Raw genomic sequence first — 72,089 nt, forward strand, 5'->3', positions numbered from 1 at the left:
TCATTTAACCATATACCGACTTACGAAGATGATTCATTAACACGAAAACATTGCCTGGTGTCCCTTTAAAAGAAAAGTGTTCAGACGGATTTAGAGGATTCTGCATCTGAACTCTTCAGTTACAACAAACTGGCATGACCCCATAATCTGGCATGATCAGATATTCTGATGAATAAGTATGAAAGAGCTGGGGACACTGACCACATGCTTCACCCTCTCAACTGAGCTCTGACTGGACACAATCAGAATGCGGACAGATGAGACGCACACGTCACAGCTTCCATGGCATCCACATAGGAACAGTGGCTGGCCAAAGTACTGCTCCAGTGCAGTAATGCCTTGCGTGCCATGCATGGTACTTATCTGTGTTGGCTGAGGTGGATACCACCACACGTTCAGCTTTGGTTGACCAATGCATGACCATTGATAGAGGGCTTGAGAAATTCAGCGCTGGTCAACTTCTGGCAAGGCGGGCATCAATCCAGCTGCAAGCACATTCTGCTCTCTATTGAACATGAGAGAGAGACACACACACAGACAGACAGACAAACGGTGTGATCGTGTTTGCTGTGTGTCTTTGTCTCCCCCATCACTGCGTATGTTTTAATAATAAAGGGAACAAAAATACAGACATGCAACGACTCCAGCTAATGAGCCGCCAGGAACAATTCCTTGTCACCCATCCAATAGGTTCAATCTCCATTCTGTACAGCTGTAGAGCAGGGGATCTAGTAATCTGAGTACCCAGAAGCTTGCATCATGCTGAACAAACTTCTGGGCCAAAACCTTCACAACCGGAAAACAGCTACTTTCAGAGACGCCCACTGATCTCACTTCCATTGTGTTCATAGGGAAAAGTTACTACTGAAACCAGTGTGAAATGGCTGCCCATACATACAGCGGGGAAAATAAGTATTGAACACGTCAACATTTTTTTCAGTAAGTATACTTCCAGAGAGGCTATTCGCATGAAATTTTCACCGGACATTAGTATTAACTTAGGTAATCCACACATATATAAAAATCCAAACACATATATAAAAATCCAAACATTATTAACACATGTCTAAAAGTAGAGTTATGAGTAAAAAAAAGTGGAATGGCACAGGGAAAAAGTATTGAACACGCTAAGAAAAATCAGTACACAAAGGCCAGGAATGGCAAGGAACAAACTGGAATCTATAAGTATTTAAGAGAAATTATCCCTCCTATCTGTGCAAATTGATATAAACTGGGTTAGTACATACTGGTGGGCTATAAAAAGTTTTTTTGTTACCAAGGTGTCACACAAGAAACATTTTATAATGGGTAAAAGCAAAGAGCCCTCCCAAGACCTTTGCAACCTGCAAAACATATCAATGGAACTGGTTACAGATGCACTTCAAAACTTCTGAATCATCCAGCAAGCAGTATTGGAGCCATTATCTGTAAGTGGAAGGAACATCACTGCATCAACAACTGGCCATGCACAGGATCTCCTTGCAAGATTTCTGACCAGGAAGTCAGAAGGATAGTCAGAAGAGTAGCCCAAGATTCAAGGACCACTCAGAGAAAGCTCCAGAAAGACTTGGAGGCAGCAGGTACAATTGTTACAGAGAAAATCATAGGTAATGCACTCCACCGCCATGGCCTCTATGCACGCTCATCCTGCATGACTCTATTGCTGAAGAAAAACATGTCAAACCTTGTTGAAAGTTTGCTACACAACATTTGGACAATCCTATGAAATACTGAGAGAATGTATTCTGGTCTGGTGAGAGCAAAATTTAACTTTTCGGATGTCATACTACACACCACATTTGGAGGAGAAATGGCACTGTGCATCAACCTAAAGGTACCATACCAAAAATGAGGTTTGGAGGTGGTGGCATCATGGTGTGGGCTGTTTGTCATCTCATGGTACTAGCATACTTTATACAGTTGAAGGAATGATGAAGGGAGTCATTTTGTTCCAGGAGAATCTTTACATCCACCAGGATGATGAGGATGAGACATGGCTAGACCTTCCAGCAGGACAATGATCCAAACCATTCAGCAAAGGAAACTCAATTGGTTTCAGAGAAAGGAAATCAAGGCCCTGACTTCAATCCAATTGAACAGTTTTGGAAGTTAACTAAAGATCAGGATTCACAAGAGGGACCCCTGGAATCTTCAATATTAAAGGACTATCTGTTTAAAAGAATGGGCCAAAATCACACCAGAATACTAGGATCTACTAGGTAATAGGATCTCCACCAATAATAATAATCTCTGGCTTCCTTTGTGTCACATAGGCTGACATGGCCATCCCTCCTCCTCCTGAAATTAGGATCCATTCTGTAATGTGGGAACAAAAAGAAGCTTATTCACAAAGAATTTTAAGGCTAAAATTAGCCTAACTGCCGAATTTAGGAGAAACACCTATAATGGGCGTATTGAACAGAGACAAAGCTTATTATAACACAAGTGCTTGCACTGTTGCACGGTAGTTTGTTCATCTGTTGAGTTGTGTTCGGTAAGCTTGCAATCTAAACCATCCAGGGGAGCTATGTTGGCCTACGTGTTAGCGATAGGGAACGATGACCCCCCCATAATGATGAGATAGACACTGCCTTAGCCATTTTATTAAGTCATAGGCTATATTCAATAATTATCTCAACTTCTCATTGTTGCCAGAACTTTGATGGAAATTTGCCTCTAGTGATGTTGTTTGCATTTCTAGTGAACTCATTTGTTTCCAAAAACCACAAGTTTGCAGCAAATCTGCCGCAAACATTGCATTTAAAAAACATTTTAAAAGTGCATTTTTTGCACTTTTCCACTGCACTGATTACGTATGATGGCGTTACACTCCGAAACATCGGAAATGAATTGCCTTTTTTGTTTCGGGATGTTTTAATTGACGATTCTACCTGGCCGACTGAGATTCTCCGAGATGCATCAGGGAACCATGGAGACGCATCTCGGCGCAGAAGGAAAAAACACCGAGGAAAACGAGCCGGGGCCCGTAACAGATTGCGGAATAGAGCTCATAGGCCTCCACTGCCTAGCATTCTCCTAGCCAATGTCCAGTCTCTTGTGAACAAGATGGATGAACTAAGAGCGAGGATACAGTTTCAAAGAGACATCAGGGACTGTAACATTCTATGCTTTACTGAGACATGGCTAACTGAACTTGTTCCGGACAGTGCCATCACTCCGGTGGAGTTTTTCTCTGCTGCTCGCTCTGACAGGACTGAGGAATCTGGAAAATCGAAAGGTGGCGGTGTTTGCATCATGACGAACAGCAAGTGGTGTGATCCTAGAAATGTCACCGTTCTCTCAAAGTCCTGCTCGCCTCATCTAGAACATCTAGCGATCGTCTGTCGACCCTTCTACCTGCCCCGTGAGTTTACTTCGGTAATATTCAACGCTGTCTACATTCCTCCACAAGCCAACACAGATGCTGCGGTTTCAGAATTGCAAGAAGTGTTAAATAGACAACAACACACGCACCCTGAAGCTGCGCTTATTGTGGCCGGTGATTTCAATCAAGTACATCTGAACCGGTCCATGCCTGAATTTATTCAACACATTCACTTCCCTACACGTGGTGACAACACACTGGATCACTGCTACACACAGTTCAAGAACAGTTACAAAGCGAAGTCTCTACCAGCTTTCGGAAAATCAGATCATGCCGCTGTTTTCCTACTGCCTATGTACAAACAGAGAAGTCGGACGGACCCCCCAGTGACGAAGGAGGTCAAGCGCTGGACTGACCAATCGGAAGCCAGGCTACAGGACGCCCTTAGCAACGTTGACTGGGAGATGTTCAAGACGAACTCTGCTGACATCAATGAGTTTACGGAAGTATCATTGAGTTACATCAATATGCTAACTGATTCCATCATCCCAACTGTAAAGATCCGAAGCTTCCCTAACCAGAAACCATGGGTGGATAGAGAAGTGAGAACGGCATTAAAGACACGCACCATGACTTATAATGCTGGGCTTATTTCAGGGGATATGACGGATTACAAAGCAGCATCTTATAGTTTACGTAGTGCAATTAAAGATGCTAAGCGGCGCTATAGAGACAGAGTTGAAGCTGATTTCTTGGAGGGTGATCCAGCACGAGTGTGGAAAGGACTCCGAACCATCACTGGCTTTGAAAGAAAGTCCCCTCCTATGATGAATGTGAGTAAAGCCCTCCCTGATGAACTTAATGCTTTTTATGCTCGCTTTGACATGAAAAACACAGACTATATTGGACTAGCTGCAGCATGTGAAGCAAATGAGGATGCACCTTTCTGTGTCTCTGAGGTCGATGTGAGCAATGCCTTTAGGAGGGTAAATTGTAGAAAAGCTACTGGACCAGATGGAATTTCTAACAGGGTTTTGAAATCCTGCGCTGCTCAGTTAGCTCCTGTGTTCACTTATATCTTTAACACATCATTGGCTCAAGAGACAGTTCCTACTTGCCTCAAGCAGTCTGTTATTGTTCCAGTACCGAAAAACAAAAGTCCATCATGTCTGAATGACTACCGCCCAGTAGCCCTGACGTCTACAGTGATGAAGTGTTTTGAGAAGCTTGTGAAAAACATTATCTGCTCATCCCTCCCTGCCTCCTTCGACCCCCTCCAATTTGCTTACAGAGCCAACAGGTCTACAGAGGATGCCATCTCAAACCTCATGCACACCACCTTAACTCACCTGGAGGAGGGGAACGGGAATTATGTGAGGATGCTGTTCATTGACTTTAGTTCAGCATTCAACACGATAGTACCTCTCACCTTGGTCACAAAGATGAAGGCCTTAGGACTGAACACCACCCTGTGTCACTGGATATTTGACTTCCTCACCAACCGTTCACAAGTGGTTAGAGTGGGGGGTCTGACATCTGACTCATTAACCATCAGCACTGGTGCTCCCCAAGGCTGTGTTTTGAGTCCACTGCTGTACAACATCTACACACATGACTGCAAAGCCAACAGTAGTCATACCTCCATCATCAAGTTTGCAGATGACACAGTGATCTTGGGCCTGATTAGTAACAACAATGAACAGTTCTACTTGGATCAGGTTGATGAGGTGGCACAGTGGTGTCAATCTAACAGCTTGACACTGAATATCAATAAAACCAAGGAAATGGTAGTGGATTACAGAAGGCAGCAGCAGATCTACAGTTACACCCCACTAATGATCAGCGGGCAACCTGTAGAGAGAGTCACAAGTTTTAAATACCTTGGTGTCCACATTACTGAAGACTTAACATGGACTGTTAACACTCAATATGTTCTGAAGAAGTCCAGACAACGACTCTACTTCCTTCGTCAGCTAAGGAAATTCAAAGTTTACATCCCTCTCCATATGCTACAGACCTTTTATTTATTTTCTTATTTCATCACACGTCAAAACACACACACACACACACACACACACACATATCTGACTTTCTCCAACTTTTGCACACTTTTTATTTATTATTTTTGATTTCTCCTCCATCTACCCATGTCCTTGATTGCCTAGCCTTTCTGCCCCCCCACCCCCCACCCCACCCCCATCCCCAACACACACACTTACATCATCACTGTCATCACTTCACATACATACAGCACTCCTCTACATACTTGCTGCACACTGCCCCCCCCCCCCCCCCCCCCCCCCCACATACACAGCACATTGTCTTCAGGATCTTCTCCAACACACATCCTCTACATACTTACAGCACACTGCCCCCACCTACCCACACACACACACACACAGTCACTGCTCCACTCCCGCCCACACACACATCTTCACTGTCATCACTCACATACATTACATACAGTACTCTGCTTGCAATAGTAAGTCCCTGACCCCCCCCAACACACACACTTACATCATCACTGTCATCACTTCACATACATACAGCACACTGCTTGCTACAGTAAGCCTCCTCTACATACTTGCTGCACACTGCCCCCCCCCCCCCCCCCACATACACAGCACATTGTCTTCAGGATCTTCTCCAACACACATCCTCTACATACTTACAGCACACTGCCCCCACCTACCCACCTACACACTACACACACACACACACACAGTCACTGCCCCACTCCCCTCCCGCCCACACACACATCTTCACTGTCATCACTCACATACATTACATACAGTACTCTGCTTGCAATAGTAAGTCCCTGCCCCCCCCCCCCCCCCTACATACACAGCACATTATTTCATCAGGAAGCTTCTCCAACACACATCCCCAACATACTTACAGCACACTGCCCCCCCCCCCCCCCAATACACAGCACATTGTCTCATGAGGAAGCTTCTCCAACACACATATTGCACACTGCCCTCTCCCCACATACACAGCACACTATCCCATCTCCCCTGTCATCCCCCCAACACACACACCAAGACCCCTGGCAGTTGGGTTAGCCCCTTGAGCCGTGGATCTGCCCAAGGTTTCTTCCTTGGTAAGGGAGTTTTTCCTTGCCCCTGTTGCTCTTGGGTGCTCCTTGTTGGTGCCCCCCACCCAATCCCAATCCTCCCCCACCTTTTTTATGCAGCCCTTGCCACTTAATCTACTAAACCCCTCTTCTACTGCACTTTTTACCCCCCCCCCCCCCCCCCCCCCCCATTAATGCACAAATAGGCTGACACCAGACATAATTTCACTGCATTTCTTACTTCCAGTAACTATATGCATGTGACAATAAACTTCCTTGTATCCTTGTATTTTTGTAAGGGAGTTTAGAAATAAATATAAAACAACATTGAGCTTGTGGTAACTTGGGGACAAACACAACAACAACACAACAAAAATAATATAAAAAAAAAAGTTTTAAAGTCAACATTTTGTAGAACATAAGGGTAATTAATTTTCATTTCAGATTTAAAAGTATCTGCGTTGATAATTTCAACTGGAAACCCTCTGAAAGTGTCAATAAGGAAGAAATGAATCCTGATTCTTATGCATACAGTACGTCCCATTTTGAGTTTTTGCCGGACACTGCACATCATCTACTTAGGAGATCATTGTTCCTACATACTATAATTAAATGTGTTTGGAAAGCTAAGACAATAGTTTCTTGGAAAACAATCAGAAAAACTTTGATGTACTGACACAGTGTTACAGAGTCTAGAATATTGTTTTCTCATTCTGCCGGATAACAAGCGTCTCTGAACTGATCACATTTCAGCCCTCTGGTCACTTGATATGACTTAGAAACACAACTGAGCCCTAGCATCAGGTCTTGTGAAGCTGTGTGCAAAAGTAGATCAATATAGAATAAAAACTACTTTAGACCATTATTTGCCCAGGTATGCTCATGCGTTATGTAAAATGCCCTATGGAAACTCCCTATAGGACCTTTGGTTATCCAAAATGCATATTGACAATCAAATGCTGCATACTGCACACAGTATGAACCCCTTTGTGTAGAAGCATAATCTTGGTCTCAAATGAAGTTTCATGCTTGTATTTGGATTATACTTCAGGGGTTCTGATATAGAATGACTACACTAAATATGTAATAATTACAAAAAAAGTATAAATCTTTACAATTCTATTTCAATTCAATCGGTGGACTACATCTGCATAATATTGAATTATTGAAATATTGAATCTTGAATTTCCCCTAGGGATCAATAAAGTATCTATCTATCGGACTTGTAGGCTACAACACTGGCTGGGCTGTGACATCTCAAATGCATATCTTGAATTTCCCCTTGGGGATCAATAAAGTATCTATCTATCTATCTATCTATCTATCTATCTATCTATCTAATTGGATCAAATTACATTCAATTTCTATGGATTCTTGTGAATATTTCAAGACCTAATATGCTATATCTGGCATATTGCTAATCACAGCAAACATGTGCAATCAAGTTATTATTATTATTATCATTATTATTATCATCGTTAAAGAAAAAAGACGTAATGCATATTTCAACAACACAGGACGAAACTGTTTAGTTCTCACTACCGCTCTGGTTCTCACGTATTTCTTCGTGACGTTTACAAAACGTCTTTGCGTCATGAAAACACGCCCAGGCACGCAGACCAGAGCTATCGAAACAGAAGCAGAAGACTGCAGCCTTGACAGCTGTTGTGGTGATGTAATGTTGCTCCTTTGGTGACTACGGATGGCGGTGTGTGCCAGGCTCTGCGGAGTGGGGCAGTCACGGAGGTGTCGGAGACGACAGAGGCCAAGTCACCAGGATCAAAGTGACTCTGATTTGGATATGGACGAGGAAGAAGAGGAAAGAATCGTCGGTAAACTGAAAGCCGAAGCAGGGAATGGCTGCCAGGAGAGCCAGGGTGCTGCAAGGCCTATGGATCCTGACGCCACAACTGCGCTGTGCAGCGCAAATGTCAACAGACTTGGATATGGGGAAGCAAATTCTGCTGGTCGACTCAAGCCACAATCATTATTGGATCTTCCTCCAGAGCTTCTCGTTGAAATCTTCTCCTCTTTACCCGGCACTGCGCTACCAAATCTTGCTCTTGTATGCAAGAAATTTAGGCAAATACTCAACACGGAGACCATTTGGAGAAGGAGATGCACGAAGGGTAAATTAGACTGAGCGAATAGGCTAGTTCACATTTTGTAATCTAATTGGAAACATAAATCTACTATTAGACGCATTTCTAAAACGAAAGCTAGGACCTAGCCTTTTGGTGAAATATGCCGTGGGGAGGGATGTGCGGGTGCAAGGGCGCATTTGACCTTTGTATTTTGCAGTTATCGATGACCAAACACCATCTTTTTATCTTATATGATAAATTGTATACCTTAAAATGGTGCTGTAAACTTGTTTTACCCTCATAACCATTTGCGTCAACATACAGCTATCCTCGGGGAACAGCGTGGAATCATTCCACCGAAATTAACGTTAGGCTATTTAGCAAGTCTTGGCATGTGATCAGAGACGGATCGGACTTGTAGGCTACAACACTGGCTGGGCTGTGACATCTCAAATGCATTTGGAACAAATTTGTGTTTTAGATGGCAAGTTATTCGTAAAATTAGCTTGCATGTTGTAAACCCACATACAATGTGCTTTGTGTATAGGCCTAGCCTAGTACCAGCTGCTTCTGTACAGGGTTGAGCCTAGATTTAGATGACATCGAGGAAAAATGATTTTGACACCCCATCCTCTGTAAAAGGCACAGATGGTGGAGTGTGTACAGCTGTCCAGTGTGTATGTATTGTGGACAAAGGTGATACTGTTAAATTAAAGGGTTGTCCAGTAATTAGACTAATCTAGTTCTGGCCTGACTTGGTATAATGTAACAAATGTAAGATAGGAACCTTAGGAACATAATGCTATGAATAGTTTGGCGTTTGGTTTGAAAATATGCATATGACAAGATTCATTTCAATACTTCAGATTATGGTGAATGTAGTATTATGCCAATATTAGATATTTGTAGTTGACTTATTGTTTCTTCTGCATGCAGAGTTTGGAATGAAGGAGGACCTACGCAAGATGGAGCTGGTGGGTGTGTCCAGCCGTGAGCTTTATGTCAAGCGTAAGTACACTTATGGCAGGCAGCCAACACATTTGCACTGAACTGTTAACAGGTAGTGAGCATCATGCACTTGTGCTCTCTTTTACAATTGAGATGGTATATTTATGTTGTTTAAATTAATATAGTTGGTTAGTGGTTTTAACCATCCAGACAAGCTGATAAAGGCTAACTCACTCTTGTGTTGTTCATGCTTGTTTGAGCTACACACTAGAGAAATGATGAGAATAGCAGTGCAGTGGGTAGGCCATATGGGGGTAGGTTTAGGCATTTGCTTTTTCATTTGCTAATGGGAGGTCATAGGTTGATCAGTTGTAGTCTGTTCAGCAGCAGGTTTGAAACAGGCAATACAAATCAGTTTGTTACGGACAATGGGAGCACCAGTCAGTAAGTTCATTTTAGTGGGAAGATTGGGCAGTGTAGTCATTTTTTTTGTTACTACATGATCAGGTTGTTCATCTTATTAGTCATAAAACTGTTGTTACAGCAATCAATTCCTTTTGTCACACTCAGAAAATGGCTGTCCTGTAGTATTCAGTATTACGACTGAGCAGGTCTGTTCACTGTCCTTTCCTGTGATCTTCTCTCAGTTCTCCCTCTGTCACCATTTAGCATTTGGGCTCACTCACATCACACCACACCAAACTCTCCCCTGCCCTGCCCCATCCCCTGCCCCTAGTGACCAGTGCACCTGTGTCCTCTCCTCCTGTGGTGCGCTCACCCTGTGTACCTGTGCAGGTGTGTCGCCACGTGTGAAGTCCGGCCGGTTTATGAAGCTGCTCCCCGATTACGAGCACATGGACTATCGGGATGTTTACGCACGCTGTATGTACAGCACACGCCACAGTGCGATGCATGGGTGTGACTTTCTCAAGCTTTTCTTCGCACACTGAAGACAAGTTGGCCTCTGTTGGCCTCTCTCTCTTTTCAGTCTCTTAAATTATGCATTATAATGACTTGTTTATGAAAATATTGTGTTATGGACTTCTTTATCATGTTTTATCTAGTATTGAGTGACTGTGCTGTGGGAAAGTTTTTTGACTGCTTGCTGTCCTGTATCAACTAATTCCTCTGCTCTGATTTGTTGTTAACTCAACTGTTGTCATACAAGTATTTCAATTAAAATGAATTCTTTGCCATGCAACCATGAATAGCTAAACACCTTAGCCATTAGTCCTATTTAGTCGATTAAAGGCGGTCTTCAGTAACATATATATTGATTGATAACTCTTGGTTTCTGCAATGACAATGACAGGAGATTTGGTCCTGGCTTTAGAAAGCTTACAGAACCTAATTACTACAAGAGGTCACTCTGAGGATTGTTAAAAAACCATTAACTGACTTACATCCCCTGCTTGATATACCTACCATTGCAGCAAACAGCTCAATTTGTCCCATTATGAAGAATTCTTGGCATAGGTTAGTCTAGAAAACATAAAAAAAAAAAAAACTTCAGAAACACTTTTTCATTGGGTCTGCATGAACATACCATGTTTTTTTGTTTGTTTTTGTTTTAATAATTAACCATACATTACAGGAGTCATTTATGTTACCAGGATTTTACAGGAATCATTAATAGCAGTTGAACTCAATGAAACTGCCCAAGTGTGTCACTCATTTAATCAAATGACCTCCTTATGACCAAATAAGCCAAATAGATTTAGAAATGCCTTATTCACAATGTCTTCCTTCCCCTTTTTCTTTTGTTCTATCTTGTTCTGCAGTGCTGTACCCATACAGACACATCCTAGGGCTTTGGCAGCCAGACATTGGCCCGTACGGTGGACTGCTCAACGTAGTGGTATGTTAATGCAACCAGTTATGAATCAGTGCATGAATAAGGCTTGACGTTTATTGGGGCATTTTTTCGGGGGGCTCATCATTACTCCCTTCTCTGCCTTTCTCAGGTGGATGGGCTTTTTATCATCGGATGGATGTACCTGCCCCCTCACGACCCTCGCGTTGAGGACCCCATGAGACGAAGGCCCCTGTTCCGCATCCACATGTGGGAGAGCAGCCGGGCTAGTGTGGAGTGCATGTATGGCCACAAGGGGCCACACAAAGGGGACATACAGGTGGGTGGCAATGGAGCGGGGGTAGGATAGTGGCTCCACCATGCACATTGACGCGCGTTGAAGACGTGTGTCATTTATGTCACATAAGTTGGGAGGCACACAAAAAAGAAAAATGAGCATGTCAGAAATATATTCCATCTCCATCCCCTGGCCATTTTATGAAATTGTTTTTGAGAAAAATTCTCGTTTAAAGAAAAACTTTATCAGCCAAGAGATCATGGTTGTCCACTCATCACTCATAATATACTTGCACTTGTATGCTCATGCCTGTGTTGTAACTTAGTAATATCAGTCATCGCTGCATTTGTTACAGAACTGTGGTCTTTTAGACATCAAATGTTTACTATGTACAACAAGTTTGAAGACACTCTGACCCTTCAGCCTTTGTGTATGTGTTTTTGTTTTCAGATTGTGAAAAAAGATGAGTTTTCCACTAAATGCAATCAGACTGATCACCATCGCATGCCTGGAGGACGCCAAGAGGTGAGAATATATCCTATTTTATGAGATTACAGACATTTGAGCACAAGAATGAATTACAGTTATGAATGAAAGAGAAGAATTGTTAAAAACTCACAGAAAATGTCTTTTATTCTCTCCAAAGCTATTCAGCGCAGAACATAAAATTAGCTGGTAACCAGATCTTTCACTGACGTTGAAAAATTAATAGAACATAGGTGGTCTACACATTTGGAGGGATCTGATTCATTCAACCAACTCTTATATTTTAAGCACATTTATGAAAATTCGGCCTAATATGTGAGCCTGTGAGCGTTTTCATTCACTGTCATGGAGGTAGCCTTTTTTGCCATTGTGGCCAAACTATGGGACCATTATATACAGTCTAACAATAAATATACCAACAGATGGCCATGGTAAAGCCTCAGATCTGGAGCATACTTTAACAGACAAGTATGCACAAACACTGCATCAACCTACAAGTTAGTTACCAATAGCTTGGATGGATGAAAAGATATTCAGCCTAACGTTATAACACACTTGTTTGGCTATACTGGTCAAATTACAAATGTCAGTAGGCCTATCACGATCCTAATGATAATAGTTTTTATATATATATATATATATATATATATATATATATGTATATATATATATATATATATATATAATTAACAGCATGCCTTCTCTTTTGGAAATGGCAAGTCAAGTAGACCAAAATAGTCTAGCAAGCAAAATGTGAAAGAGAACCCAGGGGGATTTGTGTTCACAATGCACAGATAATGATAACCGTGTCGCGGACTTCAAAGTGAACCGTGCCGAGACTACTTCCTGAGGTTATCTCAGTTCAGTTGGCGTGTTCACATATGTACAAAAAATGCTGAGTCGTTGATCTGAGTTTGTTTAGAAGGCTGAAAGGGACCAAGTTCATTTGCGGTTGTTAAGTGGCTTTCTATTCAGCCTGCATGCTGGCTGGTGAGACATGTTAACATAAATCACTACATAGGGAAACACCCAGAAAAAATGGGCTCTGCCATTTTATCAGCATGTGTTTAAATTCCCTGGGATAATATTGTTCTTGAACTTTCCAAAATGTACTGCAATATACCCAAAACCAGAGGTTATTTTAGCTAAGGTGATTCATATCCAAGGTGTACTTTGTACTATGCCATTTGTACAGGGAAAGTACTGTCAATCTCAACGGTTAAACTCAGCTGTGTATACTATATGTATACGTGTCTGTGCATGCATGTGAATGTTTGGGTACATATACCTAATCAAACTCACAGGAGTTTAGGACCTGGCTGGAGGAGGAGTGGGGGCGGACGCTGGAGGATATCTTTCATGAGCACATGCAAGAGCTGATTCTCATGAAGTTCATCTACACCAGCCAGTACGAGTGAGTGAACTAGATGTAGCAGTGTCTGCCAGTCAACACCAGTGGGTTAGCCAGATGTTTTCCAGAAAAGAAAATAATCCAATATTGCCACCAGCAGATTTGAAAAAAAAAAAAAAAAAAACAATATCTCCAAAAAGTATTCAGCTGGAAATATGTGCAGTCTAATGACCAGTGTAAAGATCCGTCTATACTTTACTCATGTTATGATGAGGGGATGGTTTTTCGTTAACATAATTTGTCTTGTCTTTTTTTTAGTAATTGCCTAACATACCGGCGCATATACCTGCCTCCACACCTTTCGTCAGACCTGCTGCCTCCTGGCCTCTTCAAGGGCACTTACGGCAGCCATGGGCTGGAGATCATCATGCTGAGTTTCCACGGGACCTGCGCCAAAGCCACCAAACTCACAGTGAGCCATGTTCCTCTCTCCTATGCTAATCCAGTCTGCCTCAGCAGTGTAACACATAGTCAAGTCAAGTCAAGTCAGTTTTATTTTTAAAGCACATTTAACATGCACAGAGTGCAACCCAAAGCGCTCCACAAACAAGACACTTAACAACAAGACAAAAGATAAGTATAAGTATATATACTCTTTTGATCCCGTGAGGGAAATTTGGTCTCTGCATTTATCCCAATCCATGAATTAGTGAAACACACTCAGCACACAATGAACACACAGTGAGGTGAAGCACACACTAATCCCGGCGCAGTGAGCTGCCTGCAACAACAGCGGCACTCGGGGAGCAGTGAGGGGTTGGGTGCCTTGCTCAAGGGCACTTCAGCCGTTCCTACTGGTTGGGGTTCGAACCGGCAACCCTCCGGTTACAAGTCCGAAGCGCTAACCAGTAGGCCACGGCTGCCCCCAAAAAGATGCCGGATGGAGCGGCATAGTCGCCAGCGTTCCCCTGACATCAAGACATGACAAATACATTTTTTAAAAAAATAACAAATACAAAAAACGTGAAAACTGCGCACAGAGCTGTGTCTTCACAACCGATGCAACATGCCAGAGGATTGATGTGGTGTGTTGCCATCTGGGTCAGATTATAGCTGAGTGTGTTTGAGGGATTACAGCAGGTTATAATTAGAGATGCCAGGCAGTTTTTTTCCCAGGCTCTCGGTCCAGTCGTCTTATATTACCCTGGTCCCTGACTTATACTTTGCCGGTGGCTAGTGGTCAATGATGAATGATGCCTGTGTCATAGGGGGACCCCAATGTGCCTGCGGGCCAACTGACCTTGGTGGTGCACCTAAACCGGCCAGTGCGTCTGCCCGACCTGGAGCGGCAGTGCAGTGGGGATGAGATCTCGCGGCTGGTGCTGGGCCTCCATGAGGAGGTGCAGCAGGAGGCGCAGGGCGAGGAGGCCCCGGTGGACGGGCCCGAGGAGAGCCCTGCTGCGGAGGCCCAAGGAGACGAGGCAATGGCAGTGACCGTGACTGCAGATGCACCCGGTGCGGAGGCCGCCGCCTCCGCCTCCTCCTCCTCGACCTCGACCTCAGGTGCCAGCAGAGCTGCTGCGGAGGCTCAGCCCTTCGTTTTGCCGCTTGGCGTGATCGCCCGCAATGAGGAATACCCCAGGTCCTGCCGAATGTGGTGAGGCTCGTCCTCCAAGCACTTTCACATATACATTCAAGTTGTCTGGTGAGAGTTTGTTCCAGGGACAATCCTAATTCATTTGTGTGTTTGTGTCTTTTGTGTAGTTTTTACGGGACAGGCCTCATAGCAGGACACGGCTTCACCAGTCCGGAGCGCACACCCGGCCTGTTCGTCCTGTTCGATGACAACCGCTTCGGCTTTATCTGGCTGGAGCTGAAGTCCTTTAGTTTGTATAGCCGCTTGACCGACCCACTGGCTCAGGCTGTGGCCCCAAGCATGGAGCGTTTTGAAGCCATGCTTCAAAACATGCAGTCCTGGACATCCTAATGGCTACACTCTCCTCAGACACTCCTCCGGGCTTCTATCCCAACAGAACACATGGCCAACACACTTACACTTGCCTTTACTGCTATCATATTCTGACATACACACATATACATTCAAACACACACACACATACACATACATCCACACAACCTGAAACCTCCCAGTAGGCACAGCAACACCCACGCACTTCACAAAGGATATCTCTATAGCAGCATGGCCACACAGGATGTACTATACCAAGGCTTTCTTATCAGCTTTTTATTAATTTATTTTTGTAAACTGGAGACAATGATGGTGACATCACATCCATGGACTCTGGAGAATAAAGACTATGTGTGCCTCTAATTCATGTTATAATTATATTCAACTCAAGGAAGTAGTTAGGTCCGTGGATAAATAATGCTGTTGAAACCGTACTGTTCTGCACAGAATATTGTTGGGAGTCTTTGAGTTCAATTAATCAAAATATGTTTAATCTAAATTCACTTATTACAAGTTCTTTGGCAGTATAATAAATTAACTAAGACTCTCTTACTTCTGTATGTTATGCTTAACTTAAGTTTTTACTCTTCCCTCTTCCACTACTCTGTTTGTCTGATGTCTTTATATCACATATTCTTTCTTTCACTTGGTATGAGTTGCTACACTGAAGACTAGTGCCCTCTTCCACTGGAACAGTCCGCAGCAGCTGTGTTTGCAGTATGCTGTATCGCAATGTGGATCATCTTGACTTGAAACTTGTGAAATATTCACCTGCTCTGACCTCAGATAAATTAAGTTAAAACACATGGGACGGCTGGGATACAATTTAACCTTTTGGAAAAGTACTAAAGTTGAAGCAAAAGTGAGTTTTTTCCACATGAAACTTAACTCATTTACCTATGTGTGTTAGGTTTTTCACATCCACCAGTTTTGAAACCCATATTTTGCCTTCAAAACATAGACTGTGTTACTATTTAAATTATTGACCCCACAAGCACTCCGTCGCTGAAGTCAGCCTGCTCAGTATGAATCTCATGTATGGCAAAGCATTTCAGTAGCTGTTGTTAACTTCCTATAATCTGACAACAATAGCAATGCATGAATATTACCATGTTTTTTCTGAGGAATTATACTTGACATGTTATGTAGAACATTTCAAGGCATTTTGATTATTGAGATGACTTGGAAGAAAATGTTTGCGCTTATTTTTGATTAAAGCTGCTTTATGTGATGTAGTAATAATTCTGGCCACTTAAGCTGTGGGCGTGAACCTATGATGCAACTTTAATGCAATATTAAATCCCCAATATCACATTCTGAACCACATTGAAGAGTCTGGCAAGTAATCCTTCCTAGAGGGTCTGAAGGCAAGGAGACCAACGGACATCACAGACATGGTGTAAATGGGCACCACCTACTGGTGAGATGGTTACAAAAAACAAGTTAGCCACAGTAGGAGCACCGGAATAGTTCTGGGTAGTGATTTATAGTCTCACACATACACACAGTATACATGCTGTACCCCCCCACCCCCGCCCCCCCCCCCCCTCCCCCACACACACACACACACATACACACACTCATGTGAATAGATGAACATGTGCAGAGACAAACCTGGGATCCTTAGCTTTTTCCAGATCATGCCTGCTGTATGTGTAGCCAATTGGGTTTACTCTGCATCATCTGAAAGACTTCCCCACAGTGATTTAGCACTTTATCTAATGTGATAATATGTGATGGAAGAGAGACACATAAAAACATTTTTTGAGGATATGGTGTCCTTTAAATGTTACCTGACATTTGTCTTTGGAATTCATTTCTTTCGAATATGTATGTCTAAAACGCCCTTCTGGTGAGGGTCGGAAACAATATTTATATTCACAATTATTTACAAGCAGACTCAAAGACAAGGTCATGAGCAGCTCTGGGGTGCACTGTTTCCACTCTGATTAATACTACAGTCTGCCTTCTGTGAAATGATTGAATTAAGCCGTTTTTGCTTTAGCCTTTTATTTATAATCCAGTTTTCAACTGCAGTTGATTTCTGGGTTGATGTTCTTTATTATATTGTTCATATGATTAATTCATATTACATTTATACTATTGTACTTCTTGATGCATGTTATTTATCCATTTATATTAGACGTTTATGTTGTGTACTAATCTGCACATTGCCTTAAAATAAATGCCCATACAGTTTAAACTCTTTGTGGTCACCAGTCCAAGCGGAAGTCAATGAGGAGACAGCTAAAAAATGTCTCCGTTAAAAAACGGCAAAGTACTTATTAACAGCTAGTTGGCAGCATTGTACACTTATTTTACCATGTCACTGCTAGAGATAGATAGATAGATAGATAGATAGATACTTTATTGATCCCTAGGGGAAATTCAAGGTCACAGTAGCATACAGACAACATACACACACACATTCACTAACAGCAGAAAAAGTAATTAAAAGTATATAATATAAAAAACACAACTAAGCAATAAGGACTGTAGAAGATAAAGAATATACTAAATATACTAAAATACAAATTATACCAAATGAAACTTAATCTAAATCAATTCTAAAAAACAGTATCCACATAGTGGGTAATTAATCAATCAGGTGCGCTTGCAATGAATGAAGCAGGGACTTACCCAGTTACAGAGGTGCTATTTCTTGATTGGCTATTATGCCCCCTTTCTTTTTTTCCTTGTTTATTTTTATTGTCTGGTAAGTGACAGGCTCGAGTGATGACTAAAGCAGGCACGGAGATGCGCGTAAATGGCGTTTCCAGCCAGAGCAGCGCTAGAATTTTACTGGGGCACTGGAGACTTTTACTAAGGCACGTGCCCCAGTGAATAAGGTCTAATGACCAGAGTGCGAATTACCCCACCATAATTGGGGAGTACTGCTCCTTCACTTCTTCTGACCATAATGGTCCATTACCATATCAATCCCCACCGTGATCGCCAAGTGCAACATGTGTTGTGCAACACACATACAAGGTCTAAACATGCGGCAAACTGATAATCAGTAGGCTACAGAATATCTCATCGTTTTTATACTGTATATCCAAAAGAGAACTGTTTTGATCAACTCTACCCTCATCTTGTCTCCCTGCGGCCTGCTCACGGCTTTTATCCTGTGCCTCTCTTGTCTGCTGGTCCTTAACACATATGACACGAACAGTGTATAAAACCTAACTGCACCTACACTTTTAATGTAACTGTTTGTAGATAAAAAATAGTTTCATTAAGATAGTATCAGGGTTCTCAGATGAAACTACATTTATCAAACTAAAAATAGGAAATAATAGAATGTAAAAACAATACCAACCAATTAAAAACAAATGCAAATACTAGCACATATTTAGCCTAGGCTACTTGGGTCTTTTTATGTTTCCACAGGTTTCACTGATGTAGGCTTAGCTACATCAGACCCTCTTGTGCATACCGGTAATATAAAAACACAGGATCTGTGCCAAACTAATTTCAAAAGGGCACAATAATTTATTCAAGATATAATGAGAATGGATACCTAGGCTATGGAGTTCATCTCCTTGGAAATGACAATCGATTTTACCTCACCACAATGTAAAGGTTTATTTAAATAGAGAATTACCTTGCTAACTAACCTTGCTAACTAACCAAGGTACACTTTACTAGCCTCAGTGGGTAAGTAAGTAGCAGTAGCCAGTAATTCAGTGTATGAAGAGGTGACATGAGCTATGAAAGAACAAACGTTTATAAATGAAGGTTGTAAAATAACAAATTTTCAACAAGCTAGACGTCAGTTAGCAACTTACATTTACCCATGCACGTCAGCAGCAAACCGAATTTAGCCTACTGGAGGAATTTACCTAGCGTTTTGTCATTCAATGTTGACACTTGCTCAGTTGCTTCTAGCGCCACGGTGGTTAAAATTGGTACGGTCCACAATAGGGGTTTCTGAAATCGCTTTACATTAAAATGTTCCTACAGTGAAAACAGGAGTTGACTTGTATTGTAACTGTAATGATATTTTTCACAATATCAGAAAAATTATCTGACCCCCCCAAAACTGATATTTCTGTCTCTTTGGGGGGTACTGAGTCTTCATTGGGGGGTATAGTACCCCCTGTAATTCGAACTATGCTATTGACGCCCATGGACAGCAGCCTTTCCATTTATGGTTTGACATGTAAAAGATTGGCCATGCCAAATAGAGCAAAGATTAACATTATCTGGAGGCGTGGCGTGGCGCGCTGGGTGTGTTGAGAGGTGCCTATATTTCAGCGCATTCAGAAGAACTTCAAGAACTTGCACACGACCTGGGCTACTCTTTCAGGATTCAAACTCATTCTGAACATAATGAAGCCTGTTTGTAACCTCGTACTCATTGCATGCGTTTTACATTTGACTTTATCGAAAGTACATAATGGTAAGTACAGAAGTGTGAAAGAAAGAAGACCTACTGAAATGTCAACAGATTGCAATTGACAATGACTGCCGACGGATTATATTGCACCAGAACGTGTTGTTTGGTAGTCATTGTTTCAGAAACGTGAGCATTTGAACACAGAGCTGCCAACTCGCACTCAGCTCAACATGATACTCACGCTTATGCTTTCTGCTCCTCCAGTTTCCTCCTTATGTAGACTAATCAGTGTTTCACGTGTCGGGACCCAAAAGTTAGTCGCGGAACCATTCTGGGTCGGTCGTGGGGCTTGTGGTAAAAACAACTGGCTCTTTAAAATGCCATCCTATCAAATCTAATGTCAGACCTTTACTTTGATAGACTTTATTCGTATGCCAGTCGTTACCATGGACATAGACAATGTTTATGTGACAGGTCATGTTTAGACATCGTTTCAGGAAAATATGACAAAACGACCCTGATATTTGAAGAATATTCACTTGTGTTGAGGAGCAGTGAATTACTGGCACATGACAGCATGAAACCATCAAAACTAAAATGCCACATGGAAACAAAGCACCCTAGGCCTATTATCAAAAACAATCATGTAGAGTAGGGTAGGCCTACTTTGAAAGGCGACACAGGAGTTGAGGACTTTGCAAATGTGCCTAACATCAGCATGTTCCAAACAGGTAGGCAGGCACTTTGTGCGTCTTACCACACCTTGAACGCTAAAATATGGGTCTCGACTTAATGACCATGGAAAATAAGGGTCCCAAGGTTAGACCAAGAAACACTGGGCTGGCCCCAGCCGTGGCGCAACTGGCTGGGACACCTGCACCGTACGCCGGCGACCCGGTTCGATTCCCGCCCCGTGATCCTTTCCGGATCCCACCCCGATTCTCTCCCACTCACTTTGTGTCATTCTCCACTGTCCTGTCTAATTAAAGGCATAAAAAGGCCAAAAATATATACTTAAAAGAAAGTAGTAAAAGAAACACTGGGCTAAATCATGTAGCCTACGCACAGGAGAAAATAGCATAGGCTACTCAATCTCACAACGATAGCACAATAGCGAACACAGTGAAGAAGAACATTATTTTGTCAACAATAACAATGGTCAGTTTGACAAATGTGTTGTTGACATGTAATATCAGTAACTATAAGTTACATAAATGAAAACTAACTGAATTATTTCTCCACGTTGATGATCTAAGGACCTGTACTCCACACCAAACTGGGAGTCCTTAGGGGGGACTACATGCGTGTTCGCGGAAAGACAACAGTGGTTCATGCCTACCTGGGTGTGCCTTTTGCCAAACCACCAGTGGGAAACCTAAGGCTGGCTCCACCACAACCTTTGCAAGAATGGGAGGGCGTCAGAGATGCCACCCAATTGCCTCCCATGTAAGTGTTTTGGGCACACTCAAATTATGCATCAAGATTCTTAGGCTAGTGACAATGGCCCCACATTTTTGAGATACCCCTACCGGAGGTAGAACTAAACGCAACAATGTTTTTCCTTATCTCTAAGGTCTCCCATATATGAAATGGATTCTTAGCTACAAATATTTTACTGCTAAGATTGTTAAATTAACAGATATTGTTATACACCCCAAAACCGAAAAAGGACTAAAATATAGCCTGTCCGTATGGGAGTTAAGGCATATAAACTAGTGCAGATCAATCACACAAGCTCTGAGAGCTTTGAAACTTGGCATGTTTATAGTCAGGAAGTTTCTTTACCTACTAGAAAAGACTGGATGTGAATATCTTGATGTATGGAATGAATAGAGACATGTAAACATACAACTAAAATAAGCGGACATGCAAAAATGAATATCTATGCAGAATGTTTTCATTTACTTTGTCTCTGCTTTACCAGGCATTATCATAGAAACACATATGATGGCTTATGGGAAAGGTGGGGTTGTACTGAATCCAACAATACCAAATATGTAAATATAGTATGTCAAGTTAGGGTGTTCTGTCACTCAATGTATGAGGTGTCCAAAATGAAAGAAAACACTAGCAAAATACAGTCTCAAGTCCAAATCACATTATCAGTGGTGAGAAGAATGTTGATAAATTCATTGTTACTGCAAGGCAAGTGCTGATCTATATTTACATTTAATAATGATACATTTCATATGAAACACATATCCAATTGAATCAGGTTAACACTGGAATGGAACACCTTTATTAAAATATTTACATTCATTAGAATTTTGTTTTGGTCAAGTCATTACTGAATAATGGAAAATAATATTGGTAGCTTTTGTCTGTCCAGACCAGCAGTGGACAGTAGAGCCTACACTGCTTACTTCACCCCTAAGTAGCTAAACAGTTAGTTGTAGAAACTACTTTCCCTAGCTAAGAAAGTACTTAGCCATCTGACTAATGTTGCATGGTGTAATTCAACTTGTTTTGCATTTCAATGAAAATTCTGAAATGTTTCCTTTTCACTAGTCTCTTGAATTATAAGGCCTTTTCACACAGAGATTACGCTAAATTTGCGGGAAGAGGAGACGTCTTTTTGCCGCAACGTGTGTCTGAAAATGAGGTGAAAATTTGCCGGCCTGCTGATCTGTTCATATGATGCGGCATTTTGGGGAGCCAGGAGGCAGGATCAGCTAGCAAATTAAAATGTGACGTGCAATAGGGGGCGTGTAGAGTGATAGTCGTAGGCCTTATTATGCGTGGGCCTTCAGATGCAGCAGGTGTGTGATTTCCAAAACCATGGTGGGAGAACCGACTGCACTTTGGTTAGCTTGCATTTGTAGTACCTTGTTGTTGTTGTTGTTGCTTATGACCCATTCACACTGGTGCCGGAACAAAAAAACTCGGCAAAATGTCTAGGGGACTTGGTAGTAAATTTGGCGAGACACTTTGTCCTGCCGTACCGCCTCGGTCTATGTGAAGGGGACAGTCGTTCCGCGATTCTGGTACATAAAATCGTGGCGATTTTGGCTGTGTGAAAAGGCCTACTGAGAATGTCTTACAGACATTGGATCCAAAGCTTGTGGGAAACATTTTGAAAAGGGCAAGAAAAAAGATCCCTATGTCCAAAACCCCACAGTAGAAGGCCTCCAACGCATACTTACCCTTGCTCAGCAGAGAGAGAGAATGTGATGTCCATAAAACTCTGGCTCCATATACAGATGATATTTTCTCCAAAATCAAAGTTTCATATCATGTATCATGTATAACGAACTACTGCAGTAAGACAAAAATCAGTGAGCAGCAGCAAGTTGCAAATGTTGAGAGTGAGAGCACATCTGCACCAAGAAGGCTGAGTAGGGCTGATACAACATAATTTCAAACGCGGAGAGATTGTTTCATTTGTGGGAAGGCCAGCTCTAAACCAGAACCTCTGACAGCAATTTCAACTGGAACAAGTACCAGAGACAAGGTCCTTCGAGCAGCTTCTGAAAGGCTTGTAGATATACATCTTCGAATTCTTTCATGCCCAGATCTTTTTGCATGATACCAAATACCATAAAATGCCTTGCACACTACATCTCTAAATGAAATATAGCAGAAGCCATAGAAAAGAATGAAAAAAGCAGACCAATGTCTATAACAAAGCCTTTATTAAGCTCACTGAAGACATTGATAAAACAGTATTGTCCAAAGGTATGAAAGTGAGGACTCAACTCCTTGACTGATAGCTATGAGAACATACTAAAGACCATTGCTGAGCAAGAAGGTGTGTCAACACAAGAAATATAGATCAAGGACAGTGGTGTCTACATCCCAACTGGCCCCACTGGAGTTGCTGAACATGGAATTGTTGATGCAGCCATCGACAACTTTTACCAAAATGAAGACACCCTGGATGGGAAGTGTACAACTCATGCTTTGACGTCTGTTGTGTTCCGAAGAGGCCAAGTCTCCACAGCAGATAAATGCCTAGCACAGGTTCCCTCAGGTTCAGAGGTCCCTCACCACCTTAAACACGATTGATATGAATGGATGGAGATAAACTTTACAGGTACATTTTGTCCATTCTTTTACACTTCACATCCAGGGTATCTTCATTTTGGTCAAAGTTGCTGATGGCTGCATCACAAATTCCATGTTCAGCAACTCCAGTGGGGCCAGTTGGGATGTAGACACCACTCTCTGTCCTTGATATCTGGTCTGCTGCAACAGATGTGAGAAGTGCCTAACTTCTGTATAGGAAACACAGTGTCCCATTGCACTGAGCTCATTGATGACTGTCTTACTACCAAACTCATGATGTATCAAAATGGGAAGTCCCGGTGTGATTGGCGTATGGATGTGACAGCTCTGTTTAATGAGATCATGACAAATTAACACACAGATTCTCCTTTGAAGCTGGGTCCTCACCACATGTTTGGTAATTTCTGTGGGCATGTTAATCAACACACCAGTTCACAAAGTCATACAGGATGTTGGGTACATACTTGCTGCATTGGAAACATAATAGACAGTCACTGCTGACATATTAATCACTGTCATGCTCTACCTGATCCATGCTTTTCCTCAATATGTCTGCAGCCCTGTTTACAGTAATATTTGGATTTCGGAAAGACTCTGACTTGTCTGTGGAAGCGTAGTCTCAGTCTACTGTTATTTCTGTGAGTTTAGCAGCTTCCCTCAGTGCACAATATGGTCATACTATCTGAGCAGATCAGATCTGACTGTCTTGGACGTGGAACAAATGCAAGCCTGTTTTTGTAATGCTGTATCAGCTTTCCCTTTAGTTTCCAGGATCTATATTTCTTGTGTTGAACTATAGACACACCTTCTTGCTCAGCAATGGTCATTAGTATGTTGTCATAGCTATTAGTCAAAGAATTGAGATCTCACTTTTATATCTTTGGACAATACTGTTTTATCAATGTCTTCAGTGAGCTTAATAAAAGCTTTGTTATAGACATTGGTCTGCTTTTTTGATTCTTTTCTATGGCTGCTGTTATATTTCGTTTAGAGATGTAGTGTGCAAGGCACATTTTATGGTATTTGGCATCATATGCAAAGAGATCTGGGCATGAAAGAATTTGAATGTACATCTTCATCAAGCCTTTCAGAAGCTGCTCGAAGGACCTTGTCTCCGGTACTGGGGACAGCCGTGGCCTACTGGTTAGGGGTTCGGGCTTGTAACCGAAGAGTTACCGGTTCGATCCCCAACCCAGAAGGAAAAAAGGCGGGATAAGTGGTTGAGCACTGCTCTCCCATGCCCACATCCATGGTGCCCTTGAGCAAGGCACCTAACCCCTCACTGCTCCCCGAGCGCCACTGTAATAAGGCAGCTCACTGCTCCGGGTTAGTGTGTGCTTCACCTAATTGTGTTCACTGTGTGCTCTGTGTGTTCACTAATTCACAGATGGGATAAATGCAGAGACCAAATTCCTTGTATACACAAGTATACTTGGCCTATAATTTACATTGCCCCTGTACCAGTCGAAATGGCTGTCAGAGGTTCTGATCTAGCCTTCCCACAAATGAAACAATCTCTCAGTATTTGATACTCAGCCTTATTGTTGCAGATGTGCTCTTACTCTCAACATTTGCAACTTGCTGCTGCTCACTGATTTTTGTCTTACTGCAGTAGTTCACTCTACATGATTCATGATATGCAACTTTGATTTTGGAGGAAATATCATCTGTATATGGAGCCAGAGTTTTATGGACATCACAATCTCTCTCTCTGCTGAGCAAGGGTAAGTATGCGTTGGAGGCCTTCTACTGTGGGGTTTTGGACATGGGGATCTTTTTCTTGCCCTTTTCAAAATGTTTCTCATAAATGATACAAAGCTTTGGATCCAATGCCTGTAAGACATTCTCCATAATTCAAAAGACTAGTGAAAAGGAAAAATGATATACATTTCAGAATTTTCATCGAAATGCAAATCAAGTTGAATTACACATGAAACATTGGTCAGAGGGCTAAGTACTTTCTTAGCTAGGAAAAGTAGTGTCTACAACTAACTGTTTAGCTACTTAGGGGTGAAGTAAGCAGTGTATGCTCTACTGTCCACTGCTGGTCTGGACAGACAAAAGCTAACAATATTATTTTCCATTATTCAGTAATGACTTGACCAAAACAAAATTCAAGTAAATATAAATATTTTAATAAAGGTGTTCCATTCCAATGTTAACCTGATTCAATTGGATCTGTGTTTCATATGAATAGTTTAATACTGGGACATATGAAATGTATCATTATTAAATGTAAATATAAAGCAGCACTTACCTTATGTAACTTACCTTGCAGTAACAATGAATGTCAACATTCTCCTCACCACTGATAATGTGATTTGGACTTGGAGACTGTATTTTGCCAGTGTTCCGTTTTCTTTCATTTTGGACACCTCATACATTGAGTGACAGAACACCCTGATTCGTCATACTATATTTACATATTTGGTATTGTTGGATTCAGTACAACCCCATCTTTCCCATAAGCCATCATATGTGTTGCTATGATAATGCCTGGTAAAGCAGCTACAAAGTAAATGAAAACATTCTGCATAGATATTCATTTTTTGCATGTCCGCTTATTTTAGGTGTATGTTTACATGTCTCTATTGATTCCATACATCAAGATATTCACATCCGGTCTTTTCTAGTAGGTAGAGCAACTTCCTGACTATAAACAAGTTTCAAAGCTCTCCAGCCGTTCTCTGAGTCTGACAGTAGCCTAGCACTTTTAGCTCCAGCTCATTGAATCAGATTAGACCGTTAGCATCTCTCCTATAAGTACGGTCTAATCGGATTCAATGAGCTGGAGCTAAAAGTGTTACTGTCAGACTCAGAGAACGGCTGGATGAACTGGGGAAAGGTAAAACTAAATTGTTTAACTCAAGGGAAGTGGAAAACCAGTGCATTTCCCCAAATGGTGGAATATCCCTTTAAAATCTGTGTCCTCTTAAGGTGTGTACAAGACAAAAGTCTATCTGATTACCTGATTGAGATGGCTGGCATGGTCATGGATATACCTGAGGTGTCTGAGGACTGCTTGTATGTCAATGTCTACACTCCTGCTCAGCCTGCCAAAGATGCAAAGTTACCTGTAAGTTCAATTATAAAACAGCTCAGGCTATGCTATAAATTGTTGCCAATGATTTGGTTGTACACAGCGAGTTATGAGTGTCTTACTGTGCTAATGTGTATGTCACAGGTGATGGTGTGGATACATGGAGGAGGGTTTAGTATGGGATGTGCCTCCACTTATGATGGATCTGTCCTGGCAGCGTATCAGAATGTGGTTGTAGTTACCATTCAGTACAGACTGGGCATGCTGGGATTTTTCAGGTGAGTGAGCTTTTTCTGCTGTTAGATTACAGTTTGAGTCAGTACCGTTGAGTCAGAGTTGCTGTATGCGTATGCTACTCTGTGGCCATGTTGACCGGCACATTTTTTAACAATGTAAATAAACTTCACTCATTGGATCGTGTTTATACAGAGCCCACAAGGAGGTCATGGTGGGATTTTTTATCTAGGTGGAATTCCTTTTTTCTAGCTCATATTGCGTTCCCTTGCACCAGTTTTGCATTCCCTCACAATAACTTTTGCTTTCTCTCTCAATAATTTTGTATTCCCTCACAAAATCAAAAGTATTGCAAAACTAAAAGGAGCTCTAAAAATAATTCCCACCATGGCCCTTCCCGGGCTCTGTATGTTTCCCCCTCATTCAAACACCTGAAAATAAATTATTGAAAGGAATGTAATGCGCATTTAATTGTTTTCTAAAGTTCCAGTGTTTGAGTATCATCGCACACCTTAGATTTAGGCTCACACACCCACAACTGTTTGGTTTCCTACACACAGCACAGGGGATGAGAACGCCCCGGGAAACCTGGGCCTTTTGGACCAGGTAGCGGCACTGCAGTGGGTCCAAAAGAACATCCTCAGCTTTGGGGGAGACCCGTCCTCCGTCACAATATTTGGAGAGTCCGCAGGGGGTGTTAGCGTGTCATTGCTGGTAATAGACATTTACATGCATTAGTGACAGCCATAAACAATCTTTTATTCTTCTTTTAAATTGTCTTTAGTATTTTAATTCATTTAACACACTGGGCCATATCTTGCACCTGGCACAAAGTGGCGCAAAGCGCAACCAAGTCTTATTCATATCATATACCCAAGTCACTGATTATTTTTCGCCTTGCGCCCCACTTCAATTAAACATTGCGCCCAGAAAGAACAAAGATATCCAAGATATCCATGAAAGAACAAAGATATCCAAGCATATAATCCAAAAATATCTATCTTACACCCACTAAAAATCATTACACCATTGACCAAGGAAAACCTGGTCTATAGAGAAAAGCGCATATAAGGCACAGCAGTGAAGACACAGTATCACGAGATGTAAGCAAGTTTTGCTTTTTTTCAGGCTATGTTTAACCCCTTGTCAGTCAATAGTGAAATTGAATAACTTAGAACTGTTTTGTCATTGCCTATGAGACCCGGTGAAGTAAGTTCAAATAATAGGTGAGTGCAGATACATGTAGGCTATACTCTGCTAGTGACACACAGGTTTTAATAAAGCAAGTATTAGTGAAATCCTGCAAGCAGATTCCTCCCTTACAGGATCAAAAAAGTATTATACTTCGGATGCACTGTCAAAATACAGACGCGCTGTTTGATGTTGCGTTACTGGCTCTTAAAGGGAATGACGTATATCATTCTCATTGGTTTAAAGGATGTTATACCCAAAACACACCCATGACTGATTAAGAAACATAATAACAACCATTTTGAGCAATGTGCCTGGCGTCTGATCACTATAGGCTCTATTTTGACTATCAGAAACGCGGCACAAAGCTTATTCTTATCTTACACTCAGTCAGTGGCAAATTTTGCGCCATGCGCTTTACTTTTATTAAGCCTTGCGCCCAGGGGTGGGGCAGAAGGTTTGGGCTATCTTACACCATCTAAAAATCATTATGCCACTGACTAAGAAAAACCTTGTCTATAGAGAATGGCGCATATAAAGCACAGCTGAAGATGCACTGTCACGAGATGTAAGCAGCAACTCCTCTGCAGGATAAATATCCTTAGGATTTTTATTCAGTCATTTGAACATCATTGGGGTAAGTGTTGCTTTTTTCAGGATATGTTTTCGATGGTAACCCTTTGTCAGTCAATAGTGAAAGTGATTAACTGTGTAGAACTGTTTTGTCGTACAGTTCTTATGAGTTCAAATAATAGATGAGTGCAGATGCGTGTAGGCTATACTCTGCTAGTCACAAACACGTTTTAGTAAAGCATGATTTAGTGGAATACCTGTTCAATACGGTCTCACGTACAAGCAGAGACCGTCAAATGCGCCGCTGACTATCAAAATACTGATGCGTTGTTTGAAGTTATGCTGCTTGCTGTTAAAGGGAATGACAGATATCATTCTCATTAGTTTGAAGGATGTTATGCGCAAAAAACACCCATGACTGATTAAGAAACATAATAACAACCCTTTTGCGCCAAGCGTCCAATGTTTGATAACAAAACCACCCCTAAATGAATTTAAGCTTTTCGCCTCTGAGCATCCGTTTCTGATCGTCAAGATAGAGCCCAAAATCACTCTGTTAAATTTCCGAATGTGGACTGGACACACCTTAAATGTTTTTAAACTTTACGTCTCTGACCAAGCGTTTCAGATCGCTTGTCAAAGCACTGCAGTGTCGAAATGACTATGACAAAAACTATTAATGTAAATGTAAAAAAGAAAATCTGTTGCATTCTGTGTATGTATGCACTGATGAATGCTGTTGGTCTTTGCAAAAGGTTCTTTCCCCGCTAAGCACCGGTCTTTTCCACCGTGCCATAGCAGAGAGTGGCACAGCAGCCATGGTTACCATCATCAACACTGATCCTGTGACCAGAGCAAAGGTTATCATCAGCCCATCTTCACCATGTTTTTTACTCTGCGATGCAGCCTGTATTCAAAAGTTGTCTACATCCCCAGATTGTGGCCAATGCAACAAACTGTGAGGGCGCCAAACCAGACCAGATTGTGGATCGTGTGATGCGGATGTCAGCCGAGGACATCGTGAAGTTTCAACAGGAGGTAAGAGACAACAGTTTTCATTTAAAGTGAATGTATCTTAGACGTAAGGCAGAGATAAAGAGCTGTGACATATTTCACAATAAGGGTAATGAAAAAAGTCATTTCATACTTCCTCTTTCAACATTTTTCATTTTTTACAGCATCCAGAGGTGCGCTTTGAAGTGGTGAATGATGGCTATTTCCTACCAAAGGCAGTACCAGACCTTCTTAAGTCTCATGAGTTCAAAAAGGTGCCATTAATTAATGGTGTTAACAACCATGAATGTGGCTGGATGCTACCTGGTGTAAGTAAACTCAGTTTTACAAATTCATACATCCTTACATTTAAGAATGTTGTAAAGCTCACAGTGCTATAGGGAGGGAAAGTAATTTCATCGCCATCTAGTGGTTGCGTTCCTAGAGTTTAGCAGAGTGGATGGGATTTTTTTTTTTAGAAAAAATATATCTCGGTGCACATTGGGATCTTAATTTAATGCCTTCCATATGTTAGGCACTGGTCGTAACACGGTGATAAGGAACTACAGCTGCATGTGACGTCACATGTTTGGGCGCTTAATCTCTAACTGATCAATACGCAATTTGCTTAACTGGCTTAACATATTTTTGTAATAACGGAATGTGATGTAAACCGCGTGGTGATAACCTTTATGTCAGGATAACTGGTGTTGTGCTTCTACTCACATGAAGAGCTAGCTGTAAGTGTTAAGTGTCAATGCTAACCAGGCTAATAAACAAACCATGCTACCGTGAGTAACTTTGAAGGGTAAAGTCACGTGACTTCTTTTGTAGTTCGTTTATGAAACAAAAGGAGCAATTTCGATTTTCTTAAATAAGGCAAAATAGGGTCTGACATTTTCACAGTTAAAAGATTATTACTGTATAGACACTGAAAAATACTTTTTGGTGGATAACATCGCTGATTTGGCTTCACAATATTTTTTTAAAAATAGGTCTATGGGACTTAACATTGGAGCTGCTCTTCGATAGGAACGCAACCACTTGGGGCGCTGGTTTTCACTTTCCCTCCCTATATAATCAATCACCAGTAAGAATACATTAGTAATGTGCAATGTTTTTGGTAGGTGTTAAAGCAAAACTCTCACCAAAATGCAACCTAGGGTCTTTTTGTAAATGAGTCAAACTTTCGTTTAAAAGCATAATTAAAGCAACACCAAAGAACTTTCCCTCTGTCGCATGCACGGTATTTGTTTATCCAGCACAGGCTTTGCAAATAACAATGTCCACAGACAAGGTAGAATATTTTGCATGACTTATAAAAGTACAATGTATTGCGACATCAGATGCAAGTCAAATTTGTAGTTTCTTATGGCTCATTCCATCGAACTACAGATCCGCTACCCGAGCTGGCAAACTTACATAGTGCGGTTATAGCCGATAGAGGGCCGCGAAGCAAATGCAGAATTGCCTTTCACCCTGTTACGAGTTGATGAACCACTGAAACGATTTTGGAAACATTATTTTAAGGTATAAAAAAACTCTTTGGTGTTGCTTTAAGCCACTTTTAAGACTGACCGTATTGTCGTTTTCGGGTCAAATGGCCTTTTGAATGACCTTTTTGGGAGTGCTAGGGGCACTACTATGATCGCATCAAAATCGATATTTTTAAAAAACACTAAGAAGGTCTGACACAACATGAAACTTTGCTCGAAGTATCACCAGGGTCTCTACACATGAACACGAGCATTGAGAACATTGTTTGTCTACACAGAGTTTACTAAAAGGAAAGGTTTTGAACAACTCACTTCTTCACTGGCAAGATGGCGGCCAACTGCTAAAGGGAGTTGTTCAAAACCTTTCTTTGAAAATACTGGTCAAGAAATGGAAACACGGTCAATCTTAAAGGAGAATTCCGGTGTGATATTGACCTAAAGTGTATCAAAACATGATACCGAGTGTGAACGTATGTCTCATAGCCCATCTCGGCTTGTCCCCTGCACTCCATGCATTCCAAAAATAATTCAGTGGAAATGCATGGATTCCAGTTGCTGCTACTGGAAGAAACTGGAATCCATGCATTTCCACTGAATTATTTTTGGAATCTGATCCCTTATCATACCTGTTCATTCTTACTCGTTGCTCGACTTATCGTGACTAAATTCAAGATGGCTGCAAACATTAAACTTCGTGAAGATACTGTCTGTATAAATCCTCTTGTAAGTAAACTACCAGTGCTTTTTCAAAGTTCTCAATGTCTCGTTTTAAATGTCAGGGCCCTAGGAAGTCTACCAATGAAGTGTGGAGATACATTGAGCCTCGTAAATGGGTGTAAAACAGTGATTTATTTGCATGGCTAGCCCGATGCCGAAGCACCACTACTGAAAAAGTTGTTGGTAGCATCGGCTAACTAGCGCCAGATTTTGGAGTGCAGGGGACAAGTCGAGATGGGCTATGAGACATACGTTCACACTCGGTATCATGTTTCAATACACTTTAGGTCAATATCACACCGGAATTCTCCTTTAAAAGTGGCGCTTAGGCCGTAGTTACGCTTTTTCAAACGAAAGTTTGACTCCTAGGTTGCAAGACCCTAGGTTGCATTTTGGTGCGAGTTTTGCTTTAAGATATGAAATATGCATATATTTTCAGTTTATGGCATCACCTGACTGGGTAGACGGGATGGATTGTGACTCAATCAAACCCTTTGTCGACCTCTTCTACCCTAATGTAAGAATATAGACTCAAATGATGCTAAACATCATGGAAAGTTAATTTATTACATTTATTATGAATTAACGGATAATTCCGGTATTTATCACTTTAAGTCCTTTTTCTGGTTTGTTTTGGATAAACTAGAGTGGTGGACACGGAAATTTTGACGATGGGTCCTGTCTCGACTTTCTGATTGGTTTTGAATGGCCTCTGACTGTTTCAGAGTGGCTGGCTATGGGCATGCACAAACATGTCCTTAAAACAACCCTTAACGTTCGTTTTCAAAACTGTGCAACTCACCGAGTGGTTAGTGGCGTTCGTGGATTATTAAAAACAAATATATCGGCGCAATATATGATTTCAATCCGTGTTATTTGCCATTGTGGAACAATTTTTTCAGATACCAACCTTGTATAAACTTCCACTCAATAATTGAGTCTGAAGCTTAGACAGTAAAAGAAGGTCTCGTGGGGGAAAGACTACAACCGTAAACAGCCCCCCTTTTCCGTTTCCGGTAGCGCAGTATCAACATGCAATGAGTCTTCCAACAGAAATCAATGGGATTTTACAAAATGCCAAATAAAACGCGACAGAAACTGCATTTCGCTACGCTACTTGTTTTGGAACATCAACGAGCATCGCTAACCACTCGGTGAGTTGCACTGTTTTGAAAACGAACGTTAAGGGTTGTTTTAAGGACATGTTTGTGCATGCCCATAGCCAGCCACTCTGAAACAGTCAGAGGCGATTCAAAACGAGTCAGAAAGTCGAGACAGGACCCATCGTCAAAATTTCGCTGTCCACCACTCTAGTTCATCCAAAACACACCAGAAAAGGGACTCAAAGTGCTAAATACCGGAATTATCCTTTAAATACAGTATCTCTCTAAAATCTTTTTACAATCTATTTCTGGAATGTCATATGAGACCCAACTCTGATTCTCTTTGACTGCTTTTTATTGAGGTGATGTTAACCTTTCTATTTCAGCCAGACAGCAAAATTAGCACTACCTTGATTATGAACGAGTACATAGGGAATGGAGAAGATCGTATCAAAAACAGAGATGGTTTTACAGAGTTCTGTGGAGACATTGTGTTCACCATCCCTGCTATCACCATATCAAATGCTCACAGAGGTTTGAGATTTACCTACTATTTGTAGCACCTTGCTCAAAAGCTTTCATGGGAAGAAGAACCATGTGAAATTGCAGTATAATGAAGGAGAATTCCATAAATCTCTGTTTCTCGAGGTCACCGAGCACTGTCTCTACAAAAAAAAGCCCTGAAAACACAGGTTTAATTCGAGTTGCTACAGCCAACAGCTAGAGCTACCAGGCAGCTACAGTGCTACACTTTGGGGGCATGAATTGGGGGGGCTCATGAACATTGCCGGAATTCTCCTTTAAGTATAATAATTTCTTCTTATAGCATTTAAAAGTATCATGAAGTGACACAGGAACACATATAGTACATTACATGTATAAATAAACAAGAAGAAACACATACACAGAAAGAGAGAGAGAGAGAGAGACAAAGAGAGAGAGAAAGCTCTAGTTTTAAATTTCTTCCCACAGATGCAGGAGCACCAGTTTTTACCTATGAGTTCCAGCACCCGCCAAGCATGCTTGTGAAGAAACGTCCCAGCTTTGTCAGAGCAGACCACGGAGATGAGATTGCCTTTGTATTTGGAGGCTGCTTTTTTTATAACGGCCTCCTCAAACTGAATGGTAAAGCTCCCATGGTGTTCTCTACAAACAGAGAATTAGAATCATACATAATTTATCTGTTCATCATAGGATTTTCATCTGTTCATCACCTATTTCATTGCAGGTGTGTTATAATATGGCTGAACTGTAATAAATATGGTTAAATTGAAAAAAAAATATCTAATCATGTGTATGCTTTCTGTAAGGCTCTTTTACCGAGGAGGAAGATGAGCTGTGTAGAACGATGATGGCATACTGGGGAAACTTTGCACGCACTGGGTAATTCCACTCCACAAAGTATTGCAAGCCCCAAGACTGTAAAAGGGTTCATCAGTTTGGAAGTTCACATATCTTGATCTGAAATAACAACGCTTGTCGTGTCTTTTGTGTGTGTACGTATTTGTGTGTGTGTGTGCATGTACTGTGTGTGCTTTCTCTACTTAGATCCCCCAACGGGCCTAGTTTAACCCATTGGCCAGCATACGGTGCCGGGGAGGAGTATCTGGGCATCGGGCTGAGGCAGCAGGTGGGACACCACCTGAAGGCTGACCGCTACGCCTTCATGACCCGAACACTGCCAGAGAAGATCCAGGAGATGAAACAGAGCCAACAGCGCACTGAGCTCTAGAGGGACCAACTACCCATCTGTCTCGCACTGATCCAATCAAGTGTGTGTGTGTGTGTGTGTGTGTGTGTGTGTGTGTGTGTGTGTGTGTGTGTGTGTGTGTGTGTGTGCGGGGAGAAAAAGAAAAGTGTTGTAGTGCAAAGACTGACGAGCACAGGCTCAGGCTATCTTTGTTTCTATGTTCATAAGCCTAATTGCTTGGTGGAAAAAACTGTTCTGGAGTCTGGTGGTCTGAGCCTTAAGACTCTGATATCGCCTTTCTGATGCATCTCCTGTTGCATAAGTCCTGGATGGAGGGCAGATCACATCCACAGATCACACTCATTTCAGCCACACCACTTGTTGCAGCAGATCCAGTGTCTGTGGCATTTCAGAAGCACTTGTGGAAAGTAATGGACTCGAAAAATGTGAATTCAATAAAAAGAAATCTTTATCTATGAAAATTGTAATTTATGTAAAAAATTGATGGCTCATCTGTCCACTCCACCCCTGTTGTTAAAAACCTTGGCATTCAGCTTGACTCCACCCTTAGCTTTGATCCTCATATCAAATCACTCACTAAGATTGCTTTTTTTCACCTCCGTAACATTGCACGCCTCCGACCCTTCCTCTCTGCTAGTGATGCACAGACTTTGGTTCACTCTTTCATTATGTCCCGTTTAGATTACTGCAACTCACTTTTCCTTGGTCTCCCCACTAAAACCCTTCACAGACTACAATATATTCAAAACTCTGCAGCTAGGCTCCTCACCCATACCAGACGATCAGCACACATCACCCCCATTCTCCATCAACTCCATTGGCTACCAGTTCCGTCCCGGATCAAATACAAAGTACTACTACTCACCTTCAAAGCCCTCCACAACCTTGCTCCCCCCTACATCTGCGACCTCCTGACCCCTTACACTCCTTCCCGCTCACTCAGATCCTCTGACCAAAACCTCTTGGCTATCCCCCCCTCCAGACTCTCCACCCTGGGTGGCAGGTCCTTCAGTGCCTTGGCCCCCAAACTCTGGAACTCCCTCCCCCAACCCCTTCGTGCCTGTCCTTCTCTTCCTTTCTTCAAAGCACATCTCAAGACCTTTATGTTTAATGATCACTTCTCCTCCACACCCAACACATAGTTCCTACAGATAACTTGTCTTTGTTGTATTGTTTGTTTGTTTGTTATTGTGTTTCCCTGCCTTCCTACTATGTAAAGCGACCTTGGGTTTGAGAAAGGCGCTATATAAAATAAACTTATTATTATTATTATTATTGTCTCTACTGAGCACGCAAGCAAGGTCAAACTGTTTCTCTGTGCTTCTCTGATCCTTCTAACGGTTCTCTTCCTATAATAAAGAAATACAGACATTAATATTAATACAGAAATATACAGAAATCACTAAAGCCTTTAGTGCTGAAGAAGGGGGACGACTACCCAAGCATTTTACAATCCCAAATCAGAAAAAGTTGGGATGTTGTGTAAAATGCAAATAAAAACAGAATGTGATCATATACAATTCTCATAAACCCATATTTAGCAGCAAAGCACATAGACATAGAGATTATTTCTTGGAAAATATATATGTTAATTTTGAATTTGATGCCAGCAAAATGTTTCAAAAAAAGTTGGGACAGGGCATGTTTACCACTGTGCTGCTTCACCCCTTCATGTAACAACATTCTGTAAATGTTTTGAGAACGAAATGTCCTATTCTCCATATGGGGTTGCAGTTTTAGTATATATATAAGTATATATACTCTTTTGATCCCGTGAGGGAAATTTGGTCTCTGCATTTATCCCAATACGTGAATTAGTGAAATACACACAGCACAGTGTGGGGTTAGGTGCCTTGCTCAAGGGCACTTCAGCCGTGCCTACTGGTCGGGGTTCGAACCGGCAACCCTCCGGTTACAGGTCCGAAGTGCTAACCAGTAGGCCACGTCTGCCCCAATTTTTCATTCCATGATGCCATTCCATGACCTAATTTGACAGGTCTAGACTGCAGACAGGCCATTTTAGCACCTGGACTCTTCCTCTATGGAGAAATACTGTTTAATACTGTTGGCATTTTTTTCCTGAAATATTCAATGTCTTCCCTGGAAAAGACATTGCTTAGCTGGCAGTATATGTTGCTCTAAACCTGTATAAATCATTCAGAATTGATTGTGCCTTGCCAGATGTGCAAGATGCCCATGCTGTAGGCACTAATGTACCTCCACACCATAGATGTTGGTTTTCAAACTGAGCACTAAAACAAATTGGATAGGTTGGATACTTGGATAGGCCCTCTCCTCTTTAGCCCATTGCAGCCCATGATTTCCAAAAAGAATTGCACATTTTGATTGGTCTAACCACAGGACCTTTTCCACGTTACCTCAGTCCGTTTTATACAAACTCAGGGCCAGATAAGACAGTGGTATTTTCTGTATCATGTCTAAATACAATTTTGGCTGTTGCATGGTAAAGTTTACAGCATTTCTGAGTATCAAACTGTGCACATAGACAATCGTTATCAGAGGCTTTCCTGAGCCCATACAATGATTTAATTTACAGAAAGAGGTCTGAGTTTGATTAAGTGCCATCTGAGGTCCAAAAGACCACGGCCATCCAATATTGTTTTTCAGCTCTATCCCTTGTTTGCAAAGATTTCTTTGGATTCTCTGAATATTTTAATTAAGAAGCATTAAAATTACATTGTTTCATCATTTGTGCATACAGGTTTACACAGAGTGATACCCCTACATCTTTACTTCTAAGAGACCCTGCCTCTTTGGGATGCTCTTTTTCATACCCAATCGTGTTGCCAGTTACCCTAATTAGTTGTGAAACATTCCTCCTTTTGTTTTCTTTATCACAACTTTTCAAGCACTTTGTTTTGTTATTTTGTTTGTATGTTTAGTCGTATCCAAACCTTTGACTGGTATGACTGGACCTTGTATGAAGTTGAAAATAAAGAATTTGCTTCTGAGAAAGGATACAGACTTCAACTCTAGTATCTCTGATAAAATATAAAACAAAGTGCTATCACATTAGAGTGTTTATTTAGATTAATGACAGAGGCAAAAATATATTTGTGCATATTATTTCCGGCCCCTAAATTGTTGTTCTGTAAAGTTTTCTAAAACAATAGCATTGATTTGAAAAGTAGAAGTGATAAAGCTTGATAAAGATTATTCCACCCTTTTTTAACTAAATACCATGTTGCACTGCTGAGAGGCCTTTTGCACATAAGCAAACATCACGATGGCATATAGAACTTTCATCAGATTGTTTGGCCTGTGTTGATGAGTTGGAAAGTGTTCATTGTTGGGGTAGTTTCAAGGTCCGTGTAACGCTTTGCAGTGCTATGTTCTATTTGCAGAATTCACATGAAAAAATATAAAAAATAGGCTTAAAAATCCGTTATCCATTCTTTAGGACGGCACAATAAATGGGTTATTGTTGCTTATTTTGATTTTCAATTGAGCACAGTTACGGTTTTCTGTTCAGAAGTTAAAAATTTAAATGATGCTTCAATTGTCTAATTTTCCTTTTTTGCGCTTGTGGTAGGACTGAAAGACGAGCACCGGGGGGAGAACACCATCTAGCTGGGCCAGGCTAGATGGAAGAGAGCGCCGCCTGAAGTTGTTTGTGATTTTGACTCATTACTTTAGAGATTAATAACTAAAACTTTTTGGGAGAAGGCACGTTAAACATAACTTTCAGCCTATGTTGAACATATACAGTATATTTGAATACCATGGCCATACCACACCATAGCAAATAATTCCCCAAAGCAGAATGCTTTGCCATCAACGTCAGTTTTGGCTATACCGGATACAGGCTACCCCAAGCACTGTTTGACATGGCATTTTTACTTATTTAACGCTTTACGCTAGACTAGGTTTCATTAGGCTAAACGAAGACACAACAGTGAGCCTAATTTATCAGTTTATCCATTTATTAATTTCAACAGCAAATTATAGCCTACATTGGCCTGTAGGTGGCTCAAGTCCATTGGTAATTCTCATGTAGGTCTTCAAAGCCTCCCAGAACATGAGTAGGCTAGAACACGTAGGCCTACTCATAAGTGTCGGGGTCCTCAAATCAGGACGCAGCAATGTCTCCCTCTGCATCTGAAGTTCTGATCTCAAGCTGACATTATCAATCGCTAGGCACCTTGATGCAAGCTGAACTGTGTTTGATAGCCCTCCACCTACATCCGCTGATAATGTGATCACTAACACCGCGCCAATATATCAGGTCACCCCCCGCGTGGTTCAGCCCAACAAAAACAGTAAAAAAGGCAAAAATCCAATATTAACGGAATTTTACTTTAGTTTCCAATCCAGTTTCTGTTTTCTTTATCTTGCGTGACTAATGACACATTTAGAAAATAGCAGCAATTACCTATTTGCTGACCAGTTAAAAAATGTGAAAATTGGATTATTGAACACATTTTTTATTTGGATCAGATGGATGGAGCAAATAGAACAAAGCACTGCAAAGCGTTACACGGACCGTTTCAAGTCACAGTTTTGTTTAATCTCATCTCATTTCAGCATGTTGGACCACCTCTACAGATGTACACTGTAGTTGAAAAACACAATGAGATCGCTTCCAACAATATCACAACTTCTGGAGGAAAGTCCAGTATTACTTTTCTGTCTGAGCTCTCAGTGAGCATATCTTTACATGTGGTAAGGCCAAAAGACAATCCATAACCATAAGTGCCACCTGCAAGGACTAGCTCTGTGTGATTTCCTTTGCCATCATTCCACCACTAGATGGAGGCCAACCGAGGTTAACTTCCACTAACATCTTGTGTCAGTGAGTGGAAAGGTATAGCCTGCAAATTATTACAATGAATTATCACAGGTTTGTTAATCTCTCCAGCGTTTAATCTGTGAAAAAGGTGTGAATCTTTCCTTTGCCAAAGAGAAATTTGCATGTTGATCAATTTCTGTGATTGGGGGTGTGCTTGAGAGAGGGGTTGTGAATTACCTGGATATGATATGGCCACCAAGTATGCTTAAAAACTGTGCAGAAGAAATATTTCTCCATGTAAAGGAGAATTTCAGCTTTTTTTTCACATAGATCTGATTCTTGAGGTCACTGAGTACTGGCAGTACAATTTTTTAAAACAAGTGGTTCTAGCTCGAGTTGCTGCCGCTAACAGCTAGGGTTGCCAGGCAGCTACAGTGGTACACTCACCAGCCCCTATGTTCCTGACCCCAGAGTATAGGACTGTGGCCGATACAGCATCTTTTCATGGGGTGGACTGCTGATCCACAGGACCCACCACAGGAGCCTGAGGAGTAGCAATCCCTTGCTGCAGCATCTCCATCTCTTGTGTCCAGGTCCGCTTATTGGACCTGAACAACAAGAAAAATAAAAAACAGATTTATTTCCATGAATAGAGTTGTTCTTATTACCTATCTATATTGTATAGATATACAGACATTAAAGGTGCTCTAAGCGATGCTGGGTAATATCACTTCTGTTGACTTTCAAACAAAACCGAGAGCTAGCTCGCTCACGTTAATGTGAAACGTTAAGCCAGCATCAAGGGCTGCAAATAATACCGGGCCAAGGAAACGCTATCTGGAAGAAGAAAGCATCAAACGTCTCTCAAAACTAGTGACTCAATATAAAAGTGAGTTTTTCTCAGATTACTTACCCGCTACCTGTGTTCGAGTTATCAAGGAACTGCACGATATCGTTGTTGCTAGCCAACTAGCAAACAAACGTTGAAAAGAAAGTTGACACCGACGAGCCGTCGCCGCGACACGATGCCTCCCCTCAGCTGTGCACCAGGCTGCGACTCATGCGTCCTTCTCAGCGAAAAGATAGTGGAACTCGAAGCCAGAATAGCAACCCTCCATCAGATTGAGAAGGATGAACAGTTCCTCGACACCATTCTCTCCGTAAGTACCTCTCTTACACTAATGCCAGATGCCCTGATTTCACTCTGCCCTCCAATACTTTAACCATGCCATGCACTAATGCAACTTCTCTCCCTGTTGCCTTTCCCCGGCCTCTGCTGAGAACCAAGCCTGCTCTGCTGGCCAGCTCCATTCCACACCAGCTTGAGCCATGGCGTACAAGCATCACAAGCACGGCAGACGGTCCGGACAGCACTCAGGCCCAGCCCAACCTATACCACTGGAAAATCGCTACGCCATTCTGACCGAGGATGAGGAGCCCCTCCTGCCCCGAGACAACCATCCTGGTCCCTCCTCAAAGTCGGCGCCCCCCCGACCCCCTCCTCCCCGGACCTCATCAACCTCCACCCTGGTCATCGGCAGTTCCATGGTTAGAGACATCCGGAACCTGTCTCCAACGCACTTCTCCTCTGTGGTTGCCTCCGGTCTACCTCCACTCAACACCTTCTCCTCTCTGGAGGTTAATGAAGCCACTGACTCGCTCTGCTCCACACTGACCTCGTGTCTAGACGAGCTGTGCCCTCTTATCACAAGGCCAGCTCGATCCAAACATTGTCATCCATGGCTAAATGATACCCTCCGATCGCAGCGCACCAAACTCAGAGCCGCGGAGAGGAAATGGCACAAATCCAAACTAGCTGACGACCTCAAAAACTACCAGACACTCCTGACCTCCTTCTCAGCCAGCATCACTGCTGCTAAGACTGCTTTCTACCATGACAAAATCAACAGCGCTACAGACACTCGAAAACTTTTCTCAACCTTCAAATCGCTACTCAACCCTCAGCTGCCTCCTCCTCCATCCAGCCTTACTGCAGATACCCTCGCCTCATTTTTTACAAAGTGGCGGCAATCAGCAGTCAATTCTCTACATGCCCACCCAACGCATCTGACTCAGATACCGCACTCCTACAACCTCTAGGGACTGCTGGAACATCTTTTTCAGCATTCACGCCTCTCTCCGAGAGTGAAGTGTCCAGACTCCTGACATGCAGCCGTCCTACCACATGCTCGCTGGACCCTATACCTACGAGCCTACTTCAGTCCATCAGCCCGACCATCGCTCCAGCTATCACACATGTGATCAATGCCTCGCTAACCTCCGGCACATTTCCAACAGCGTTCAAAATGGCCCGGGTAACACCGTTACTTAAGAAAGCTTCTCTCAACCCTGCTCAAGTCGAGAACTACCGCTCTGTCTCACTACTGCCTTTCCTATCCAAAGGCATTGAACGAGCAGTCTCCAAACAGGTCTCTGACTTCCTTTCACAGAACAACCTTCTGGATCCAAATCAGTCTGGGTTCAAAAGCGGCCACTCTACCGAAACGGCTCTGCTGTCTGTAACAGAAGCCTTAAAAGAAGCCAGGGCGACCGCTCGGTCATCAGTACTCATTCTGCTTGACTTATCGGCTACCTTTGACACGGTTAATCACCGTATCCTTCTCTCTATACTCTCTGACATGGAAATCTCCGGTTCTGCTCTCTCCTGGTTTGAATCCTACCTCACAGGACGCTCGTTTAACGTATCATGGCTTGGTCAGCTATCTGCACCTCACCATCTCACCACAGGGGTCCCCCAGGGCTCAGTGCTGGGCCCCCTCCTCTTTGCTATCTACACCACCTCCTTGGGACAGATTATCCGTTCGCACGGCTTCTCATACCACTGCTATGCAGACGACACACAGCTCTATCTGTCCTTTCCACCTGACGACCCCCTGGTTTCAGCACGGATCTCGGATTGCCTTTCAGACATAGCTACATGGATGAAGGCACACCACCTCCAGCTGAACCTCTCAAAGACTGAACTGCTGGTCATCCCAGCTAAACCTACCATACACCACGACATCAACATCAAATTTGACTCCCTGTCTGTTTCACCGACCAGGACTGCAAGAAATCTAGGAGTTGTTCTCGACAACCAACTAAACTTCTCAGATCATGTTGCCTCAGTCGCCCGGTCATGCCGTTTCGCACTCTACAACATACGGAAAATCAGGACTTACTTGACTCAAGATGCTACCCAACTTCTGGTTCAGGCAATAGTCATCTCACGACTCGACTACTGCAATGCCCTCCTGACAGGTCTCCCAGCCTGCGCAGTGAAACCACTTCAGATGATCCAGAACGCGGCGGCGCGCCTGGTCTACAACCAACCCAAAAGGGCACATGTTACCCCACTGCTCATCCAGCTACACTGGCTACCTATGGCGGCCCGCATCAAATTCAAGTCTCTAACGCTTGCCTACAAAGTAGTCTCCGGTTCTGCTCCCACCTACTTGAATGCCCTCATACAGACTTACACTACCTCCAGACCGCTGCGCTCCTCTGACGAACGACGTCTAGCTCTACCACCGGTACGCTCAAGCCAATCCAAACTTTTCTCATCTGTTGTTCCTCGTTGGTGGAACACACTGCCAGTTCCTACAAGGGCAGGGACATCCTTTTCCACTTTCAAAAAACTCCTGAAGACCCAGCTCTTTAGAGAACATCTACTCTCATAGCAACACTTACAACAAGTCTTACTGATCCTAGCACTCACCAGCCGTTTTAAACTGACAAGTAACTGTTAAAAACAGCACTCACCGACGCACTTATTCTTACTGTACTCTAATGTTTTTTAAACTGTCCTAAAATTGTGAGAATTGTTCTAAAACTTATTGTTTACCATGTTGTTAGTCGCTTTGGTTAAAAAAGCGTCAGCCAAATGTAATGTAATGTAATGTAATGTAATGTAGAGACCTCTGCATTCCCCCATGATGTAGCGGTCCCTCCCAGGTCTACTGCTTCCCTGGTGCCAAGGTCCTTGACATCCAGCAGAAACTCCCAAGCATCCTGGCCTGCCACACCAAGGTCAACAACATCATCGTACACATGGGCACAAACGACATCAGAGATAAGCAGTCAGTAGCACTGCAGGAAAACTACAAAACTCTCATCACCACCCTGATGGGCACAGAAAAATGCTTTGTCATCTCTGGGCCTCTCCCTACCTACAGAAAAGGTGCTGAGAGATGGTCCAGACTGTTCGATCTCCACACCTGGCTCAAACGCTACTGCGCCTCCCTAAGCATCCCATGTCAACAACTGGGGCTTGTTCTGGGAGAGGCCCAGTATGCTGAAGCGTGATGGTCTCCACCCAAACCAACATGGAGCCAGGCTACTCTCTGACAACATAGCGCCCACACTGAGGCATTGACATTCTGTAGAAAATATTACAGATTCACGCCCCCCAGGTATTGATTCGAATGGCTTTATACATTTGGATGGGTCTGAGAATGTTTTTTGCAGGGTAACATACAATACTACTACCATAGATCAAGCTGCTTCATGCAATAGCATGACTTATGCTTATAGTTCTATTCCAACGTTGATTTCTACCCAACGTATAGTAAAAAGAAAAGACAAATTTAAAACTAGAAACCTAACAAATATTCTTTCCATATCTCAGCATATTCCTCAAAAGCCAGAGGCATTTTCAGCTAACATGGCCTTACTAAATATAGGTGCACTTACTACCAAAACCTTTGCAATCAATGATTTTATTAGTGAAAAATATATACTACATACTCCAAAAATTCATCCCGAAATTGCAATCAAATCGCGACTCTTGGACATTAGAGCAGAACAGCAGTTCATAGCTCTTATAGACTCCATAAATTTAGATATTTTACATCATCCCATTGATCAAATGGTAGAGGCTCTCAATCGTGAATTAGGCGCTCTGCTTGACAGAGTGGCACCCTTAAAGACTAAAAAAAGGCCCTGTAGCAAACTGACACCTTGGATGAACGAAAATATCCATGATCTAAAAAGATCATGTAGAAAAGCTGAGAGAACATGGAGAAAAACACCATGCCATTCTAAAAGAAAAAATAGCACATTATAATAGAGCTATTCGGAATAAGAGAAGGAACCACTTCTCTAAGGTAATTGCTGAAAACAGTGGAAACTCTAGGGTGTTGTTCTCCACCATTGATAGGCTATTGCATCAAACACCTTTTGATACACTCAGTCAGGCATCCTCTCTAAGATGCGAAGAATTTGCAGACTTCTTTAAAAACAAAGTCATTTCTATAAGGGAGGCTATTGGTAACACAAGTAATATGTTTGATAGTACACCCAAAAACAGCCCCCCAAAATTAAGGTTCTTTAGCACTATTACTCAATCTGAGCTTGGTAAAATTATAACTCAAACCGGCTCCTCAACATGTGTTTTGGATCCAATCCCTACTAGATTCCTCAAAAATGTATATGATAGCTTAGCTCCCTTCATTCTCAAGGTAATAAATACCTCATTAGAAACAGGTATATTTCCAACTGCTTTTAAAACCGCTGTTGTGAAACCTTTACTTAAAAAGTCGAATCTTGACCATACCAATCTGAGCAACTACAGGCCTATATCAAATCTACCGTTCCTGAGCAAAGTACTTGAAAAAGTCGTTTGTAATCAGTTAAATACCTTCCTCAACGAAAACAGTATCCTTGAAAAATTCCAATCAGGTTTTAGATCAAATCACAGCACAGAAACAGCTCTAGTAAAAATAGTCAATGATCTTAGACTGGCTACTGACTCAAACAAAGTCTTAATCCTTATTCTTCTGGATTTGAGTGCGGCATTTGACACCATTAATCATAGCATCCTAATTCACCGCCTTGCGAAGTGGGTGGGTCTCTCTGATAATGCTCTAAACTGGTTTCAAACCTACATTACTGGCAGAGATTATTATATAAGTGTAGGAGATCATGTGTCTGAAAAACATGACTTGCCTTTTGGTGTGGCCCAGGGGAGCTGCCTTGGTCCCCTGCTATTTTCCCTATATATGCTTCCGTTGGGAAACGTCATAAGTCAGCATAATGTAAACTTCCACAGCTACGCAGATGATACCCAATTGTATATTTCTGTGGAGCCAACTAACCCAGATGGCCTTTGCTCCCTCACTGCATGCCTAACCTCCGTTAATCAGTGGATGAGCAAAAATGTTTTGAAACTAAATGATGACAAAACAGAGGTACTTTTAGTTGGACCAAAACTAAAGCGAGACATTGTTCTTAGTAATCTGGGGAATTTGGAACACCAGGTCAAACCAAAAGTAACAAGCCTCGGTGTCATCTTAGATGCAGAGTTAAGTTTTAAGCCCCATATCAGTAAAGTTACTCAGACAGCCTATTTCCACCTGAGAAACATTGCCAAAGTGCGGCCATTTTTAACTCAACAAGATGCAGAAAAACTAATTCACGCCTTTATCACTAGCAGGTTAGACTACTGCAATGCACGTTTCACTGGTCTTCCCAAAAAACATCTAAAGAAATTGGCACTCATATAGAAGTCTCTGCGGCTAGACTTTTAACTAAGACCAAGAAGAGAGAACACATCACCCCTGTGTTGGCTGAACTGCACTGGCTCTCTATTTCCTATAGAATTGATTTTAAGGTTATGTTAATTACTTACAAAGCTCTGAATGGCATAGCACCTTCATATATCTCTGAGCTTTTAATATCTTATCAACCACAAAGGAAACTTAGATCATCCAATTCTAATCTTTTAATTAGCAACAATCCAGCAACAATCACATAGTGAAATTTGCTGACGACACAACTCTGGTGGGTCTCATCACCAAGGGCGACGAGACTCAATACAGGTTGGAGGTCGACCATCTGACCACGTGGTGCAGGGACAACAACCTCCTGCTGAACGTCAGCAAGACCAAAGAGATTGTTGTTGACTTCCGGAGAGGTCACACCCAACACCTGCCACTGACCATCGACGGTGCTGTGGTGGAGAGAGCGAGCAGCACCAAATTCCTGGGGGTGCACATCAGCGAAGACCTCTCCTGGACCACCAACACTGCATCACTGGCGAAGAGAGCTCAGCGCCGCCTGTACTTCCTGCGGAAACTCAGGCGAGCAAGTGCTCCACCAGCCATCATGACCACATTCTACCGAGGCACCATTGAGAGCATCCTCTCCAGCTGTATCGCTGTGTGGGGCGGAAGCTGCACTGAATACAACAGGAAAGCCCTGCAGCGCATAGTGAACACAGCTGGAAGGATTATTGGTGCTTCACTCCCCTCCCTGAAGGACATTTACACCACCCACCTCACCCGCAAGGCGACCAAAATTGTGAGTGATGCAAGTCACCCCGCTCACAATCTGTTCGATCTACTGCCCTCTGGGAAGAGGTACAGAAGCCTGCGCTCCCGCACTACCAGACTCACCAACAGCTTCATACACCAAGCTGTAAGGATGCTGAACTCTCTCCCTCCTCTCCCCCCTCCACCCTCAGCTACATAACATCCTGGACATTGGACCCAAAATGGCCGCGTGCACTACTCCACTTGCACACTTGTACACTTTACAACTTGTTGTTGTTGTCCTGAAAACACAACACTTCTGCTGCTCTTACATAACTTGCACCACTATGTCACTTTCTTTCTTACTTAGGTCAAACAGAACTACCCAAGCCTTTTATTGGCCTGACTTTGCACTAGTATTTTATTGACTGTCTATGCACAATTTAAACCAAATTTTGCTGCTCTTATTTTTTTCATTATTATATGTGCCCTCTTATTTACTTACTTTTTTGTTTACTTGAATGTTATGTTTGTCTGTGGACTTAAATTGGTAAAATATGTCTTGTCTTCACCGTGGGATAGAGAGAAACGTAATTTCGATCTCTTTGTATGTCTGGAACATGTGAAGAAATTGACAATAAAGCTGACTTTGACTTTGACTAATCGTACCCAAAGTGCTCCACAAACAAAGTGGAGAAGCTGCTTTTATCCATTATGCCCCAAAACTATGGAACACACTGCCTCTGTACATCAAGCAGGCAAGTTCAGTAAATATTTTTAAAAAAGATCTGAAAACATACCTGTACAGGAAAGCTTTTAGTTAACTCATCTTATCCTCTAGACTACTTTTTCAGATTATTCTACATCTGCTGCCATTGGAGGGCGCAGCCAGCCAGAAGCAGATGGGCTCCCCCTATTATGTCAGGTTCTGCTCAAGGTTTCTTCCTGGAATATGGGAGGGGTTAAAGGGTTAAGCCTGCAAGTCTTATGACATGTTATTTTCTATATTTTTGATATGTTGTGGATCATAAACGGCCCCAGCAATGAAGAAAAGTGATTGATAATGACTGACTGACTATTATTGTGTTACATGCTTCAAATGTAAAGCACTTTGAGCTGCATTCTGTGTATGAAAGGTGCTATACAAATAAAGCTTATATACTTCCTCCCCCTCCCTCCCGTGCTGCTCCCGTGCAATTGAAACTCTCCTAAATGTGCATCTCGTCTGTGATTTGCTGGAATAGTTTGTTATGTTTTTATGGGCTAGGTTTGCCCAGGTTGTTTTTGTTGCCGTTTTTGGAGCCTGGGCTGTCCACAGAGATTGCGTTTTTTACAGTGTATTCAGGACAGGTGACCGTGATTTGTTCAAGTAAGAGTTGTTCCTGGACCAACATTCTAAAGACGGTCCTGGACCAACAACTCTTTAGCCAATCACAGCCTTGTGATGTCATCAATGTGAGCCTTCTGCTTCTGCCATTGCCATTTTGTAATTTCCCTCCAGAAACAACCAGGGGGCAGGCGAACGTTTGGAGAGCGTAAACACTATGGCGGATCTGAGGCTAAATAGTAGACCAGTTCCACCTAGCCATCCCATTGAACCCCATTCAATCTGGCGCCACTTTGACATCAAATAACGTTACAGCTGAAGCGTTTTAAGCCTTTATATGAACTTTTTCTATTTTCGGAGTAATACAACATTATGTGATTGGCGTCATAACCTCGTAACTGACTTACCGGCTGAGTAATAAACTTTTTTCTGAAATCAATGCTAATGTGAGGTAATTTACATAATGAGCATGCAACCAGAGCTAGTGAAACCGTCGCACAGGAGCTAAATAGCCGTATTCTCTGGATAAGAACGAAAGCATCGGAGCACAACATTTCAGCAAAGTTTTGATGGATTGACAGTAGGCTATGAATGTGGCGAGTGCTGTTTATATGAAATCACATTTATCTACGAACAACTAGGATATTTAAGAAAAGTAATGTAGACGTGGTGGTAACGAGATACGGGGCTACATACCCAATCTCTCGGTGCAGCTATCACAAGAGTTACACAAGTCAGACTACGTGCCTACGTTACATCTACGTCCCCTGAGCCTGCACAGAAAGCCTCGTCGACCAACAGGAAACGGTTGAAATTTGCTTCACCCGCCTCGACTGACATCTACGTGATGACTCTGTCCATATCTTTTACTGTCGAAAACAACCAGTGGTCACCTTGTTTTTGCCATGTTGATCCTGGACCAACATTGTAAAGACCGACCTGGACCAACTTCCCTGTGATGGACCTGGACTAGCTTCACTGTGATGTACCTGGACAAACTTCCCTATAATGGACCTGGAATTATGGAGCCCAGGAGGTGTCATTGCAAGATATGTTTGTGTATCGAGAGAACGTGCGCTCATTTTACCAAATCGTGCACACGTTTTACTAAATTGTGCTCTCAATTTGTAAATCGTGTGCACGATTTAATAAAACGTGCACACGATTTAGTAAAACGTGCACACGACTTAGTAAATTGTGCGCACGTTTTACTAAATAGTGCGCTCATTTTACTAAATTGTGCTCTCAATTTAGTAAAACGTGCGCACGATTTAGTAAATTGTGACAACTGACAGATTTGTATTGCTATTAGCAAGCTACTTTTTTGTATCCTAGTAATGATGGTCCTGGACAAACATGACAATGTGGGTCCTGGACCAACATTGTAATGACAGTACTGGATAAACATGACAATTTGGGTCCTGGACCAACTTTGTAAAGACGGTCCTGGACCAACATTGTAACGGCAGTCCTGGACAAACATGACAATGTGGGTCCTGGACCACCATATGATGGTCCTGGATAAACATGACAATGTGGGTCCTGGACTAGAGTGTGGCTACCCGACGGGACCCGACGGGTCGGGTCGGGTTCGGACAAATATTTTGAAATTGTAGTCGGGTTCGGACACATGGGGGCGATATGCATTGGAAGCTTTACATTTAAAATAGCTTATTATGTTGGGTAACCAACAGATCTGCATTACATGATGCAAACAGCTTTCTTCTATGGCAAGCTGATTGAGCATTTATTCAGATATCTTGATATCAGGCATAATTGTCATGTACATGCAAGCCATTTCTGTCCACTAGTTAACTAGTGAGCCATTTCTGTGTGAACTAGTTAACTAGTGACAGCCAAAATGCCCACTAGTTAACTAGTAAGGCCCAAATTCTCTGTAGTTAACTAGTTCATATGTTTCATATCTTAATGCTCAGCATGTTCACTAGTTAACTAGTGGACATTGAAATGTGCACTAGTTAACTAGTTTAAAGACTTCTATATTTTACTAGTCAACTAGTAAGGTACAAAAATGTTTACTAGCTGACTACTGAATGTCAAATTCCCACTTGTTAACTTCTATGTAATTTGGCCGGCCGCTTGAGCATTTATTCTGATATCTTGATATCAGGCCAACATGCAAGGCATTTTTGTCAACTAGTTAACTAGTGAGCCATGTTTGTCAACTAGTTAACTAGTGAAGGCCAAATTGTCACTAGTTAACTAGTAACTAGTCTGTAGGAGTCGATTGCATCACGTCGTTGCACAACATCACGTCACGTGACATTTCAAAATTCCAACCTGTTAGTAAGCTAGGGTTTGCTGTTGCATACAACTTCATTTCAATTTCGAAAGAAATACTGGACTATGTTTAAAAAAAAAAAAACGGCGATGAAATTGTGAATTTCCAGAGCGTGCAATCGACTCCTACGGACTTTCCCCTAAAGATGCCAGCTGCAGCAGCAACATTTCCGGAAAGGTACTGGCTTGATGAAATTCATTCTGGACTCTCTATACGACCACATAAAGACCTCGGGATACTTCGGTTTGGCTTTAGGTACCCTCTACTCACTACCACGTAAGTGTAATGTTGTTTGGAACTGTAGAAGAGGTATAAAAATAGCGTTTTGTAGAGGCGAAATGACATGCCCTGGTCACTAACAGGCTAACGAGTTTTGACTAAAAACGGTAAAATCGAACTTTCTCAAAACACATCCGAATGACATGATTTTGATGTCAACTCAACGTATGTACTCCCAATCATCCGTAAATTGATCTAAAGTGCATTTTACTCCGGATAATTCCTTTAATGTGCGCTGTGTGTGACCTGCGTGTGTGCACGCTCATCTGATTCTGTAGACAAGAATTCAATTTGCTGTTTGTTCTGTTTAATGGGCTAAAGAAAGACAGGCTATCCACAAACGTGAACGTCATGGGAATAACTGAGGCATCATCTGTGTCGGGCTCGGACATAAAAATGCAAATTAATGCGCAAATAGGCTGACACCAGACATAATTTCACTGCATTTCTTACTTCCAGTAACTATATGCATGTGACAATAAACTTCCTTGTATCCTTGTATTAGCTAATTTGGTAGCATAAATGTAACACCTACATAAACTATTCATTACAGATTTCTTCCTATCTATATTTTGTGTTTGATTAAGGAGGAGTTATGTTGATATATTTTCAATAGCCTGATATTTTCTACATTTTATACCAAAACACATCTGACTCTAAATAGTATTTTCTAATGTATGGGATGATAGAGAAACATAGCCACAGTCACTTATTGAATTTTGTCTTTCTGTAGCCTATTGTCTCAACACAATGAAACAATATATTTTTAATGTGGCTTCATCCCATTTTCAGATTGTGTGTTTTGCAATATATGCAAATTATGGTACATTTTATGAATAAATGCCTAGTTTGCATATATAAACATAACATCTCAAAAACGTGTAGGCCTAATACATTTTTTCTTTGGTATGATGTCACTAATCAACTGGAGAATTTTCATAGTGATAGCTATTAACTGAGACCCCTATTCTACTCAATTTACAGAGTGTTGGGCACAACTTTGGCCTTTAATCTCAAAAAAAAAAAAATATGTTCCACTCTACATATTTTTTTTGAGATTAAAGGGGCAAGTTAGCTGGGGTAGCAAAAATCAAAGTGTGCAGCCTTCACGTACCGGAGATCACAGTATCCACTCGAAGGCAGAGGACAAAAGTGTGTAGAGCAAAACGTTTGCATTTCCGATTTCTTCATCCTTGCGAGAGTTTAACAAGTGTGATAATTCCAAATCCCCATGTTATTTTCCCATAGGAAAAATCTCAAGATACCGGATCTCCTTATTTGGACAAAGATAGTAGCTTTTTTGTAGGCGAACTTCAGAGGTCTATTGTGAGGCTTTGATTCACATATTTGCAACGAACAGAAGGCAAAGTACGGAGCACCTCTGGCCTCTTTAAAACGTGTACGGCCTGCAAGGGTAAATAAAAAAAAAAATAGGACTGCAGCCTTTCCACTTATGGTTTGACATGAAAAAGATTGGCCATGCATGCCAATTAGAGCAAAGAACATTATCTGGAGGCGTGGCTCACCGCTGACACATCATCAGGAGAAATAATCTTTGGTCGCATTTATTTGATGCCACATCTATTCCAGTCATTAATGGGTGTTAACTATTCCATAACCACCAGATGGCAGCATGACACAGCACATAAAGTACGCCTATGTGTCGCTGCGACCTGTGGGATGGCGTGGTTGAATATCCAGAGACTTCTTGGAGGACTTCTTGTGCACTTCGGGCCTAATAGCGAGTGCATTGTATGACCACCAGAAGACGCCATTTCACTGCACCTCTGGCCTAATAGTTGCTGTTTGTCTGGGTCTGCGACAGTGAAATAGCTTCAATGATATTAATTGTGAAGTCGCCAATTAATAGCTTGAATGTCATCAGCTTATTTTCAGAAAATCATCTGAGAAAACCACTAGTAGCCTATAGGCTACGTGGACATAGTCGTAAAGGGAGTTGGATTCCTCAATATAATGTCAGCGGTGTGAATGTATTTCACCGCTCTAACAAAATCGGTGGATATGCGTTCATTTGGGAATCTGTGCATCTCAAAATCCTCTCGTGAATGATCCGCCATTTAACCTTAACAGAGCGGAGCTCAGCCCTATCTAGAGCCGTCTTGTGCTGTCTGCTGGTGTGTTTGCACTTTACCGCGCTGGTCGGGGAAACAAATAAACAAACTCGTTAGTGGGACGAGTAGCCTACATAAGTAGGCCTAGTTCTAAGTTGTGTTTTAGTATTATATTTGCATTACTTTAGCTTGGATTTTGTATTATTACCTAGAAATATGCTAACCATTTGTGCTTCAGTTCCAGACAGGTCATCATAATAAGTTATTAAAACCTTCGGGGCTAACTCCTTTCATTTCTGCTGCAGCAGGTTGTGCGCAACAGAGTAGACAGACATAAGATACAGTCTGAGGAGTTGCAGCTTTATTTAGTTACCCGCAGTTGAAACTAAACCTAAGTTACCCTCACAAACTCTGATTTGGTTGCTATACTGTAGCTTATTCCAAGCCGAGTCGTTTATGAGCGTTTAGTCCTAAATGAAAACGATTCAAACTCTCTAGCCACTCACTCGCAATTTACTGACGTCAGGTTCACTTAAAGGAGCCACACATACTGTAGGGCTAGGCTACTGTTATGTTGTTGACTCGACTGCCATACTATTGAGGACTATTATGAGTTCTGTCCATCATTTGGTGGTACTGTAGGTAAAATTACTGCAATAAAATTATGCCTATTAAATGCTTTCCCTAAATCACTTTCCACAATTTTTTTTTCAAGAGTAATATTATCGGTTATCGTATCGGTATCGGCCACAACAAACCAATAAATATCGGTTATCGGACCTAAAATTCCATATCGGTGCATCTCTAGATTAAAGTGATTTGAGAAAAAATAACTGATTAAAACAGATAACGCAGATTAATCGATACCTTTGGCCCCGAGCCATTCTAGTCAGTAACCATTAAACTGTAAAATGAAGCAGAGAGAAGAAAATGTGCTGTCTAGATCAATTTAAAAAAAATAAAGTGTTGATTAAAATAAAGTCCTCTGCAATGCCTGCAGCAAGGAATTTGCATATCACCGGAGTTCGTCAACTCTAAAGTCGCACATTAATGTAAAGAGATAGTGTTGAGGGGAGTGTTTATTTCCTCAGCATAGGTCATATCATATATTATTATGGCCATTATTTGAACAGTGGAAATAATAATACAAGTTTTTGAACTTTAATGTCAAATGATTTTAACAATAATTTATTAAAAGATTTGTCGACAATGGAGTCACCAGAAAAAAAAGTTTTTTATTAGTCTGTGAGGAGTGCATGTTCGTCTGCTACAGCTTGACAAGCAAATTGCCAGTGTCATTGCGTATTTGCAATCAACACTGCCCCCTGGCGGTAGAAAATTGCAATACTTAAGGAGGAATCGAAACTTAAAGGGACACCAGGCAAGCCTGATGCTTTTTCTCTATGAAACTCCCCCTCGCTCGGTCTGAAGCTCTTTTCCTTTTCTTTGCGTCTTCCGTCAAGGGTTTTCGCTGCTTCTTCGCCAGCTCTACATTATACACACGTTTGCAGCAATCTCTAGCGTTTCGTTAGCCTGCCTCTGTCCTGTAAACTGATCCTGCTCCGGTCGGCGGGTAGGATACACCGAACTTGCAAGTGGGATATTCTTCCTACAGGCAGTAGGGGCGGGCGAGAGAGCCTTCATTCGCCCCGTAATAAGTCATTAAACCACATACCGACTTAAGAAGATGATTAATTAACACGAAAACGTTGCCTGGTGTCCCTTTAACTACACCGCACCCTGAATGTGCGGCCAACTTCAGCTTCGTCAAGCAAGCCTCCCAGCAGCAGCAACAGCAGCACTGCTCACTCGCAATTTCAGTCAGGAAACGTCTGCATTCAATTACCTCAGAGAAATTGCTTTACCGTGTTCGGCTTGATTAAATATTCATTATGTTAAACAAGGCACTTTGTATATAAATCCATACAAAATTTGTCTGTCTAGCAGCCCTGGGGAGAGCCGTAGAGAGGACATCCCAGTGTGAGGCCACGGCTGTTGAGCTCTCTGTAGGAAACATATTTCTGGATGACTGCATTGTTTTATGATTACTATTGCTTGGTGTTTAAGGGAGCGGGCAGGTGGTGGCTGGGCTGTCCAGCCTTCTGAATATGGATGCCTGGGCGTCCACCTGCGTTTTCTTCTGTTTATCTGTGTGTATGTATGTGTGTGTGTGTGTGTGTGTATGCATTTAAGTCTGTCTCTGTGTACTTGGTGCTGTCAGCGTGTGTGTTTGCGTGTGTGTGTGTGTACATCAGGGTGAGTCAATTCATCAGTGGGGGGGCTTTACCCAATCTCGCTGACCCAAGCACAGATCACCCAGACAGATGGGGGCACAGGGGGGAGAATTCCTCTTCAAATGAGGCCGGCTTCTTCAACAATATTTACGCAATATTTGCACTTCCTCCCCAGGCTTATCTTTTGATTGAAAAGATTGGTCACCGGACCCCAGAGTCGTTTTCATTTTAAAACCTGGATCCTCTGGCCTAACTTCCCTCAGATCCCCGGCGCGCAGCGGCACGGCAACGGCACGGCAGGGGGGACAGAGGTAGCTTTCGCATGTGTCATTGTTTTCATGGCAAATTCTTTCACCGTGAGCAGAGGGGGGAAACAGGTGCGTCATGTTCTGAGTGTGAATAGCTCCATGGTGGAGCAGTTTTTTTCCACTTTGGAAAAACTTTGGTGAAACTCGTCTTACATCACCAGATGAGCATGTGGTGGTGAGGTTCTGTTTTATTGCCAGTCACACGTGTAGCACAGACAGGGACAGGAGGGGCTCTTCTCTCCCTCTCTCTCTCTGTCTCGAAGCTTCTGGCTACAGAAAAGTTTGTGCTGTATGAAGGGCCTCTTGGAGTCTGGTCCATAATGAGTATATGGAGGTGTAGATCAGTACTGTGGAGTCTGGTCCATAATGAGTGTCTATGGAGGTGTAGAACAGTACGGTGGTTGGGGGCTCTGGGATCCTCTCAGAGTTGATGCCCAGGTTCAGCTTGGTCTGGAGAGGATCCTCTCAGAGTTGATGCCCAGGTTCAGCTTGGTCTGGAGAGGATCCTCTCAGAGTTGATGCCCAGGTTCAGCTTGGTCTGGAGGGGATCCTCAGATCAGTCTCATTACCTGGGCCATCAGTCCTCTTCTACATCTCCAAAGAGGGACCTCGGGAAAAACACCAGCACCCCCCCCCCCCCCCCCCCCCCCTGGGAGTTCTTTAACTTCTTTTCTCATTCCTCTTTATCGCCCTCCCTTTTTCTCCTTTCCTAACCTCTCTCTCTCTCTGCATCTTTCTCTCCATCATTCTCCCTCTCTCCATCACTCTCTCTGCCTCTCTTTCTCAGCTGTAACAGTGGAGAGCTCATCTGCTGTGTCTCCTCTGGCTCCGTTTCAATTTGCTCTCGCTGGAGAGTGACTAACTGCGCGACGAGGCGGCCCCTCGTGAGTGGGGTCAAGGGCTGCCAGCTCGATGGTGCTCATCGCACTGGTATTAAACTCACTCGTGGCCTGCACCGCCGCGGAGAGCCGCGCTGCCTGGCCGTGTCAAGCTGATGAGCCACGCGATGATATAATCACTGGGCCCCGGCCCGCCAAGAGGCCTCAACGAGCCACGGAGAGCACAATCTGATGCGCTGTGAAACATTATCACTTTCGGTCTCTCTCTCTTTCTCTGGACGACCAGAGGATGAGATTGGGTGAAGGAGAAAAGAAAAATGGAGAGAGAGAGTGTGTGTGTGTGTGTGTGGAGAATCGGTTCCCACTGCCATTTGACTCCAGTGACTGGAACATTCTGAAATGTGATGTGGTTCCTTTTATCACCTCACTTCTACTCCCCTCTCTCTAAGGGCATTGGTGTGCTTCTGCTTCCCAGTGAGTAGAGCTGCTTTGGATTTATTGTGAGTCATTAGGCCCTTTCACACTGGCTAAATCGCCGCGATTTTATGTACCAGAATCGCGGAACGACTGTCCCCTTCACATAGACCGAGGCGGAACGGCGGGACAAAGTGTCTCGCCAAATTTACTACCAAGCCCCCTAGACATTTTCCCCCAGAGTTTTTTTGTTCCGCCGCCAGTGTGAATGGGTCAAGGCGGAAAGGGGAATCTGGGCGGGCATTTCAATGCTATGTCCAGCCCACCACAGGAGATTGCAAATAAATCTAACTGATCAAAAGCAGCAATCGCAGAGACAGCACATTATGTCAATCTATAAATTCACAAAGTCTCCAGTCATTCAATGCCTGCTAGAGTTGACTGTAGCTTGGAATGCAATCAGTTGCCATAATAGGCTATCTTAAAATCCAGCGATAAAACAAAGCATGAACTCATGAGCGTCTGTCTGCCCTATATGTATATCCTCTGATTGTAATGCTTATCTAGGCGATATTTGTAACATTTATTTTGTATTTGGCCTGTTATAAAATCATGTAGACTTATTGAACAATTGAAATACATTAGGAACGCAAAGTTGGAGACATGCATAAAGACATTGCTGCAAATTTAAAACCGGATTACTCTGGAATGGCTAACTGTGCAGGGGAATGCTTTACACCTTTATGTTCGGGAAGGTCTGATGTTTATTCTGATATATGGTTTGTCATGTGTTGAGGGAAAGTTCACTAAGTATTCCACAAAGATGAATGGGTAGGGAGACGGGCGCAAAAAAATACGATTAAATTAAAGTTACTTTTCTCACGAACCGTTTACCACAACAACTAACCACTAACATTGTTTAAAGGCTGAGAAAAAGCTCTTTCGTGTGATACATGTGATTTCTGTGATGAATAGGCTACTTTGCAAGTAGTTCAGCAAATTTGGGTGGGACAGAATTAGGATTTGCTTTGCCTACACGGCTGTTTGGTTGTCCCAAACTTTGAGACGATCCATACTCGCATTAACTGAATCTTATCAACCCGAACTGCGATGTTGAGTGACAGGATGCAATGCCTAATAATCTCACTGCCTTCGGCATAACTGCTAACAGTGCACCTAGGCCTACTGTTAAACACCTGAAAAATATTAAGCTGCTGTTTTCTTTTCATGACGAGCACTAGGCCTACGCTTGAATGATTTATGACTGAATGGAACGTTGCGTTTTTAAAGAACTGCTTATCACGTCGTGTGACAAAGTTTACACTAATCATCATCTTCTAATGTATCCTTATGTTGAGATGTCCATTCTCTTTGCCCTAGGCTATCATTTGTGCGCAAAGCATGTTTCAATTAAGACAGTACACAAGCTATTTTTATTGTTGTAATATTGAACGATTTCATGAATAAATTGTACGCACAGTATATTGTACGTACGGAGCCCTAGAGGGGTCATAGTAAAATGTTTTGCATGTTGAGAGAATGTGCGCTCGTTTTACTACATTGTGCGCTCGTTTTACTAAATTGTGCTCTTGTTTAACTAAATTGTGCCCTCGTTTAACTATATTGTGCACTCGTTTTACTAAATCGTATGCTCGTTTTACCAAATTGTGCGCTCGGTTTACTAAATCGTGTGCACAATTTACTATATTGTGCTCTCGTTTTACTATAGTGTGAGCTCATTTTACTAAATTGAGCTCTCATTTTAAGCATAGTAAAACGAGGGCACAATTTATTAAACGAGTGCACTATTTACTAAAACGAGCGCACAATTTACTAAAACGAGGGCACGATTTATTAAAACGAGAGCACAATTTGTGAACATGGTTATAGAACATTGTGTGCACGATCTACTTAAACGTGGCCACAATTTGTAAAACGTGCACTCAATATTGTCTTGACACATGTAAACATGAGCACGTTATAGTATATTGAGATCTCGATCTCCTAAAACGCACCCACGAATAATTAAAACGTGGGCTCGAAGAAATTAAATTGTGTGCACAAAAACATAGTGTGGTGTCAAGGGGTATCCCCGGGAATGACGTCGGGAGGTGTGTCGCTTGTAGTGACGTAGAAGGAATCTCATTGATTGCAGTGCACCTGGTTATAGCCCCGTTGGGTAGGCTGTAGGTGGGAGAGCAGATGATTGTGTGTGTGTTTGTACAGGCCCCTTGCCAACATCGTCCAGCTGAATGTTTGGCGAAGTTTTGAGTGTTTGTTGAGGTCCAAGTGTATGCAGAGCTGTGGTGTTTATCGCGAACGGTGTGAGCTGGGCTACATAGCCTGAGAAGCTGAGCATCGTGAATGACACTGTTTATGTCTCCCGTTTCATAGTCCGTATCAAAGCTTACCTCGTTGTGTGCATCATTGGTGTGCGCGTGGGTTATATGCTGAGGTCCATCGGGCGCTAGAGGGAACCTTATTGTATTGGGTGGGTATTAGGCGATACTACGCAGTAGCCTATTTGTACCAACAGTAGGTCTACGTGTTGTAATTGTTTGGGAGCTTGTCGCTGTGATGTGCTTCGATTGACTTCTAGACCTCACAGTTAAGTCAACAATCCAGGAGATAGTGGAAACCGGTCATTAGGCTACAACAGAGCCCGCGAGTAGCCTTTGTAGCCTAGTAGAATTTCCCCATTATGGGTCTCCATAGCTGGCGGTTTACACCACAGTGCCCCTGCTACAAAGAGTAGAAGTCCGCTATAAAACATGACCACCTAAAGTCTTTAATTAGCTGCTTACGGTTATCATCACATTACCACATTACACATTATCACGAAGTTGCCACCACAGCACAGCGAGCGGTGAGAAAATGTCGGGAATTACTAAATGTGAGCACGAAATACATATTTCGAGAGCTCAATTTAGGCCTACAACGGGGTCACGTTGTATTAATTCGAGGGCTCAATTAAAGGAAAACGTGCTCACGTTTTATTAATTCGAGGGCTTAATTAAAGGAAAACGTGCTCACAAATTATCACGACCAGAAAAAATATCACTTAAAGTGAGCTCTCCCGGGCTCCGTATGTACGGCCAAGGCAAGGGGCAACTCTTCTCTTCAATTTCCCTTCCAAATTACGTTTTATTGTCTGAAAACATCTATCGCAAGAATTTAACATTCTAACAGCAACAGCAAAGCAAATGCAAGCTAACCAAAGTGCAGTCGGTTCTCCCGCAATGGTTTTTGAGGCCCACGCACCTAAGGCCTACGACTATCACTCTACACGCCCCTGTTGCACGTCACAATTTAATTTACTATAGCTGATCCTGCCTCCTGGCTCCCCAAAATGCCGCATCATGTGAACAGATCAGCAGGCCGGCAAATTTTCACCTCGCTTTCAGACACAAACAGACGGCAAAAAGACGTCCCCTCTTCCCGCAAATTTAGCGTGATCTCTGTGTGAAAAGGCCTATTTATTTGAGTGTGGTAATCATATTAAACACAAAGAGGATTCCTCTGCTGATGTCTTCTTCCTAAGAACACATTTAGAAAGACTTTTCATACAGTGCATATTCTAAGCCTATGTCATATTTCATATTTCAGTTTCTGTCCTAGACTCACAATTAAGCAGTAGAGATTACCACCCCTCTGCAACTTAAAGGCCAAAGGAAATGAATGCTGCACTAAGTGCCAGTTTCAGTTGCAGTATCACTAAATAAGGCTGGCATATGCTAGACTGTGCAGCAGACAAATGTTTTATTTATTTATTTCCCTTTTATTGAGGCGGATATTATGCCAGTAGTTGAGCCTTTAACCTGCAGACTGCACATCAATGCAATTATACTCGTTTGGAAGGAATACAAAGTTTCCACTTGACTTGGCGTTGTTAATTAGTCCGTCTAGCTTTTTTGGGAATGAATGATCATGGTGGTTTATCTGCAGCTTGGCTGAGTGATTCTCATGGAGACTTTTCTCTCTGCTGGCTTCTATCTGCTCAGTGCAAGAGGGATGGACTTGAACTGTAATTTCAAGTCAAGTGAGCTTCTAATGAACTCCAGCGAACAACAACAGCGCTCTGTGCTGGCCTGCTTTACATGCTAATCCTTCTGTGTTTCTGAGGCGCGTTGCTATAGGCCTGATACACACGCACACACACACGTGCACACATAGACACACACACACCACAGCCTGAACTCTCCTCAAGTCTCTCTCTCTCAGGCCTACTTTACTTCAGTCTCTTTCCATCAATTCACATCAACCGTTCCATATCACCCATGCAGCACAGGAGGAGGAAGAGGAGAAAAACGTAAACAAAATAAATCATTCCAGTCAATTGCGCGTTGACTTTTGATCCATATCTAATCTGATGCGAGAAGCGGGGAACGTTTGAGCTTCACAGCGCCTGTCAGGTCACGTCAGTGCGAGCGTATCTCCGTTGGGCTGCTAGCTGCCGCTTAGCTGCTTCTCTGGCTCCTCGTCCTCATCCGCCATCGTGGCTTGTCTATATTTGGCGTCTGCCGTGACTTCTGTATCCACTCCGTGGCGTATGCGCCGCTTGTTGACTGCATGTGTTTGGCCGTGTGTGGCCAAGCGTGCCGCTGATGCTCCGTAAACACCTCCTTCCCCCCTTCAAGACCTCACAGATCTGTTTCCGTGGCGATCCAGCTCAGTTGACTGTTCAGGGCCAGACCCTGTGTCAGAGAGGGCCGACTGCCAAGCTTTCAAAGCTGCTGGGTTGTAAGCAATGGAGAGAGGCAGAGATGGTATTATTAGCAAAGAGGACAGATAGACAGAGACTCAGGGAGAAACAGAGACAGTATGTAATATAAACAATGATGATGAAGAGAGAGAGATTGAGTGAGAGGGAGACAGAGATGGATAGATAGATGGATATCATTTATAATTCATAATATAAACAATGAAGAGACACACACAGAGACATCTATAGATAGATAGATAAACAGATAGATAGAGAGTTGAGAGAAGGAGAGAGAGAAAGTGAGGGTTAAAGAGCAAAGTTGCCTAGTTTTTCTGCCTGTCGTGCCCACAGTGCGTGGTGTCCCTGCAGTATGTTGAGTCTCTAGGGGGCCATGTTGACGTTCTAAGCCTTTCTGGCTCACCCCGTTCTGGGCGTCTGCCCTTTCGAAGGCCCTTACACCTCAGCCAGTGTGCCCGGGGGAGCAGTCGCTGACATTAAAACTCAATTAGCCAGCCTGCCTGGGTAAATACTGCAGCAGCGCTAGGAGTGCTAGGCTAATGAAGGCCTTAAGCCGCTATGCTCTCCCCTCTGCTCCAATCTGCACTGTGCGATGTGTGTCTTCATATGTCAGGACCAAGGCTGCCCGCAAGCTGCCAATGTCACTTGCTTACACACACACACACACACACACACACACACACACACACACACACACACACACACACATACCCTTTGAATGCAGATGAGTGTTGACAGCCGGACCAAATTGTCATTCAGCATGTCTCGTCTCGTCTCGTCCGCTCCCTAGGGTCTTATCTTACGATTCTTTTTTTCCTTTCTGCTTTTTGGCCACTGCACTCTGTTTCTCTCTCTCTTTCTCTCTCTCTCTCATGCTCATGCATACCAAGATGCGGAGCAGGTATTGCACCGGGGTGAGCTGAATCCCAATGCCGTGGTGCGTAGGTGGCCCAAGGTCTGGCTCTGTGTATCAGGTGTGTATTGTAGGCTCTGTGTATCAGGTGTGAATTGTAGGATCTGTGTATCAGGTGTAGGCCTCACTCTCTCTGACTTTGGGGTGGGGTGGGCCTGAGGGGAGAGATTAGCTGCAGCAGACGGTGCTAATGCTCAGGGATTGAGGCTTGCTCTGCTCTGCTCTGTGTGTGTGAGTGTGTGTGTGTGATTGAGGCATGCTCTGCTCTGCTCAGCTGTTGGCACTCGTCTGCTCTGGAGTGATACAGTGACAAGCTACACATGACCTTTGACCTCTGCGTGGTCTTCTTTAACTGCTCACTCTCACATCTCACACCTTTTCTCACTCAGAATGACATGTTTCCACAGTTGACGATGAACATATTTTTATATATTTTTTAGGAGTTTATGTGTAAACAACACTGGAATGGCGGCCTGTCTGACGGCTGTCAACAAGCTACACCGTATATACTAGTACATGTAGATGTTTTCCTCTTGTACTTACACGTTAATATGCGTAACCAAATAATACACATACAAGATTAGGATTGGATAGGATTAAGATTAATAGTGTTTTAATCCTTTCCTGGCTGTGACACCTCACACATCTTGCAGTGCTATGACACACATCTTGTATCGCTGTGCCTGTAAGATTGTTAAACTTGTCTAAACTTCTGCAGGCCCTTAATGGGCCGTGCATAATTCTGCTCACTTCCAGCAACAACAACCCAATCCAACAACAACCCAGTCCAACAACAACCCAATCCAATAACAACCCAATGCAACAACCACCCAATCCAAAGGCTTTTCACAGAAAACACTCTCAGAGCCGGTCCTGTGCATCATCACTCCTGTCAAATGAGGCTTATTTATCTTCTCTCTCTCTCTCTCTCTCTCTCTCTCTCTGTTTCTCTTTATCCATCTACCCCCCTCTTACTCTCTCTCTTCATAGCTCTCTTGAAGGTCTTTGTTCTTGGCAGCTTGCTAACTGCCTGCAGCTGTGTGTAGTTGGCTGTCTCGCGGCCGGGAGCATGTGTTGACCACGCTGCGACTGGCTGTGACCTCACCGCGGTGACAGCCTGCCAATGCTCGTTTCCTGTGACTCACGTCTCATCGCTACTGCCACAGCAACGAGATCTCTGCCACCACAGTGACGTGCAGCGCGCCATCTACGCATGGCTAATTCGCTGCTGCGCGCATTACGTGAGTTGTTGGTTTTCATGGCATGCCTGGATGTGGCATATTGTGGGCCTGACCTTCTGCAAGGATACAGTTTGCCATCATGAGAACTGAAAATGGAGGACTAAGGAATCCCCCTGGGGAGAAACAGCGCAGCGTGCCCAAATGCACACGAATATGTGTTCAAATTAGGCCTCCGCCGAAGTCAAAACAACGATGGTTCAATTGAAGGTCACACAATGGAACTACATCTGGATGAAATCTAGCCTGGAAGGCGTGGACGTGCTCCCCTCTAAATATTGTGTGTGTCAGCAGGAGGGAGGCTAAATGGCGTCCAATGTGCCCTGCAGACCAGTGCTACAGTGGCAGCACACACCCTGCCAGGGTCTTGGGGTGAGGCAGGACACATCACTGCTGTGCAGTTTCTCTGGACGCCGCAATGCTCAGGCCTGTCTGACCAAACTGGGTGACATCAGCCTGTCAACATGAGGCTCCTATGACACCTGTCATTATTCAGTTGTGTGTTTGTTTGTGTGTGTGTGTGTGTGTGTGTATGTATGTATATATGTATATATGTGTGTGTGTAATAAGTGCATATATATATGTGTGTGTGTAATAAGTGCATAAGACATGAGAGAGAGTAATCTGGACACCACAGATGCCAACACTGATCTGCCTTTGAGTAGGGTTGTGCACAATTTGAATTGCAATTCTGCTTCCTGTTTGCTACCTCAATTGAAATGCAAGAATTGAAAAAATGAAATTCAAGAATTTCAAGAAATTCTGGAATTTTGCACAAGCCTGCCTTTGAGCACTAAAAGTGACTGACTGTCATCATCCTGGCGCTTAGAGAGGAGGAGGGGAGGAGGGGGAGGAGGCAGAACACATACAGACGCCCTGGAGGTGATGGCAAATACACACATGGCTTCTGGTGATTGGAGGTCTGCAAGAGAGTGTCCTGATAAAGGAATAGTTTATTAGTCCAGTTTATTCATTCTTTTGAGGTTTGAGATGGACCAGTGCTGGTCAGAGGCTCTCAGTGGAGAACCAGACTGCTGTTTTCACTGGCCATCTCTGATCCCAACACACACAAACACACACACACACACACACACACACACACACACACACACACACACACACACACACCATGGCTCTCAGACAGAGTTTGCATTTCATTCTGGCTGCGGACTTTTCTAATCCCCTTCAGGGCTCCAATCACATCTCTCTCTGTCTTTCACACACACACACAAACACACAGAGCTTTGGGCACGATCGATACACACCACTTCAAAGGTTACGCCGAGGTGGGCCCATTCTTTGAAGCTGTTTGCATAGATCTGGATTTGCTGAGCTAACACGGTCCAGAACCCCTCCTATCCTCTCCTCCTCTCCTCTCTCCCTCCCTCATTCTTGCCCTCCCTCCCTTGTCCTTTCGTTGGCTCCCTCTCTCTAGCACTGCTTTGATTGAGCTTGTTTGGTCAGTCCTGCCTGTGTTTGTGAGGCAACAGAGTGGATTCTGATTGAGAGGAGCTTTGGCCCCTCACTGTCCTCTCTGTTTGCCCTTCTCATCCCCCCTTCTCTCTCTCTTCCATTCCCCCTCCTTCTCTCTTTCGCTCTCACGCCTTCCCTCTCCCCTCCCTTTCTCTCTCTCCATCTTTCATTCTTTTATTCTTTCACACACATACTCTTTGTGTTTCAATCTCTCTCTCTCTCCCTATTCTCTTCCTCTCCCCCCTCCTTCTCTCTCTCTCTCCCTCTCTTCCCCCCTCCTTCTCTCTCTCTCCCTATTCTCTCCCCCCTCCTTCTCTCTCTTTCCTTCTCTTCCCCCCTCCTTCTCTCTCCCTCTCCTCCCTCCTTCTCTCTCTCCCTCTCTTCCCCCCTCCTTCTCTCTCTCTCTCTCTCTCTCTCTCTCTCCCTCTCTTCCCCCCTCCTTCTCTCTCTCTCCCCCCCCCCTTCTCTCTCTCTGAGTGATCTTGCGATGCCCGTGTTCATCAGGCGTCTCCTGTGTGCCAAGTCAGCTCCAATATTTATCTAATATCACTCAGGCTGAGCCTGACTGGAGACAGAACAAGGCACCGAAACCGGTCGGACTCAATGGCCCGCTCTGTATCCGATAGCACAAGACCCAAACAAACCAGCCCATTGTGTGTGTGTTTGTGTGTGTGTGTGTGAGAGAGAGAGAAAGGGGAAGGAGATAGAGAGGAGTGATAGTTAAAACTAGAATTGTGTTTCCGAGGAACTGCAAGAGTAGGTTTGATCAGGGGCATGGAACTCGGCTTCATCCAAGGATTCCGACGGTACCTCATTTTTGCCATGCTGTGGGCTTGCTAGATCAAACCCACTAATAATGAGGCTATTGTCATTGGACAGGTTCGTTTATGTATTCATGTGGTGTCTGAAAAGCAAAACACTCCTGTCCGCCTCTCTCTCTCTCTCTCTCTCTCTCTGACTTCCCTGACATTGCTATAGCAGCAGTAGTTCCTGCTGAGCAGCCAGACTAGGGGGTGAGGTGCATCAAGTTAAATAACACTCACTGGTAGACTACCAGACAACGATGGCTACACCACCAAGGCCATGGATGGCATTCAAACGACTGATAGGACTCACTGATTAATGTACTTGCAGTCCAATCATGGTGCATATGAATGACTATGATAATCATATAAATTAATAAATACCAAGGTAACAGAAACCCAATTTCTGGGACATATTTTGGAAGAATTGTGCATAATTTAAAAGCATTATCTCTAATTCTGACTCTCAAGTGAAGCAAGTCTCAGTGAAACATTCACATCCAGACCGGCATGACCCCTAGCAGTGTCTTTCAAGCAGCCAGCCACATCGACTCCTTTTAATGAGATTTTAGGTGGTGGGGAGGAATATATTATAGAGGGTCATTACCCCCCCCCCCCCCTTCCTCCATTACCCTAGTCAGACTGAGTAGCTAGTAATTGGATTCTTTGTCACATATCACATATTTCATTTTTAAATGCGGGAAAAGGTTACCGGTACTACTGTTTTGATTAGCAGAAGCAAGCCCACCCCTTCTCTGAAGCCCACCCACCCCACCCTCTTCTCTCTCTCTCTGTCTCATCTGCATTACATATGCTTCATTTAGCTTACATGACTGAGTGAACGTTTCACCTGAGGCAAGTCAACGGCTGTGTGCAGCAATGCCTCTGGTGTCCAGCAAGTGGCAGCATGTCCCTCTGTTCCAACTCAGCATCCAGGAGCAACACACACACACACACACACACACACCTTTTGGTGTTGTACTTCCACCTCCTGTGTGGTGACAAGCTTGCTTTTGTCCCCCCCCCCCCCAAACCCCACCCAACCAGTGAGGTAAATAGTGTGAGCACCTCCTTACACAGACTGCTCTCTGTTGATCTGTTGAGGAACACGTTTGCCCCCATAGTCCCCAGTCATTTGCATAATGGATGTGGAATGTTTAAGGAGAACAGAGTGTCTAGAATGTTACAGTTCAGCTGCGGATGACCCATATTCTTCTGCATTTGTGTATTGTGTTGAGCGGGTAAGTCCTGAAGGACTAACTGAGCTGTTACGAGTAGAAAGTGGAGGGATAAGCCTTTAATGACACAACACAAAAACCAGCGAAACAGAATGTGAACAGTTTGGCAGAAAGATTGTTTTCGTTGCCAAAAGGGTTTTTAACTCATGTGACAACTTGTGTGTTTGAGCAGGAAACTGTGCCAAGGAGAACAGAAACCATGATAATTGCCATTGCATTTGATGTTTACAGTGGCCTCAATCACTTCAGGTGTTTCAGGTTGAATGGGAAACGAAAACACAAAATCAACAACTAAAACAGCACCCCACCAAAACAAACAGCCTTGTGTGGTGTGAGAGCGGCACTGCCCACTCGTCTGCCCACTCCACTCCTGTCATCCTTTGTTCTCCTCGGCCTGCGGAAACGCGCCTGACGCGAAGCTTCCTGCCTTTTTAAACATTTGGACGGCGCAAGTGGCATGGCAAACACGCTGAAGAGGAAGAGAGTGTCATCCATCTTGTGGCGTGTCAGCGACCTCAGCAGCGGCCACTTGTTCGGTCCCCCCCCCCCAACCCCCCCAATGCACCATGCCCCGCCTCCTCTCACTGCGCCTCGCCTGTTACCTCGATGGTGTTCTAATGCTGGTCAAACATGACTGTGAATAGCCAAGCTCAATAGAGCCACTGTTAGTCAGGAGAGTCAATATTAGCTGAACACACACATATATACACACACACACACACACACACACAGTGCTGCAGCGTAGACCTGGGGGAAAGGTGCTGAGTGTGTGTGTGTGTGTGTGTGTGTGTCATTCAATCCAAGCGTCCCTTCCACATGAACTTTGACCTCACACAGTAACAGTGGTATATAGAGAAATGTTCCTATTTCATATCTCTGCAATGACAATATTCTCAACTTTATTTTTTCTGCCCTTCCTTCTTTCTTTCTCTCTCTCTGTCCTATCATTCCCAGACACCTTCAGGGTGCATATTATCTGTCTAAGTAATGTTTGTTTGCTCTGCTTCAGCTCAGGTCACAGGTGAAGGTGGTGTTTTTATCTTAGGGCTCCAACAACCCTCACAAAGTCAGCTCCCACCAGGCCTCTCCACAATGCACACCAATATTGCCCTGCATATATGGCCAGCACAAATACACACACACACACACACACACACACACACACACACACACACACACACACACACACACACACACACACACACAATCAGATTCAGTAATTAAGGGCCCTGTTATTAAGCATTATACACTATGTAAACAGTTGGTTTGAGGGAATTGAGCAAGGGCACAGCGATAACAGCGGGATGTATTCCATGTGAATCACTTCTCTGCAAAGAGCCGCCATTGACGAACTCAATGCATTTCGCATGACGAGCAGCTGACAAATGTTTGACTTGTGACTCATTAGTGAGTGTGAGGAAAGGACAAAGATTAACCTGCCCAATCACTCTGTGTTTAGACGCGGCTAAAGCGGCAGGCTGCGCTAATCTATACGAGCCAGCGCAGCCTGGCAGCCAAACAAACAGACTAATATTGACTGTCTTCTGCTGTGCTCAGGCCTGCGTCTCTCGCTTTCCCTCCCGCTCAGCAGTCGGCTAGCTCCCCTCAAGCAATTTCCTCTAGGAAAGCGTCAACATGCTGGCTTAAGACAATATTTTCTCTCTGCTGATCGCCTGCTGTGAACAATTAGAGATGATGTGCTTCTTTTTTTTTTACTGTGGCCCAGACTGAGTGCAATGTCAACAGTTTCAATAATACAGAAAGCAGCCCAGAGACTGGGTTGGCGAAGGGCATACTAAATAGTTTTATTAGAAACGTTATTAAAAACCAGACAAATGTGAAATTATGGGGGGTGTACGAGTGTGTACATGTGTATCAATCTGAATATTTTGGCTCAGTGTGTTTGTGGTTTCCTGTTGTGTGCAGCGGCTCAGCGTTTGTGTTTGGTTATCAGAGAGAGCACACACCCTGCAGCTGTGGTAGCCCAGCTCCAAACAGTAAACAAAGCGAAGATGAAGCGTTTCTGAAGATCGCCCGTGTTGCGTGCCTGTGCCCATGCCCGCAAACGAACAAACGCACAAACCCCCAGCCGACCCTGTCAGCACAACACAAGAGCCTTTGATGTGGCAGCAGCACGCTGCTCCAACTCACATCTGCTGACTGGTGAGAAAAAGAGACATTAGCTAATGCACTTCTTAAAGACCATTATCACTCTTTCCCCCACCATTAATGAACGTTAATTAGAACTCCTGCAACCCCCACCCCGTCTCCTTCCTTTTCTATCTCCCCTCTATCTCTCTCCCTCTCCTTCTCTCTCTCTCTCCCTCTCCTTCTCTCTCTCCCTCTCCTTCTCTCTCTCTCCCTCTCATTCTCTCTCTCTTCATAGTGTGAGCTGGCTGCCCGTCTAATGGGCCGTATTGTTCCCCCTCTTGCCTCGGCTTCATCTCCATCTCTGTGTCCGGTGTTGATAGTGATCCTGCTGCTGCTGCTGTTTAGGGTGCTAAGGCTGCTCCGGCCATTAACGGCAGCTAATCCATCCACCCAAGTGCCAGCTACACAAACCCACTATTAGCTCAGCCGCAAAATGATGTGTTTCCGCATCCCCCCCCCCACCCTGCTGGAAAAATGCTCCAGCCTGGGTGGTAGTGATTTAGCAGGCAGCATTGTATGGAATGCTTTGTGAGGTAGTAGTTAACCCCCCACCACCACACACACACACAACACACAAACATCTGCTGCAAGGCTTGAATGTTCACATTTTCCTCTTGCTGAAGCTGAAATCAGGTTGGCCTGACAAGAGTGACATATTGTTTCTTCTCACACACCTTCATGACCCTCCCGCAGGGCTTACACACCCCACTCCCACCCCCCACCCACATGCACATAAATTTTTCTCTAAAGAAGAGAATTATCACGCCAACGACCACTTTGATTCAGGCCTGTGCTGACAGACTCTTCTCTGGTCTCTGATTGGAGCGTTTGGGAAGCGAACACAGCACTCTCGTTCCCTCTGTGTAGCTGAAGTTGAGTTTTATTTCATTTGGAAAGCTGTGGTCCAACCCCAACCTCAGTTAGTCGCTCACTTCCCTCCACCAACCAGCCACAGGTTGCCTGTGGACATGTGCTGCACACATGTCCTGACCACAACTTTCCATGCTTTGAGCCGTCACTGAGATTACGAGTTGCCACGGCGATTCCGACTTCCTCTTTCAGAAGAGTTTCATGGTACCCACAAGATGGAAGAGCATCATCATTTACACAGCTCACACTCATACACACTCACAAACACACACAACAAAAACAAACAAACACACACACACACACACACAATCTTCCTCTCTCTTTCTTTATCGCTCGCTCCCCCTCCCTCCCTCTCTTCTCTCTCTCTGCCTCCCCCCCTCTCTCTTTCCCTCTCTCCCCCTCCCTCCATCCAATAGTAACCTTTGTGAAGTGACATCATATACCCCAGTGCTGGCATGGCTAGTCTTACCCTATCCAGGCCTGTACAAACATTTACACACATCCTGTCTTTGCCACCTCAGGAGGACCTAAGCATCCAGACCCCCCAAAGTCGTCGTCCAGTCCAGTCCAGTGTCACACTGGCACCATGGGGAGGCTTTTCCCTCCAGCATCTGAGTGCTTAACAGTCTGAGTTATGACCTCTTGCACACAGTCACACACAGTTTGCATGATTAATCAGCAGAGCTTATCAGTAGAGCAAAAGTTCTGTGAGCAAATGAGCCTTCCAAGTCCTCATGCAGCATTACATGCAGAAGTCCAATGTGTTACTGTGGTAATGCTGCCTCTTACTCCATATTAGCTTTAGTGATATTGAAGGAAAAGGGAAACAGCTGTAGGTGCAGAATAAAGAAAGTACTTTGTACTTTTCAGATTGAGTAAAATATGCAGAATGCTCCTATTTTTGTCTATGACATTGATGCATCAGATTTAAGCAGTTCTAATGTGTTTCACAAAGCCGGATCGTTGCGAACAAGCCGTCAGTTTTCTACAGAAGGTCTTTCCCACAGTAATCTATACCTCATGACATCTCTCTCATATCCAGATATGCTAATATGGAATGCAGAGTTCATAAACGCTAGCTGGCCCAAATTGATTTCATATGAATGAGAGCACGGGGGAATAGATGTAATTATTAGAAAAGGGAGGCAGGACCTTCAAGTGTGATATTACCTCTTGTTCACCCAGAGAGGATGGGAAAGAGGAAGTGAATTTTTATTGCTTCTTAAGTCTGCCGACATCAAATCCCTGCCAACGCTAACAAATTCATCAATGCTGCTGTGCTTCCCCGATTACACATTTTCTAAATCTTCCCTTAGTCTGTGCCAAGGCTCATATATCACTGCTAACAATGAGAGGGCTTTCTGGCCAACACAGAAGATGTTATTAAGATGTTATTAGCAAAGTGTTTATATAACACAGACACACTCTCTCTCATACACAAACACACACATACCAGGGATGGAAATGAACTTTTTTTTAAAAATGTCAACATCTACCAGCGACACACTCACACACACACACACACAGGCAACAAATAAACTTGTTTCATAAGAAAAGATTTTTCATCTTGAGATAAGAAATTTCAACAGCATCTCTGCACTCCAAATAAGTTGTGACTCAAGAGTAAATCATGAGTTCTGTGTGGGGGAAAAAAACCCTTAAAGTATCTTAAACAACACAGCCGCGTCCCTGAGCACTCCCCAGACCATGGGAATGCATGTAGAGACAGGTGCTCCTCCACTATCAGTAGATAAGAGTATTCCTGTGGTCTACTACCAGTCAGTCGCACTGCTGGATGACCCGGATACGGTGGGAAAGTCAGGCCCCGTTTACACGAAGGGAAGACACAGATATTTCCCTGCGGTTTGGCCTCTACACGAAAACCCTGTTTTTATCACAGAAAACGATTATTTCTAAAAATTCTGGCCAAAGTGGAGATTTCTGATAACGCTGGTTATGTGTTGTCGTGTCAACTGGGAGAAACGGGGTTTTAGGTTCTCAAACGTCACATTATACACCAGAAAATGCTTAACGTCATGTGAGCGCCTTAGGTTTACAGTTTGTTTGGCTACTGATCATGGATGTTATTATGGTGGTACTCATTTTTACGTTTGTGCAAACACTTTTGGCCTGTTTGCATTTGCAAATACAGTTTAAACGAGAAATGGGAAGTG

General features: G+C 43.1%; 2 protein-coding genes across 8 annotated transcripts; both read left to right on the forward strand.

Moving 5' to 3' along the window:
* The first annotated feature begins 8,025 nt into the window (after nt 1–8,025).
* Nucleotides 8,026–16,560, forward strand: fbxo31 (F-box protein 31). 2 transcript variants are annotated; one of them, XM_042110038.1, is made up of 10 exons: nt 8,026–8,530; nt 9,422–9,493; nt 10,229–10,315; nt 11,215–11,291; nt 11,398–11,565; nt 11,974–12,048; nt 13,314–13,423; nt 13,679–13,832; nt 14,629–15,017; nt 15,125–16,560. In XM_042110038.1, exons 1-10 carry the CDS (start codon nt 8,104–8,106, stop codon nt 15,345–15,347), a joined length of 1,782 nt encoding a protein of 593 aa, XP_041965972.1. In that variant the 5' UTR covers nt 8,026–8,103; the 3' UTR covers nt 15,348–16,560. The 2 variants fall into 2 exon arrangements, with proteins under 2 accessions (XP_041965972.1, XP_041965973.1); XM_042110039.1 differs by lacking the exon at nt 10,229–10,315 and having other exon boundaries at nt 8,027–8,530.
* Nucleotides 16,561–19,561: 3,001 nt separating this feature from the next.
* LOC121723871 (fatty acyl-CoA hydrolase precursor, medium chain-like) lies at nt 19,562–35,368 on the forward strand. 6 transcript variants are annotated; one of them, XM_042110041.1, is made up of 14 exons: nt 19,562–19,734; nt 20,928–21,117; nt 26,614–26,752; nt 26,861–26,994; nt 27,511–27,664; nt 29,470–29,574; nt 29,651–29,752; nt 29,893–30,036; nt 32,360–32,437; nt 33,410–33,557; nt 33,996–34,148; nt 34,334–34,406; nt 34,572–34,795; nt 34,848–35,368. In XM_042110041.1, exons 1-13 carry the CDS (start codon nt 19,665–19,667, stop codon nt 34,753–34,755), a joined length of 1,674 nt encoding a protein of 557 aa, XP_041965975.1. In that variant the 5' UTR covers nt 19,562–19,664; the 3' UTR covers nt 34,756–34,795; nt 34,848–35,368. The 6 variants fall into 6 exon arrangements, with proteins under 6 accessions (XP_041965975.1, XP_041965974.1, XP_041965978.1 ...); XM_042110040.1 differs by having other exon boundaries at nt 34,572–35,368; XM_042110042.1 differs by lacking the exon at nt 19,562–19,734 and adding an exon at nt 19,744–20,402 and having other exon boundaries at nt 34,572–35,368.
* The last annotated feature ends 36,721 nt before the right edge of the window (nt 35,369–72,089 follow it).

Source organism: Alosa sapidissima, chromosome 11 (assembly GCF_018492685.1).
Source record: "Alosa sapidissima isolate fAloSap1 chromosome 11, fAloSap1.pri, whole genome shotgun sequence".
Lineage (NCBI taxonomy): Eukaryota > Metazoa > Chordata > Actinopteri > Clupeiformes > Clupeidae > Alosa > Alosa sapidissima.

Excerpts from the sequence above, each read along its gene's own strand:
- fbxo31 (XM_042110038.1), top strand. The coding sequence starts at position 8,104 with ATGGCGGTGTGTGCCAGGCTCTGCGGAGTGGGGCAGTCACGGAGGTGT. Across the intron at positions 13,424-13,678 it reads ATCTACACCAGCCAGTACGA|TAATTGCCTAACATACCGGC; the intron begins GTGAGTGAACTA and ends TCTTTTTTTTAG. Across the intron at positions 15,018-15,124 it reads CCCAGGTCCTGCCGAATGTG|TTTTTACGGGACAGGCCTCA; the intron begins GTGAGGCTCGTC and ends TCTTTTGTGTAG.
- LOC121723871 (XM_042110040.1), top strand. The coding sequence starts at position 19,665 with ATGAAGCCTGTTTGTAACCTCGTACTCATTGCATGCGTTTTACATTTG. Across the intron at positions 26,753-26,860 it reads CCAAAGATGCAAAGTTACCT|GTGATGGTGTGGATACATGG; the intron begins GTAAGTTCAATT and ends TGTATGTCACAG. Across the intron at positions 34,149-34,333 it reads CGGCCTCCTCAAACTGAATG|GCTCTTTTACCGAGGAGGAA; the intron begins GTAAAGCTCCCA and ends GCTTTCTGTAAG.